Source organism: Sturnira hondurensis, unplaced genomic scaffold (assembly GCF_014824575.4).
Source record: "Sturnira hondurensis isolate 20B ecotype Veracruz unplaced genomic scaffold, ASM1482457v3 Scaffold0003693, whole genome shotgun sequence".
Lineage (NCBI taxonomy): Eukaryota > Metazoa > Chordata > Mammalia > Chiroptera > Phyllostomidae > Sturnira > Sturnira hondurensis.
Window position 1 is genome coordinate 2,168,450 of NW_028076324.1, and position 72,089 is coordinate 2,240,538.

General features: G+C 38.6%; 1 non-coding gene and 1 pseudogene across 1 annotated transcript; one reads left to right on the forward strand and one right to left on the reverse strand.

The window, feature by feature from the left end:
* The first annotated feature begins 5,913 nt into the window (after positions 1-5,913).
* On the forward strand, positions 5,914-6,017 carry LOC118984662 (U6 spliceosomal RNA). Its single transcript, XR_005065957.1, has one exon. It is a non-coding gene; the product is annotated as a U6 spliceosomal RNA (small nuclear RNA).
* Positions 6,018-29,265: 23,248 nt separating this feature from the next.
* Positions 29,266-30,005, reverse strand: LOC118984614 (pre-mRNA-splicing factor SPF27-like; annotated as a pseudogene).
* Positions 30,006-72,089: the final 42,084 nt, after the last annotated feature.

The window sequence follows — 72,089 nt, forward strand, 5'->3', positions numbered from 1 at the left end:
TAGACGACTGTGGGCTAGATCATTCAGGCGGTGGGGTAGATTTGGGTTTTGTTTGCAGTTATTAACCCCCTTTCTTCTCTCTAATAAGATCATACACTCCTGCTAGTGGCAGTGCGATGTGTAACGCCCACTTTCAAGGGAAGTGTATTTTCTTGATCAGTTAATGTTGGGCTTTTCCACGTGACTTGTTTGGCCAATGAAATATGAGTGAATCCGGACACAGGGCACATCAGAGAAGAAGATTTAAATGTGACTGCCTGCTTCGCTTCTCTTCTCTGCCAGGACCACTGCGCGTCCCAGACAGTTTCTCAGGCATGGATTCCAGAACGAAGTGACACGTAGCGGGGAGTTGGAGCCTGCAGCAGGGCTGAAGCTCGTCAAAAACCTACATGTGACGTGAATGAGAAATAAGTATTTGCTGTTGTAATTCGTTGCGATTTGGAGGGTTGTTTGTTCCTGCAGCACAGCTGTAGCTCAATAAAGGGAGGGAGCACAACTTGAGAAGTGTGTGGAGACGGAAAACTACATGTGTGGGGGGCAGTGGAAAATTTGATCTAGTGAAGGGATTTGTACAAGAGAATAAAAGACACTGGGCCGTATTATGGAAGCCATGGAGATAGCAGAGGGAGACCGTTGACCATACTCTACAGGCGTTGGATTGAAAAGGCACTGGAGATTCTGAGTGCATGAGCAGAGGAGGAACAAAGGGTTAAAAGCAGCATGTTCTTTTTTTTCCTCTTAAAATCATTTGATTTGGAGCCTTTGTTTTACAGATAATGCCCCCAAAGTTCAAGTAGGTTACTAAGTCACTTAGTGACAACATAGTACTAGAGGCTGTGAATGGTTATCTCCGTGTTCCCCTGACGATACCACACCCTACTACCTCCCATAGCTCTGAAGTCTCCGAAGGAAGTGAAAGAAATTCTTCTGACCTTGTGATCAGATATAATGCAAGGAAAGAATACTTAAAATTCTAGATATACAAACATACACACACATATGTATCTATATATGTAAATTGAACAAGAATCAGTTTGAATATCACCCTGTTTACAAACCGCTTTTAAAATTTTTTTTATGGAATTTATTGAGGTGACATTGGTTAATAAAATTATGTAGGTTTCAAGTATGCAATTCTATAATAGATCATCTGTATATTGTATTGTGTGTTCACCACCCAAGGTCAAGTCTCCTTTTGTCACCATTTATCTCCTTTTACCCTCTTCCATCAAGAGTAGTATGTTCTTAAGCATGTGCTTTCAAATGTTTCTGCAGAAAAATGTTGATTTTGTTGGAAGAAGGTGGCACTCATTGTTCCCACAGATCAAAATGCAAAAGTAATTTAATGGGCATAACAAGTCTAAGGTGAAAACAATTGTTATGACCATAGTAACAAAATGTTTTCCTAGGCCAGAGAAGCAGAACAACTGCCACGATCCTTCTCGAGCTGGCGCTTCACGTATCTGCATTAGCCACCCGAGGCCGAGGCCTTCAAAGCCTTCACAAGTCAAGCATGTTCCTTCTCTTTGTGCAGCTGTTCCAGCTGACACGTGATCTTTTCTTTTGTCGGCAGGTACGTCATTAATACTCAGCTCACTGTGGTATGGATCTTGTGAAACCATGAAGTGGAAGAGAAGCATGTTAGGCACCGCACACATAGGCATTTATATTTTGTATCTAAGCAGGAAAATTTTAAGAAATGGATTTGACGAACTCTCTTGTATTTTTCTAGATGATGTGTCATTTGACAAAGACTCATGCAAACAACAGCATAGAGCCTAGAATGTCATCTAAATATTATGCTCCTCACCTGTGTCCAGTGAATTTGTTCTATCTCCAGTTCCTCAATAGAGTTTTCTTGGTTTCAGTGAGACATTTTTACTCACCCTGGTCTCGGTGTTTACAGAATATCCCATAAAGCCTACCGTTGCCCTGGACATCCCCTACTGTGTGAATGACGAGCTGTGATGAATTGGGAGTAACTGTGCACACGGCATTTACTTAAAAAGGGAAAATCCTTTGAAACAGCGATATTTACAGAAATTCAATTTCACTTACTTTGGAGTAAATGAGGAACTTGGGCGTGGAGTCTTACAATCTTTCAGGCTGATAAAAACATGGTTTGGGGGATGGTTGGAGCCTCACAGAATTGCTTCAGCCAAAATGTCTTTTGTGAACATGTTCCCAACTCCTGATCATGTTTTGATAAGAAAAATCCCTTTCTCCACAAGTTCCCAGGTCCCACTCATCGGCCCCTCACCCCCAAATTCTGGAACTTCTGTCAGGCTGTTATGTGGTTCTCAGTTCCTGGTGATATGTTTTCAATTTGAGTCAACTTGATGAGAGAAAAATTACTAAAAAGTGGGAATGAGCTGTGAGGTGAATAGGGTTTTCCTATCAAAGTGGAGGTATTTTTAAAAGCATTTATTATTTCAAACTAAAACATTTATAGAAAGCCATGAGTGTGAAGTGTATGGTTACCAGTTGTGGCTTGCTGTATTGAAAAATTCAAGTTCATAGGAAATATTTACTGAGGCCCTGGCTAGCAAGTAGTTTGTACATGGGAATAATTTGGTCCAGAAGGCATGTCACTTTGGAACAATGGTTTACTAACATAGTAGTAACAGGCAATTAGGATTCATAAATGTTGCCATGATTGAGACATAATTTGGAGGTCTTCGATGAAAATAATTTTGTTATTAACAGAATAGAACTTAAATGCTGTATGCCTACATCTTGCACATGACATGAATGTCAGAAGTGAGAAAGCCACCCCTCCATTTTCAATATTTTATAGGCTATAATGTAGCATGGTTATTTTTTTCTGTGTTGAGAAAGATGAATATCATTTTTGGCACATTCGTTTTACAGTAAAGAAGAATTTAGCTTACAAGTGGAAAAAGTCTGGCTTTGACTATGGATTAAAGACACGTTGTATAGCCAAGTTTACTCTCCTAGGAAAGGTCAGTTTTGCATGGCATTCTCTGGAAATTTGTTTGGAACGTCGAAAATTCTCCTGTCATGTGAATTCTGGAGATCTGAAGGGAGTGTATTTAATCACGCTGGGTGAGAACTTTCCTCTTTGTGTGAGTTCTTAGTAAGCTCACGACATTTTTAACACTCAATTATATGTCACAGAGTTCATTTCACAACAATACATGTGGTGTATTATTTTTAAAAAGCAGGCTTTAAATAGCATTTATGGGATATGAGTTGTGCGTGTGTATACATGTGGAAAAAGAAAGATGTCTTGATGGTTAATAATTAACTCTGTGTGGTGGGTTGGGGGTTATTATTTTCTTTGTATCGTTTGTAGAGTGCTTGATTTTCATTTGTTGCTATGAAATGTGTCATATATTTTAAAGAGGACATACGTACAGTTTCAAGGGTAATAATGAATACCCATTGTTTAGCTAAAAAAAAAAAGGATATTACTTTATCTGAGAAGCCAAGCCTTCTTTCTGCTCCTTCCTCTTTTGTGGATATAGTTACTTGCCTGGATTTTGTGCTAAACATCTCTTTGCTTTTCTAAATGGCTTAGCTACCGATGAATGCATCCGTAAGCCATGTGTAATTTTATTTTGGTTGTTCTGAATTTTAAATAAATGGAATCAGAGCAGATACATTCTCCTGTGACTTTTTTGGCTCATTATGTTGATGAGATCCCCCCATGTGGATGTGTGCAATTAATTTTTTTTGTGACAGGATGATCACCTTTCAGCACAAAAAAGTCAGCAAAGTTATAGTTATTTTGATTAAAAAGGTAAATGTTAGACTCAAAACCATAAAAATTCTAGAAGAAAAACACAGGCAGTAAAATCTTGAACGTTTCTCGTAGGAATATTTTTTCCTAGAAATCACACCAAGGGAAGCCCAGGAGGTGAAAAGTGAAAGGGACCGCAACAAACTCAAAAGCTCTTGCACAGCAGAAGAAACCATCCACAAAAATCAAAAGACAACCCCCCAAATGGGAGAACATCAATTCATCAATGCCACATCTGATAAGGAAGTCATATCCAAAATTTATTACACAACTCATAAAACTCAACACCCCCCAAGCAAACAATCCAATTAAAAAAAATGGGCAACTGACCTGAATAGACACTTCTCCCAAGAGGATGGACAGAGAGGGCCCAGAGACATATGAAAGGATGTTCAACACCAGTAATCATCAGAGAGATGCAAGTTAAAACCACAATGAGATATCACCTCACACCTGTCGGAATAGCTCCCACCAATAAGTCAGCAAACGAGTGTTGGCCAGGATGTGGAGAAAAGGGGACCCTCGTGCCCTGTTGGTAGAAGTATAGATTGATGCAGCCACTTTGGAAAACAGCACAGAATTACCTCCAAAAAATTAAAAATAGGACTTCCTTATGACTCAGCAATTCCACTTCTGGGTATATGTCTGAAGAAACTCAAAACAGTTATTAAAAAATATGCACTCCTATATTCATTGCAGCATTATTTGCAATAGCTAAGATTTGGAGGCAGACCAAATGCCCATCCGTAGGTGAGTAGCCTCAGTATATTTACACAATAGAATGCTACTCTGCTATAAAAAAAGAAGGAAATCTCATCTTTTGTGACAGTGTGGAAGGACCTGGAGAATGTTATACTTAAGTGAAGTAAGCAAGTGACAGAAAGACAAGTGTGATATGATTTCACTTACATGTGGAATCTAGTGAACAAAACAAATGAGCACATAAAATAGAAGAAAACTCATACAGAGAACAGACTGACAGCTGTCAGAGGGGAAGGGGATTGGGCAGGTTAGGTGAATAAGAGGAAGGAATTAAGCAAAGACTAAAAAACCTCAGACACAGACAACAGTATGGTGATTGCCAGAGGGAAAGGGGGTAGGAGGAGGTAGAAGAGGGTAAAGGGGGGATAAATGGTGAGGGAGGGAGACTGGACTTGGGGTGGTGAACACACAATGCAGTGTACAGATGATGTGTTGTTATAGAGGCATTGATGTATTTCAGGCAGCCTCTGTGCCTGAAATCCAACCATTAGCTGTTCCTTCCATGGGACTTTAAGAACTCTCTCTCCAAAGGAAAAACTGCATTATTTACCATGGAACATGAATTAGTTTTGCCAGTGACCAGCTTTAGTACTTGGAAAACAATGAGAGTGTCTTGAGGGGCAACGGAAAGGGGACAGTTCTAGACCTTGAGAGGGCTGGGGACAGGCTTCAGTGGGATGCTTAAATAAAGGACTCTGGACATGCCAAAGGCAACTGAGGACAGAGTGAGGTGGCAATACCAGGTGTGCAAGAGACAGAGCAAGGAGGTGAGAAGACAACATTTTATCTCCTTTGTAATGTTGCTGATACGTAGTGACGAGTACCTTCTGAGTACCTTGTATACGTGTACAGGAGCCATGCTAGGCATTCTCAATTCGAAAATATAACTAAGACCCAGTCCCCATTTTTAAAGCTCCCAGTCTAATCGAAGTATCAGATGCACCAAGAATCTTTGTACTCAGGTGGCTACTGGGAGAGCACAAAGGAAATAGAGACTGACTGTCGGAGTCTTCAACCAGGGGGCTGTGCTGCATGGATATTTGCAGGAGGGATGAGTCTGGTGAACAGGGAAGGGAGGCCATTCCTACCCAAGGGGAAGATTTATAGAGGCAAGGGGATGTGAGAGCACAGGCGCCAGGGAACTGCGAATACATATGGCTGGAGTGCAGGGCCCGTCCTACACCAGTAAAGTGATGGTTCTAAAGTCTAACCATGTCAACCACCTACTTGAATTCGTTCGATGCCTTTCTGGCACTGACCCCTGCATGACGCATAATATCTTTTGCACTTAGCCTTGGTCAACCTTCCCTACCATCCTTTTCACATTATTTTCCTTAGATGACATTTCGAATCACACTTTCCTCACCTACAAAAATAGAGAACTTCTCGTCACTCTGGCAGCACATACACTAAAATTGTCATGATATGGAGAAGATTAGCATGGCTCCTGTATAAGCCTGACACACAGATTTTGGAAGCTTTCTGTATTTTTATGAAGAAGTACAGATTGGTAGTTAAGTTAGTCACAGGGATGTAAAATACAGCACAGGGAATATAGACAATAATATTGCAGTACACTGCATGGTCCAGATGAGTACTGGAAATATCGGGGGTCAGGGGATACTGTATAACGTATTTGATTGTCTAACCACTATGCTGTACACCTAGAAGCAATACAAAATAATATTGAAAGTAAACTAATTAGAAATAAAAAAATGAAATTAGAGAACTATGTCAGGTCACCTAAACGCAACTCCCTGAGTTTTCTACAGATACACCCGGACGAAGGTCACCAAAGCTTGCTCTCTGGTCAATGAGCATTTTATTTCCAAAAGGGGGCATGTCTCTTTGTTCCCGCAGTGGAATTATAGATTCCAGAAACATGCAGGTTCTCGTGAACGTGGATGGCCCCTTCACGAAGGCCCAGGTGTAGGAGTCTGCGGGAACACCAGCTAATCACCTCTCGTGTATTTCAGCACCTGCTGTGAGCAAGACACCGTATGACCATGATGCCATTGAAAATAATTCAGTCCTGCTTGCACAGTGTATCTATTATGCATAATTTTGTTTATATTGATCTTGAATTTTATAACTCCATCATAAGTGTTTCAAAACCACCTATTTAGAGGCCACATATGTATGGTTTTATTGTACTTCGCTGGTTTTTTTTTCTCTTTGGATAAAGCACAAATACAGTGCAAGAATCATATCTTACCAAAGCAAACCAATATATCATAGTAAAAACCAATGTATCAAACCAATATATCATAGTTAGAGTTGGGAACCATTAACCATAAACAAGAAATCGTCAAGTTGTAAGAAACAAATGGATGTGTTATCTGAGAATAAATAGCACTTGCTGAGCAGCTCAATGAAATGTGATTTAGCGAATAATCACTGGCAGGCACACTAGGCATTGTAGACCCACTGCACTTTCCATGACACAACCCTTCTGCCTTTGCAGCCCGGCGTGTCGCCCGACTCTGTGTCTCGTCCCGAAGGATGAATGGAGAACTTCCCATCCCTCTCCCTACACCCAACCTGCAGAAGCCACCATCCGATAGTTTGACTCTGCTAAGTGGAAAGTCCGTACAAAACCCGTCGGCTCTGAGTCAATGAATCCAGAATGGGCAGTGAGGACCTAGAGCAGTGATGAGCATGGGCAGATGGAACCACCCATGTTAGTCTGTGCTTCACTCCGGAAACCGGCAGTGAACGTCACGAACCTTTCCCTCTGCCGCTTTTCTCCTTGCACACCCAGACTTGACACTATCAGTCTAGAATTCCTGGTGCTCCTGAGACAATTCCTGTGAGATTTTGCATATGGCTCTCAGACCCCGTTTTCTTTGCCATTCCTCACCCGCCTTGGATCCCTCACTACGGGAAGTCGGCTGGCGTGGTGCCAGATCTGACTGATCCCAACAATCTGTCCTGAAGTCTGGCTCCCAACCTCTGCAGTGCACCACCACCGTGGGTCGGTGTCACCTTAGCTTATCTATTATGGGAAAACAGTCAGATGGGGCCTCTGCTTTCATGTCCTGACACCCTGGGGAACAACAGTGTTGTTTCCTACCTGCTGCTATGTCCTGCACCCTTCCAGCCCACGTGCCCTGTGTTTCCATGCTGGATTGGGGAAGATCCTTAGATGTAAAATTAACCACCACGTTGTCAAAGCATGACAGGCATCCTCTTATTTATCCCTTCCCCAGGTTCTTAAAGGTGATATTATAAATCTCACATATCACCCCTGCCTCAAAAGGTGCTTTCCCATTAGAAAAAGAAAAACACAGAAATTCCAGTGTTGTTCCAGACAGCTGTATTATGTTGAGATGACTTCGGTCTGGAAGGTATTCATTCTACCGGACACTTCTGGAAACAAATATTTTAGCTTGATTTATAGTGCTGAAATAATTATTGTTATTTTACGGATCCCACATACTTCCATTGGAAGGACAACATTTGGAAAGCATCTTCCAATCGTCCAGGCACCCTTCCCTGCCTTGAATTATTTCAATTTAATTAAACCAGGTGGTACTTTGTGTCAACAAATTTCAGATAATGCTTGTAAGTGGACTTGGAGGTGAAAAGGACAAGTTAGCAGGACATGTTACTGGTATGACGCCATCTGCCTGGATATGTCAAGTAATCTACAAGCATAGCCTTTGCACAGTTTTGTGTGGAGCCCATCACTATGGTATCTAGACATAATCCGGATGGTGCCCTTTCTCTCCATAATTGTGTGACTCTTTGGGGCTTTGTGGGGAAGAACCTAAGTTGTTCATAGTGATTTCCTTTTTCCTCTCTCTCAGCTCCTGGATTCGTGTATCAAAGAACAGAAAATTATTGCGCAGGATTTAGAGACTGAAGCGTGTGCTCACATGGCCAACTCAGCGCACACCCAGCTGGGACTCCCTCTCTGCATTTGGAAGGATGTGGAGGGAAGGAGGTGATATTTGGGCATGCAGTTAACAGATTCAGCAAAACGTACTTACATAGAAAGTCAAGACCAGAGGAAATAGAATGTAAAGGTCAAAGCTGGAGAGAAGTAGAACAGAACCATTCAGAACGATGTGAGTAAAGCCGAGTCCAGTTTGGTTCTGAACCCCTGTGACAAACGTGGCAAGTGAGACAAATGTAGCTGGTAAAGTCTAAATTTAATTTACTGAAAAGAAACATACAAACATCTCAGTGCTTCCCTCCATCCCCCCCCCCATTATTTTGAGCACTAAGTCACAGTGGGTCAGAGATTTTGTAAGTCCATCTTGATTCTTTTCTGCCACAGGCAACATAACCAAGTACATCATTCTTTTACTTTAAAGGGCATCTGAGAGAAAATTTCTTTCACAGTATAGTCAGTTTAAATCTGGGCTAGAGATGAACTCACGTGGCGGAGCTGAGCCGATTCATTCTTAGTTCACTCATCAGGACCAACTCCAGTGGTGCTGGAGAGCTACTTAGAAACACTCGTCTCTTTCTCTGTATCTCCCCCTGCATATTCCTGTTTCTAGGTCTTTATTCAGTCTGTGACATTTGCCTCGAATAAGAGAAGGGACCCCCAAGACAATTTTACTTATAAAAATAATCTGTTTATTCTTATGTGTTTAAACTTTAGTCACCTTCAAAGTATACTCTCCTGTTGATACAATATACTTATTGAGACACTTTTTCTACTGCTCAAAATGATTTTTAACTCATTGAGTATGATGCCTTTTAGTGCTTCTGCCATTTTTTGTTTCACCTATTCCATATTAACAGAATGTTTCTAGTTGAGGAGTTTTTTTTAATAAAATTTTTTTTAGATTTTTAATTTGTATTTATGTATTTTTAGAGAGAGGGAAAGGGAGGGAGAAAGAGAGGGAAAGAAACATCAATGTGTGCTTGCCTCTCATGTGACCCCCAACCAGGGACCTGGCCTTCAACCCAGGCATGTACCCTGACTGGCATTTCAACTGGTGACCCTTTGGTTTGCAGCCTGCCCTCAATCCACTGAACTATACCAGCCAGGGCCCAATGGAGTTTTTTATCTGGGGTAACAAAAAAATTGCTTGGGGTAAGATGGGGTGAATAGAGAGGGTGGGGCATGGGGTCACGCTGCTTTTGGTCAAAAATGACTAAACACTCAGCAAGAGGTGGGCAAGTGTGCTTGTAAATCACCCATCATGAAATGGGCCAACACATTGGAAGTCTTCAAAAAAATTCATTGAAGCAGAACACAACCTCTCACAACAATGCCAGCTGGTACATCGATATAGATGAGTTGGAACACTCACCTCTCAGGGGAAGCCTGTACTACAAGGGGCCCGCCCTCCAGAAGATAATTTTATTTTTTGGAGGTTCCCCCCCCCATACCTGTTAGGAATTTGGGAGGGCCTGGTATTTTACTCTCCTTGGTAGGCTAGCAAAGTAGCCTGTCTTAGTTTCGTGACTCAGAGCAATAGCAGTAGCCAGAGTTATTAGCACGTGTGCCAGTATCCTGAGCTGCGTTTCTTGCAGAGTTACATAAAGATGAGATGCCCACACAATATATGGTTGCATTATAGAAGAGGAACCCTGAGCTTAAGGAACCTGAATATGTTACAATGGGCAGTTAGCACCCCTACTCCTCACCCCTACTCCTCACTCTCTCTGTCTCCCAAGGTGATCAGCTAGACAAACATCCCTGAAAAGATAGTTTGAAACACTAGCCCTGGCTGGTGTAGCTCAGTGGATTGAGCTCGGGCCTGCGAACCAGATGATCGCGGTTCGATTCCCAGTCAGGGCACATGTCTGGGTTGCAAGCTGGTTCCCTGCAGGCCAACTCCCAGCAGGGGATGCACGAAAGGCAACCATACATTGAGGTTTCTCTTCCTCTCCTTCCCCTCTAAAGGTAAATAAATAAATAAAATCTATAGTTGGAAACAATGGCAGTTAGGGTCTTTCCTTACAAGGAAGCAGAAATTCAACAGACCCACAGAGAATTGGCTCCCAACTGGACCCCGACTCCTTTATATCTATTCAAATACTATCAATCCCTGAAAGTCCAAATTTAAGGGCTATCTTCTTTCAGTTTTCTTGGTGCCCATTTTAGAAAAATTACCTCTCTGAGTTTTTCTTGTAATTGTAGCTTCTACCAAGATTTTATTATTGTCTTCTAATATATACCTCTCTGCTCCCCACTGTTTCATAAGTCTTTCCTTTTCAAGGAGAATCTAAGTCTCCAAGGGCAGAAACCACTTTTGGAGCTTATTTTGTATCCACGATAGTATTCAATATTAGAGAATGTATGTAAGAGTGTAAGAAAAGACCACAGTTGGAAACTTTGTCCATACTAATTGCCTTGGATAAATAATTGCCCATAATTTACAATTTGTCTTTCTACAGTGACAAGAGAAACAGTATTCCTAATTACGGGCCTGAAAGTTTTTATGATGTCTTAACTACAACATGCTAGGATTCTACAGCCAAGTCTTAGCTGATTTTACTGGAGTTTAATCTTGGTGTGTAAGTGACTTGTGTTCTTATATCTTTGATTAAACATAGGGGATGGAAAGGATGCTCATGAAACAAGACCATCTCTATTCGTATTGACTGAGAAGCTTTTGGATAAGTAGGACCATGCAGATAATTAACTAACTAGTTACCTGTACTGTGAGAGTCTTTCATTCTGCTTCCTGGTACAGAACGGAGAATGAGATCAGCAGGTGCGTTCAAAATAATCTGCCAACCTAAGTTAATATTTTCCTTTTAGTCTGCATGTCTTTTGAAAAAACATATATCTCTTGATATATTTTAGAGTGGAAATAGAAGGCTCTCCTACAGAACGATACTTCACAGATGCGTGAGAGGCATGCTGGCCTGGTGGAAAGCATAAGCTTTGGAGTCGGGTTAAAATCTGGACTACACCGCCTATTCACCAAGTCAGGTGAAGTTGTGAGTTTGCTGAGTATCTTATCAGTAAATGTGGAAAAGAAAATGCACTTCCTGAGGTATTTGGGAACTAAATGGGATAACGTACGCCAAGCACTCAGTGCAGGGTCTGGCAGGTACAGCCGGGCCTGAAAATAGTGGTTTTCATTATTATTAAACAATTCACCTATAAGCATGATTTGAAGCTGACAAAGCAGGGAGGTGATTGAAGAAGAACTAAAAGATAGGGTTGGGGGAAGTGAAAAAGCTGTTTTAAGGCAATGAAACTATTCTGTATGGTACTGTAATGGGGGACACATGTAATTATGCAATTACCCAAACCCATAGAATATACAATACCACGAACAAACCCTAAAGCAAACTATAAATTTCGGGTTATTATGAAGTGCCAATGTAGGTTTATTGATTATACTATGCGTAGCATTCTGGTGGGGAATGTTGATAGTGGGGGGGGTGCTGTGCGTGTGTGGGGGCCAGGGGTATTTGGGATATCTCTGTATCACCGTTCAGTTTTTTCTGAACCTAAAACTGCTCTGAAACCCAAGGTCTATATACATCTAAACAAGAAAAGGTCCCTTAGGGCCATTCCCAAATGGAAAATAACCCGAGGGGTCTGGACAGGTTTTACCTGTAAGCCAGGGCACCCACCGGGTCCCAGACGTGGAGGAAAAAGGATGACGGTTCTTCAGGGGGTTTTCCTGATTAGTGATAATTACACGAAGAGTTTAATTTACAGGGCCATGGGGAAATATAAAAAACAATATGTAAACTTATCAGTCTTTGTAAATTTTCCATGCTAGAAGTAGACGACTTACGTGCTCCAGAGGCTTTGCCTGCATTTCAAGTCAGCTTTCATAGTTTTCACTTGCTTTTTAGGTATTTCCATTATAAAGTATAAAGTCAAAATTGTGATGTAGGGAGTAATAGTTTCCTTGTCAAATTGAAATAAGGTAATTGGTAGCTTTCCAAGATAGTCTGAAGGGGGTAAGTTACATTTATGTGATCTAAATCCATTGGCTAAATGCACAGGGATTAACATCTGTTAAAAGAATTGTGCTTGGCACACAGGTGTTTTAATATTTGCATTTAGTATGTGTTTCAGAAACAGCCTCTGAGAAAAACATTTATGTCACAATCTGGTGGTTTTATTGTCTAAATCTGTCAGGACAGTCATTTTGTTACTCAGACTTTGTGACCCTCTTGCAAGCTGTAAACTCTTTAATGAAGTGAGTATATTGAGAAAGATGACAGACCTTCAAACTTCAGGGAAAGAGTATTATATGCAAAGAGTCAACTTTTCCCCTCGAGACTGTGCCTAATATGTGAACAGCAAAAACAATTACATTGGTGATTTCAGGAAGTCCAATAAATTCCACTGCACAGCTCCACTTTTGAAATATTACATCACTCAGCAAAAGCTTAGGCTCATATATTAGCTGAAATGAACTAATCATGAATTAATTAGCATCAGTTTGGTTTTGTGAATGGAGTGCAGAGACAGGGCTCTGGTTTCAGCGCAGTCAGAGCCTGCAGTCTAGCTGTGCCTGCAGTTCAAGTCTGTCTCACGGTGTCTGCACGCGGAGGGCCTTTCAGACCCACTCACTTTCCAAGCCCTCGTGATCACCTCCCATTGTGGTGATTGACTTAACCGTTCTGTAATCGACTTTGTTAAAATAAGTTGTGCTCTGTTTTGTTTTGCAGGGAAAGTTTATGGAGATACATGCAACATTTCTCCGGGGATTTTTTGGGGGGCTGGAAATTAGGAAGAAAATACAGGACTCCATTGGGTTCACACACCTCCCGTTTATACCTCAAGAAAATGAAAACTGGGTAAAAAGCTGAATTCTAAATGATTTCAGCTTGATAAAAATGACCCACGTGGCTAGGATAGCACATGATGGCTTGCTTCGGCTCAATTACTTTTTAAGTGCCTGAAATGTCTTTGGGGGGACCACGCTATTCGATTAGAAATAGTGTTTTGTGTCTAAATAGCAATTAGCTTTTGATGTTAATATCTGCCACGTGGCTTGTTCTCCCACAATTACTTCGCTTTTTGACTTCTAGGTAGTTCCTAGATCATGGTTATTTCAGGTCACTTTGGAAATTCACCCAGGAGATTTCAGCTGCTGCAGGTTCAGACACCTTGTTGCTTCAGTCTGTCCCTGAGCCACAGGGTAGGGTGGGGACGTGGATGTGGGACTGTATTTAAAATTCTGTCTGATGGCATTCTGTCAGAAGGGTCTCACACTTCTCCAGGGCTAGGAACTGTGCTTCCTTCCCTGAATACTGACACTGCTAATGGTCGTACCCAGTCCTATCAGCTCTCGTTCTCTGTATTTCTGAGTTCAGCACTGCTGAAGATTGTGGGCATCTCACCAGCGAAGGCTCCAGAAATCCACAGTGGTGGTGAGGATTGCTTCTGTTCTCTTTTTCTCTCCATGGGGTGAATCCCTCCGAGGGAACTCCTCTTTGTTCAGAGCTGCTCTGGGTGGGGGGGCTGGGCTGACACAAGTGAAATTCTTCCACATGCTTTTCTGAGCTCCACAGGATTTCCGCTGCTTCCTTATTTGGTCCACATCCTTCCCAGAGCTGTTTCTGTTGAGTGTTAGTTGTTTACTTATTCTTCTTGTTGTGTTTATGGAGAAGACAAGTATCAGTCCATCATTCTGGTTACAACAGTTTTCTATGTGGCGATTTTTTAAAAAAGGATTTTATTTATGGAGAGAGGGGAAGGGAGAAAGAAAGAGAGGGAGAGAAACATTGATGTGAGAGAGAAATATCGATCAATTAGTTGTCTCTCAAATGCACCTCCAACCGGGGACCAAACAACTGGGGACCAAACTGGCACCCCAAGCCCTTGTTGGGAATTGAAGCAGTGACCTTTCGATTTGCAGGACAATGACTGACCGAGCCCCACCAGTCAGGGCCTGCGTGGTGCCTTTTGAACTCAGCAACATATCGTGGAAATCCTTCTACAGCATTATATTAAGATCTGACTCATTCTTTTTAGAGGTAGCATTATATTAATATGACATAATTATTAATTAGTCCTTCACTGATGGTTATTTAAGTTGTTTTTTATTTTTGGACATTATAAATAAAGTTGCAGTGAATGACCTTGTACAGATTATTTTGTACATCTGCAAACAACTCTGTAGGAGAAATTCCTAGATCTGAGAGTGTTAGATCAAAAGGCATGTGCATCTTATATTTGTATCATGTTGCCAGATTACTTTCCATGAAAGCTATGGACCAGTGCTCTCTCCCATCAGCAATGTGTTTGCATTCACTGGCAGAATGCACGAAACTTTTAAGAGTTTTGGTCAACAAGTGCAAAAATAGTTTTAAAATAATTTAAAAGTGTTTTAATTTGAAGTTCTTTATAAAGGCAGGTGCCTTTGAATATGTTTAAAAACATTTACAGTTACTGTTTTATGACCTCCCTGGTTTTATTATTTGGCTGCTTTCATGTTGGGTTTCTGATTTTTTAAATTGATTTACAGGAGCTGTTAATATACTAATAAATTATCCCTTTGTGATATGGAAATATTTTATCCCAATTTGTTTTTTGTCTTTGATTTTCTTTGTAGCATTTTTTGCTTACAATATTTTAATGTAGTTAAATATATGACTTTTTCCTCTTACAGCTTTAGAGGTTTGTGTGATAGAACTTCCTCACTACAATATTATCTTAAAAATTCCAATTTTCTGCAAGTGTTTTTATGGTTTCTAATAGTTTTTTCTTTTTGTGGCAATTTCTGAAGGATTTTCTGCAGAGATGGTCATTTTTTTCTGCAAAGAGAGGCAGTTTATTTCTTTCCAGTTTGGATATCCGTTATTTCTTTTACTTGTCTTATTGAACTGGCTTAAACTTCCCCCAGTGTGAAACAGACATGGTAAGGGATATCACTGAGTTTTTCCTGGTCTTCTGGGAAAAGGTTTAGTTTTTCTCATTATACTTTTTAAAAATCCTCACTCAAGGATATGTTATAAAGTTTTATTTTTTAATAGTTTAAAAAATTTTAAACCTAAGTTCTAGGGTTTGTTTTTTCTTTTTGGTTTGTTTTTTGTTTTTTACCCTCACTCTAGGATATTTTCTCAGGGCTTTTTAAATAGGGTGAAAGGGAGAGAGAGAAACATTGATGTGAGAAACATCAGTTGGTTGCCTCCCATATGTACCCCAACCAGGGGTCAAACCTACAACCTAGGTGTGTGCCTTGACTGGGAATTGAACCCATAACCTTCTGGTGTATGGCACGATGCTCTAACCAATGGAACCACCCAACCAGGGCTCCTTCTCATTAAATGTGATCTTAGCTGTAAGTTTTCTGTAGATGCCCTCTATGAAGTTGGAGAAGTTCCTTTCACCTGCTTTGCTAAGAGTTTTTGGCAGATTTGCATATTTAATGTTGCCTAGTGCTCTTTCTACATTTGTTGAGATCATATGATTTTTACTTTTTTAGTCTGTTAATATGCTGAATTATAGTGATTAACATTTGGGTGTTCAACCAATTTTGCTTTCCTCAAATGAATCCTATTTGGCCACATTGTGTTATCCTTTTTATATATTGCTGGATTTGATTTGCTAACATTTTGTTTAAAATTTTTGCATTTATGTGCACGTGGAATATTGGTCTATGGTTTTCTTTAGGTCTGTCTTGTTTTCATATCAGAGAACTTGTGGCCTCATGCAAAGAGATGGAAACTTTTTTTTCCTCTTTAATTTTCTGGAGCAGTTTGTGTGAAATTGACACCATTTCTTTCTTAAATGTTTGGTTGAATTCTCCAATGAAGCCACCTGGGCCCAATAAATAGGACTATGACAATAATCTTCAAGGACTGGACTTCCAAGGAAGTGAGGTAAGCACATTGACAATTGAGAATATGACAATATCCCTGCTTCTTATTTTTAGGGTAAGGAGTGACTGAGATGTAAATTAGGTCAATGAAAACAAGGTGGGTAGGGACTCCAATTGCATATCACACTTCATCTAGTATTTCTGGTGTATCCTAGATGACTAGTTATTTTTACTACATTACATAACAGTTTGCCCTCACATAGCACGCTTAATGCCATTCACATTATCTCTATTTTAAAGATGAGGAAATAGATGGAGGAAAAAATTTAAATTCCTTTATTTAATTTTTGGGACGTTAGCACTTTACTCCTAGCCTAAAAGAATGTAGGAACTTCTGAGAGACAGACAACGGAGCCAATCTTCAAAAAAGTCTGCACCAGAGGACCGATGGAGGAAACTCTCCTTTTGTTCAAGGGGGGCGGCGCTGTCTTAACCACACACTTTTTTAATAAAGATTTTATTTATTTATCTTTAGAGGGGAAGGGAAGGAGAGAAGGAGAGAAGTATCAATGTATGGTTGCCTCTCATGAGTCCCCTGCTGGGAACTGGCCTGCAACCCAGGCATGTGCCCTGACTGGGAATTGAACCGTGATTGTGTGGTTCGCAGGCCCTCTCGTTCAATCCACTGAGCTATGCCAGCCAGGGCTTAACCACAGACTTTTATGCTTTATGCATTGATATGCATTTGCTGAGGTTGTTTAACATTTATTTTATTATATGTGCTCTTGCTTCTGTCAAGGCTCCCAATGTTGCCGCGCTTTCGGTGGTACTTCATGGGTCAGAGTCCTCATCTCGCCAACCTCAGCGTTAGAGCATCAAAGCACTGACCCACAAATCACATCGTCTTTGATCCATTTCAGTGAAGTTGTTAAGAAGAAGAGTTCTTTCACACATTTAATTCTGAGAAAATGCCATTAATGAAAACACCGTAGAGTCACAGTCCCACCAGCTCTCCAATAATCTGTATATTGTGTGACCTACCACATGCTGCTTTTGCAGATTTACACCTTGAGTGGAAACTTGCTGACGGAAGACCTCAGGGAAGAGGGAGGGGAGGAGAGAGGGGGAGGAAGAGCAAGAAAGAGGCTTTATTTTTAGCTCCACTTCTAAGTCAGGGCAGAGAAGAAACAATCACAAACGTCTGTGACATTCACGTCCGGGTGATGAGGCCCGTCATGCTACTAAGTTCAGGATTTCAGTGACCTTTCTTTTCAATTCTAACCTACTGATTGAATGTACTTAAGAGAAGGTCCAGAAAAACGTGATTTCCAATGAGGTTTTTTGTTGTTGTTGTTGTTGTTGTGGTGGTGGTGGTGGTGGTGGTGAGGGATGTGTGTTATTGATCTTATAATAGAAATAATGACTTCAACCCAGGTTTTCTAAGAAAATTAATGACTGCCCCAGGTTAATGGCCTTCAGCCAATCTCCCAGCCAGCCATTAATCCCCAGGAAATGCCCTAGGCCTTGATCATTATTGTGTAAATAATACAAAAGTGGGTATAGTTCTCTTGTCAGATGGAAAACATACATTGCCCTTGTTTTCACTGGGGCTCCCTCCATGACAATAAGAATAACCTATTAGGGGGGAAAAAAGCAACAATTTTGCTACCAAGGCAAATAAATAGTCCTGTTTAAACAAAATTATTAAACAAATTCTTAAACAAACTTGAAGTCTGTATGTTTTAGTAAGAAATAATGGAAGGCCCTAAGCTCAGAATTCCTAGACAGCTGTAGTTAGAGCTATGAGTGACATAAAATGTACAGCCAAATATTGAATTGTGAGTAATGCAATTACTGTCATATTAGATTTCTCAAGTTACAGTCAGGGTTAAATAAACACATAATTGACTACTTTAACAGTTGCAAACAAAAGATGGTGGAAATTTACTTTTAAAATTAGGACCTTATATTCTAATAAAAATAGCATAAGTAACTATGTTTTTAAAGTTTCCAAATAAATATTATGATATATAGGGATATTTTTCTTATCTTAAAATATCAAAGGATGTTTACAGTCCTTTTCATAGCTTACTTTGCATTCCAGGGTCTTCCAGAAGGCAGAGTAAAATAAAAACAGGTGCAGGAAATTAGTATAGCAGTTGCCCTTGACTGCCAAAGGGGATGCTACCACAGTGGAAAGGCCTTCAAGGGGGTTTTCCTGCTTTGAACAGACATGTGCGTGCACAACATCAACCCGCGTCCCAAATTCAGGTGCACAACTTCACACCAAACAGGTCTTCAATAAACAGTTTCATAATGAGTAAATGTACTCTTTCCATAGCTCATAAAGCTGAACAAAATACTCCTTTTTGTCCTAAGGGTTCTCTGTATAATGGGTTGATTAACTGTTGCTTTTTGATATTAGTTGCAAGTGCTTTCTGATAGATTGGCATTGATCTTTTTTCTTTTACCTTTTTTTCCACTTTCCAATGACCACACATTTGTCACAATACTATTTATTAAGAAGTCCATCTCATCCTCAGATGCTATCTCAATTATAGTCTAAATTTCCATATGTAGTTGCATTAATGTTTAAACTTCCTGTTGTATTAGTCTGGTTATTTGCTTATATGACATGTTTTGATGCATAGGGGAGTTAGTCATTTTTCTCTTGGTTGTTATGAAATGAGGCACTTATCAGCTAATTTGCATACACTTAGTATATAAACACAGGTCTTAGAGTCAACCTCTCCAACCCTGGGTTTTATATCTATTTTTTTGGAAAATATTTGTATTAACTGGGAAGATATTTGACAACCTTTTTGTTGTTGTTTGTTTTCTGTTTTTTTTTTCCTTTTTTTGTTTGAGTCATTCCAGTTATGAGCTAGGGCTGTCTTTCCTTTTCTTCAATTTCAATTTGTTCTTTCAGGATTTTTGTAATGTTACTCATATGGTTTTGTACACTACTGCTAATTTACAGAATGTTTACTTTTACTTTGCATTGATTTCTTTTCTGTTATACTTTTGACTGGTTATTATTTATGTATTTATGACTATAAATTTTTAGATAATTTTGCATCTTGATAGTATACTAAATTGTTTCATTTATGATGGTTTTATCATTGACCCAGATATTCCAAGTAAAGTATCGTACCATGTACAGATAGAGGTAATTTTAGTTCTTTTCCAATTCTTTTATCTCCAGTTATTTTCTCTTGTTTTATTGTGTTAGCTAATAAGTCCAATTCTGTGCTAAATAATTGAATGGAATATCTAGCATCCTTGCTTTGTTCTGGATTATGGTGGAAATGCCTTTAGTGTTTATTACTAAGAAATGTGCTGGCTTTAGAATTGAGATAAATACATTTTATCAATTTAAAGAAAAATCTATGATTTTCTATTTTACAAAGTATTTTATCAGATATTACGTTTGAATTTTGTTGAAGTTTTTTTAGTATCTATGTCAGTAGTCAAATAATTTTTATAACTTTTTAAATGGTTGTTATACTAATGGATTTCTTAATATTGAATCACTCTTGAATTCATGTAATAAACCTTATCTGGTCATAATACGAGATATTAATTTTTAATGTGCTGTTGGGTTCTAATTCCAAATATTTTATTTAAGATTTTTTTCCTTGATAATCCAAAGTAAGATTGGTCTGTGTTGTCCTTTACTACAGTACTTTATCAGGTTTATAGATCAATACTTTATTTTCTTTATAATGAAATTTTTGGAAATATGTTGTCAAAGCTTGGAAAAGCTTAAGTAGCATTGTATTAGCTAGTCTTTGAAGGTTTGGCTCAGTTCCCCTGTGAAACCATCTACATATGGTAATTTTTGAGGTCTAGGTTCTCATTTCTCCTATAAAAATCAATCCAAGATTTTTAAAAATAAATCTGTGTTTGGATCTGCCCTAGAGTAATAGGCCCTAAAGACATCCATGCCCTAATCCCCTGTCCCTGTGCATATGTTATGTTGCATGGGAAAAAGGAGTTTGCAGACGTGATTGAGGTAAAGACCTTGAGATGAGGATATTATCCTTGACTGTTTCCTCCTTTGAAAACCTCAAAGTAAGTAACTTTCTCCTCCTGGGTCAGAGAAGGCAACCTGAGAGGGACTTGACCTACATCCGCAGTTGCTGGTTTTCAAGACGAAGTAAGGGACTAGGAGCCAAAGAATGTGGTTGACTTCTGGGAGTAGGGGGACAACCCTCAGCTGATTGATAATCAGTAAGAAAACAGAGACCTTGGTCATGAAGCCACAGGAAGGAATTCTGCCAACACGTAAATGAACAGGAAGCCAATTCTTCTCTAGAACCTCTGTTGGGAACTGCCCTGCCTGGTGTCAGGAATTGTAACTGCCCCCCATGGCTAAGCCAGTGACCTCTGGAATTCGAGCCGCAGGAGACAAAGCTTGTCTCTGGCAGCAGATGCTGCCCTTGCTTCATCTCCCTGCCCCCAAAGCATGGTCGATGTCCATAGCAGGTACGACCCCTCAGAGAGGGGCCACCTAGGCCAGACACGATCTCTTGGAAGGCCATCCTGGAAGGACTCAGGGAGCTGCGACAAAGAGGGAGCCATGGGCCCTTGTCGTGCTCCACCCCCACTATTGTGACACAGCCTGGGTCCCCATTTCCGGCAGGGAGAAGTGCTGCCTGGCTCTAATCCATTTAAACCTAAAAAACTATGAATGGGAAGGAGGTGCAGCCCTGTGCTGGAAAGGGCGGGTATCAAGGGTAAATCAGGCATAAGAAAGAATATGTAAAATCCTGTGAAACCTGCTTTGTTTAGAATGCCCTCATTGAAATGATAAGGGTCCAAGCAAGAAGTTTGTTCCTCAAAGTTTTATGGCTCATTAGCTATCTGACCCTGTGAATGAGCCCTCATAGTTTTTGAATGCAATCTATTGTTTGATCCTTACCTGTGTTCTTGTGCAAATAAACCCAATAAAAACCCCTTGAGCAGGGGGCTCTTGGCCCTTCCCCTTTGAGGGATTGGCCACCTTTCCTCCCCAAGCAGATCACATCATGTCTCAGTCATGTTTACTCTCATCCATGGTACACAGGGGGACTTGAGAGGAAAGTCACTCCCACAAACCTCCAGAACTGGAAGCAGCCTGAGGATGCCTTGATTTTAGTTCAGTGAGACCCACATTGGGTTTCTGACTTGCAGAATTATAAAATAATAAATGTGTGATGTTTCAAGCCCTAAGTTTGTAGTTACTTTCTATGGCAGCAATAGAGAACTAGTATTTATCTGGACAGAAAGGGTCAAATTTGATAAATGTATTTTATAGGAAATTCAGTATTTTAGCTAGGTATTCAAATTTATTTTCATAGGATTATGCAATATGGAGTCTTATGATTTTTAGTTTCATCTATTTCCCCTTTGTCATTTATTATTTTGTGTACTTGTATTTTCTGTCTTTTTCTTCAATTAAGTTTTTGTTAATAGCTGGTTTTAGGTAATTTGAAACAGCAATCTTGCATGAGAAGGCAAAAGGCCATATCTTTATCTGATTTTTCACTAGGCTGGCACTATTTATGTCAGGGATTTTTTATAAAATCTTCACTCGAGGATATGTTTATTGATTTTAGAAAGGAAAGAGGGAGGGGAGAGAAGGAGAGAGGGAGGGAGAGAGAGTGACACTGATGTGAAACATCCATTGGTCGCCTCCTGTATGCACTCCTACCAGGGATCAAACCTGCAACCTAGGTATGTGCCCTGACCAGGGACTGAACTTGCAACCCTTTGGTGCACGGGACAACACTCCAACCAACTGAGCCACTTGGCCAGGGCTCAGTGGTATTTTTGAGAAGACTGAGTCAGTCTTATCTCCTGCTAAATCTGCCTAAAAATATCTCATAATTTTCTTGGACAATTTTTCTTGTGGGAATGCTAACCTAAGCAAGAAAAAAAACAGCTTTCACTGATACTATGATCCTCCCCCCGCCAGGCAGCCATATTCATAGGGTCTATCTGCATGTGATTGTATTGGAAGGTATTGTGATTTATAGCTTTCCGAACAGTATGGTCAATCCAACAATGCACCAATGCGTAACAAGGATCACCAATGTCCCAGACTGTGGTATCTGTTCTCTTTCTGGTTACCATCTGACCACCAAATTAACATTTCATATTTTAAGTGTTTTTAAGGTTGCTCAACTTCTAGGTACCAAACTCTGTGTTTGTAGAGTATATCATTTGTTAACGATATAAAAATAAAATAACGGTGACTTTAAAAGAGTAAAACCGTGTTTGTTTATCTTGTAATAATCCAGGCATAAGCCACCCAGGGTTATAACACAGTAACCCCTCTCTTGTGTTGCTCTGTAATTGTCTCTCTAATTTGCTCTGTTGTGTGAGGTTGCATACGGCTTACACTACTGCTTCCATGTTCCAGGCCCGAGCATAGATCACCTCTGCATACATCTACTTTGGTAGAATTTGGGCACATTCCTACATTGTTCCATATAAGGGAGAATGGGAAATGGAGTGTTTATTCTCAAGGCCCGTCGGTCCACATGAAGTGCAGAGAGAACCTTACGAAGGCCGCCAGGGGGAATGGGTTGTGAGGCCGACAGCAGCATGTGCCACATCCTTTTTTGGTGTGACTTCTTCCTTTAAAACAAGAATGTTTTTGTGCATTTCAAGGCTTAATGATTTCCCCCACAGGAAGTATTTATAATGAGAGAAATTTAAGCTAGTATTTCTTTCGGCAGTTTTTTTTTTCCCTCCAATGAAAATAGCCCTTTCATCATATATTTCACATATAGTAATGATTACTGTTTAAAGAATCAGCCGAAAAGAGAGAAAGGAAGTACCATAAAACATTTTGCATATTAAGAAAAAGTATCATCACACATTTCTTAAAATTGAGGTGACATCGGTTTATGACATTGTGTAGGTTTCCGTGCACAACATTGTGACTTGGCATCTGCATACGCTGCTTTTCCACTTCTGGGTAATTATCTGAATAGAACCGATAACATTTTGATGACTGTTGTTGCATGTGCCTTTCTAAGAAACCTACACATATATAACCAAAGATTCTTCTAAAAGGCGATCATATAATTACGCTGCTTTTAATGGATGAACCTTTTAATAATACAAATTTCTTTTTGTTTATTGTCTCTTCCTGCCAACTGAGTAGCCCTAGGTATAATTGTTACCAATTTGGTATGTATCTTGGCTTACTTTGATTTATGATCATATCATTATATTCATGCATTTACATATATTCATACATATTTATAGTTGTATATATATTCAAATATTTTGGTATTATTTGGTTTAGAAAGATAGGATAATATACCATACTAGTCATAAGTTAGACTAATGGTAGCCTTTTAATGACAGACTTTGATTAAGTTAAGCATTGAAACCAATGATTATGTTAAGTGTTAAATATTAAAACCATTCTTCTTGAGTGTAAAAGTCTTGGGTTAGGGGCTTAGAAAGCACAGTAGGGTCATCTAGCTATTTTAAAAATATGATTATTAATGTACTTTTATATATTTGTTTTATCTACTTAAAATCTGAAATCTTACATAATCATTGACTTGATGCCATGTTAGTCCCCAAATATTATAGCTTGATTAACTTATGTCAGTCCCAACTTTTAAAATCCATCCAAATATCCCACCCATATTTTTACATAGGCACTGTAGGTTTATTTGTGGTCACAACTGGAAGCATTTATTCAATATAAAAAAGGGACACAGACTTATTTTAAATTGCTATTAGAAATTCAAAAAGTGCATGATTACTGTAGCGGTATGTAAATGGCACACATATTATGGATGCCAAAAACAAATGTGTGTATTTGGTTGTAGTAGATAATTTTCCCTAGTGGTATCATGTTTCCCTTAAATCTTTAGGAGTCTGTAGGCTGCTATATAAAGCTCTGAGTGGTAGGTGAATTTTTACAAATACAAAGATACACAAAATCGTAGCTACTTGTTTCTATGTGATAGGGACAGAAAGTGAAATAAATGTGGTTGCTCTTGTGGCATTTTAAACAAGCAAAAAAGTTAAACTGTCTATAAAGAAACTGTATTTATAAGTTTTATTATTAAATCTGCCACTGCTTTGCTGACTAATAAAATGGAAAATGTGTGCTTTTATAGGTTTATAAAAAGGCAAGCTATAGTTTCATGAAAATATCTTAAACCGATTGAATACAGGTGGCTGCTTGTTTAGACTTTGAAGATGTAAAGGCTTAGTATAGATGTCTGAAAAAGGTAATACGGCACAATAAAAAAAAATCTTCCTTCTTTGCTCATCAATCCTTTGGGTATTCCATGTCAAATAAACGCTACAACAATTTATAGTGAAAGTACACAGTGGAAGTGCCAACGTTAACACTCCTTAGGACTGGATACCTGCCAGAGTTTTCACACCAATATTTAACGTGAACTAAAATGTCTTTTTCACTGGAAGTGTGAGAAGGAGCTTGCTTTCCTATATTTGGCAACGCGCTCCTGTGAAGTGTGAAGTCCAATGCCCGTGATGTTCGCTTTAGTTCAACCATGATAAATTGTGTGCATTTGTTTAAGCGCCTGTGGCAGCTTTAGTGTTCCAGCTATAAATTTTGGTTAACTTCTATTGACATGCTGTATTAAACTTAAGAAAAACAAATTACACTTCACCCGTTTTAATTGACTAAATGTGTCAAAAACACAGTAAGTATAACACGAAGGTCAGAGCCTTCGTCTACACTGTAATGGGTGTCATGGCAAGGATCCAGCTCTTCTTGTACATTTCATTTTTCATGAAGTTTTAGGACAAGGCATACGTTTAACATTCACTTCCACTTCTCATTTGTACTTCAAAGTTTATCATAGGCTGTGTGACTACCAAGAACACTTTTCTCCTGTGCTATTTAAAGTTCTCTCTGCTCTGAGAAAGAATAGACTTCGGCGTTCTGAAGAACAAAATTCTGATTTATAGATCACAGCAACACTTGGCAAAAGACCTGGTTTATGTATATCCTCCTGGCTTCCATGGCTGAGCAAGCAACCGTGTGGTTAGGTGCTGGGTTAAACTTGGCATACAGGATCCCCTTGGGATCTGATTAAAGGGACCAGTTTTAATTCTTTTGCTCTCTGTTCAATGTTGTGTATAAATCTTTGCTCCTTCAGTAATTTGTTAGCTTGATGCCCAATGATTAAATAATACTAATTAAGCTCCCCCCTCACCTGCTGCCACAGACCTCTCTTTTTTCCAGAGTTACCTCTTGGTGTGGTATCTTTTCATCTCCTTTCTCAAAATTAGCTCCTTTGCCAGAGTTCAAACATTAGTTTCCAGGGTGAATTTATGTCTGGAAAAACTCAAAACGGAGCAGGTGTTTTGCAAAGTGTTATGTGTTGTATTGGAGAAAACAGGGATTTTAAATCTTAAAGTCTATTCCATTTTCATCACTACCTGTAAGAATCTCATTTCTTAGCACATACGTCCCTAACAAGAAACTACAATGCTTTTGTTAACAACAATGGGAGACTCTCAATATCTGTTCTGCACTGATCAATTTAGAGAAGAGAAGGCTAATAGTCATCCTCACTCAAGAAGCTCAGAGACTACCTGGTGGAGCGGAATCAGGGGTATTGATGCTCCCTAGCGAAAAGAGACTGTCCCTTTCCGCCAGCCCCCTGACCGCACCCCAGGGGATCTCCTCCATCATGAAGAGTCCCTGGGACTGAGTCTGATTCTAAAGTATGGCTCGGCGAGCTTTCTGTAAAGGGCCAGATAGGAAAACTTTTAAGCCTCAAAGACCAGATGTTCTCTGTCACAGCTGCTCCGCTCTGCCATTGACAGCACAACCATTGACATTCTGTAAACCACTGAGTGTGCCTTTGTTTCAATAAATATTTATGGACAGTGAAATTTGAATATCATATAAATTTCACATGTCATGAAAGAGTCTTCTTCTAACTTTCCCCCAACTGTTTAAAAATGTAAACATCATTCTTCGTTTGGGGGCTGGACAAAAATAGTTGGCAGGCTGGATTTGGCTGAAAGTCCCTGGTATGCCAACTCCTCCTGCAAACTAATACAATTTCTAAAAGGCCAAAGAAATTAAGAGTGGGGAAGTGTCCTTTTAAAATAATGTTGTTCTAGTTTCTTCTTATGTATATAGCGTTCTCGTACATACTAGGGTACTTTCCTTCCCTTCCTGTCTTTTTTGGTCAGATGATAAATATTGGCGTCTGGAGTCTAATCTTATGGGAATTTGGTGTAGCAAACATGACTGAGGCCCTGCTTGTACCTGCGTAGGACTCACCATTGCCACGTCCACCTGCTCTGCTGCTTTCTGCAGCTTTTTGCCCGTGAAACTGCAGTTTCTCTCACCTGGCCTGTGAGGAGAGCGCGCTGGAAGTGCTGAGGCATGAGCTCTTGGCCAATGACTAGCAGGTAGGATTCATGGGTATGTGTCTCCAGCTTAGGATGTCTCTTGAGGCATATTTCACATTGTTTTCCTGGGTTCCTCAAAGGGATTGGAGCTCCAGCTGCTAACAACTGTAACCTGCTCAGAAACTTACTCTTTACTGGCCAACTTCTTTCTCTGTTTCACTTTTCTATTTTTCTCCTGGTGCTTCTCAGCATTACCTCCCAAATAAAGCACTTGTGTGCTAGATTTTCAAGATAGTGCATATCCTTAAATTCATAAACAGCCTTGTGTGAAGGCTTTTGGCCTAAGGTGTAGATTTTATTTTAGTATTTTATGTTGTTGGTCAAGTACAGTTGTCTGCATTTCTACCCCACCACTACCCTTCTTATTTTGTTAAGACCGATTTGATTTAGAGAGTGCAAGGGAGGGAAAAAGAGAGGGAGAGAAGCATTAATGTGCGATTGTCTCTTGAGTGTCCCCCACTGGGGACCTGGCTCATGACCCAGGAACATGCCCTGACTAGGAATTGAACCAGTAACTGCTGAGCCACCCAACCAGGGCTAACCTGTAGATTTCAAATCCTGGCTTTCTTCTTTTGTATTTCAGGAGAACTTGCTACCTGTTTTCTGAGTGTGGTGAGGATTTTCTCTGCCTCTTTTGTCTTCAGCCAAGGGGCAGACGGCCACAGCTAATAGGCCTCTATGTGACTACTAACCGAGGAGCATTCCAAGAAGTGGTGTGCCATCTCTATCCTGGTCACACTGATGATTGTGCCCTGTACAGTGTGACACATGACACAAGAAAATAGGTTGGAAGGGACCTTGTTCATCCTCCGCCACCTCTCCCACACCCCCCATCCTGTAAACGTCTCCAAGGTTATCTCTGTGACAGCTCGCTCTGATTTTCCCTGGTGAAGTGTAGACCTAGGATGAATGAAAATGATGTGGTTGTTTGGAAATCCGCATCTTTGACCAATTTCACCCTGCATCTGATCCACTGCAGATCTCCTTACTGCCACCTGCACGCTAGTCTGGCTTAGGTGTTCTCCTGTCTGCCCAAGCACCCATGGTCTATGGTATTAAGAAAAGTTATTTTGAAAACCGGGTCCTTTATTTATTTTTATTTTTATTTTTTAAAGATTTTATTTATTTATCTCTAGAGAGGAAAGGAAGGAGAGAAGGAGAGAAACATCAATGCATGGTTGCCTCTCCTGAGTCCCCCGCCGGGAACTGGCCTGCAACCCAGGCATGTGCCCTAACTGGGAATCGAACCATGATTGTGTGGTTCGCAGGCCCATGCTCAATCCACTGAGCTACAGCAGCCAGGGCCAGGTCCTTTATTTTTATTAAAACTCTTATAAAGTAGTTAAAAGTTTTCCCCTGATAACACCCTATCTTCGTTTCTTTCATCAGCATGAAGTACGGGTCTGCTTTGCTAACATTCTTGCTACTGGCTCCTGGTTTTGGAAAAGACAACCCCTTCATGATTTGCAGTATATTTGGGAAGGGAATAGGAATGACCAAAAGCCTTTCTAGGGTAAAAACTTCTTGAAGAAAGAAATACAAAGTGGATAAGCACAAAGGAGTGAAGCCAGGATTCTTTTTATTGAAGCAGAGGGTAGTGGTGGTACCATCACCTGAGCGTGTTCAGTACATAGTTCATAAGACAGAAAGAAGGGCTATGCTTACCCAAAGCCAGACAAAGTGAAATAGAAGTTATATGTTTGTATTTTTAATAAAAGGCCCTACTATTACTTCAAATAGAATGCCATATTTTTTAAAAGTATGTTCGACTAGATGGCTATCTCCATATTAACTCCCAATTTCTATGAATATCAAATCAATATTTACTTGGACTAAGAATTAGTTTTGCATGGAGAATGATGTGAAAGACAAGGTGAGAATAAAGAAGAACAAAGATAGATCAAAAATTATAATTTTATAAGCTGCACTTGCATGCTTCAAAGTGAGATAGATGCATTTATGTCTCAATAGTTTAGAAGTTGAATTTGAGCCTACATTGACTTGATATGGCCACTTTTGTTCATCAGTTAACCAAAATGATTCAAGAAAGAAAAATACAGTTACAAATAGTCCTATAGCTAGTGAAGAAATATATATTACATGAAATCTTCTCATTTAACATTATTACAAATACAAATTTGGGTGGGTCAATGGATTTTCTCTTTTTTGAGGATCAAATGATTTTTTTTGTTGTTTATGTAAGTTTAGTTTATCTCCCTAAAGCACTTAGAACAATGCTCAGCACAGATTAAGCTTCCTGAGACTACTATCTATGGTGAGGATGATGGTAGCTGATATACATGGAGCCAGCATATTTCTCAAGTCTTGTTTGGCAATCAAGAATTTGCGTACCACTATCTCTTTATTTGAAAAACATATCAACCAAAATTTTCCACTTTCCTATTTCTTGTACATGTTGAAAATTTTCAGTAAGGGTCTCTTGGATACAAAATACAGTTCAAGTGGCTCAAAATTAATTCTATGATACGTTATTTTGAAAGTCTGAAGGTTTTTTATGGCAAAAAATACCATGCAGCTGAAATGGTTTATTTTGCTAATGTACAAATAGAATACAACAGTTCACTTTTTATGGTTTTTAAAAACCTCTGACGATTTCCGTCAGATGATGCTGTCCTTCGCACACCAGTGTCTGATCTGGAAAAGCCCAACCCACCTTCTTTTCATCCCCTGACTTAGTCTGTCTTTCCAGAGGTCTTGTTGGATGTTTTCCCTGTGGGCCTCTCCACGTTGCTACTTCGTTTGAAAGACTTCATTTTCTGATTGCACAACAGTCCTTTCAGTCTCCTAATTCCTACTGACCAGGGATACCCAATTTGGCTTCCTTTCTCTTAATTTAGATGCAGCTGTGAGTTGCATGTTCTTTCGCTGCCAGTTTGAATCTTGAATACGTTTCCTTAACTTCTGGAGTTCTTTCTGTGCACGTTCAATTGCATAGCCCAGATTTTCATTATACACTTTCCAGGCATTGCATCCATGCTGTGACATTAGCTCCGGATTATCAATTCAAACTGGCTCTAACTGGGTCGTAGGATGGTTCATACACTCTCGCCATGTAGTAATACCATTTTTCTGACCTGAAGAAGGGACTGGAGGTTCACATCCTTTCATACTGAGCAATTTAATTGGTTGTTGGACAGCCAGTCTTTCAGATTCATTTCTCACTGGGTCTGTTTCAAAAGTAGAATAATCCGTTACTGTCAGGTGGCTCAGTATCTGCGAATTTCCACCTCCACCTGTGCTCCAGCCACTTCTCGCACACCAGGCACCTAATAACCTTGGTGAAAATATGGCAGTGCATCCACCACGACCTCTCCAGCCACCAACCCTGTTCCTGCCATGCTCAAATTCTCCTGTTTTTCGAGTCTCTCAATGAATTTTCTTAATTCACCAGTGCTAGGTCCTAAAGTCACCATAGTTACTGACATGCAGTCTCTGGCTTCAGCAGCCTGTAGTCTAGTGACTTCATGATCAGCACCAAAAATGGTACAGGAAAGCCCATCAGTGCCTTATGCTCTTTGATTGATCCTGGCCTCCCACTTAATTAGTTGTAGATTCATATTGCTTTCATCCACTCATCCCTTCACTTAATCACTTACTCACTCACTCACTCAATATTTTATGATTACTACTATATGTTATATACTATACTGTCTCAGATGTCTTTGTGGAGCTTACTGTCTTGTTTTTATTTATTTATTTATTTATTTTTAAGTTCTTTTTTAAATGCATTTTTAATAAAGATTTTATTTATTTATCTTTAGAGGGGAAGGGAAGGAGAGAAGGAGAGAAATATCAATGTATGGTTGCCTCTGGTGAGTCCCCTGATAGGAACTGGCCTGCAACCCAGGCACATGCCCTGACTGGGAATCGAACCTCGATCCTCTGGTTTGAAGGCCGGAGCTCAATCCACTGAGCTACACCAGCCAGGGCTTGTTTTTAAATATAAGACCCAAACCTGTTGTGGAGTGCTCTGCCTTGTTTTAGAAATTGTAACTCTATCCCCTGTGGCTAAGGATAAGTCAGTGACCTTCGGAATTTGAGCCGCAGGAGACAAAGCTTGTCTCTGGTAGCAAATGTTGCCTCAGTTTCCTCCCTACCCCCAAAGCAAAGTTGGAAGTCATCTACAGGTAAGACTCCTCAGAGGAGGGGCAACCTAGGCCAGACGTGAGGCCATCATGGAAGGACTCCGGGGCGGGCGGGGTGCTGCAATAAAGAGTAACAGCTTTCTCGCCCTCCGGCTTTGACATAGCCCGAGTCCCCATGCCCTCTGGGAGAAGCCCTTCCTGGCTCTAATCCCCTTAAGCCTGAATACTGGATGGGGAGGGGTGCAGCTCCTTGCCTTGCTAGAGCGTGTCCTGGGGAAAAATCTGGCATCACAAAGAATTCCTGAAAAAACCTGTGAAATTTGTTCTGCTAAGAGTGCTTTCATTCACATGTTAAGGGTTTGAGCAAGAAACCCCAAAACTCTTCCTGACAGACTCTGACTCAGACTAAGCCCTCAGATTTCTTTGAAATGTTATCTACTGTTTGATCCTTGCTGCCCTATATTCCTGTGTATTACAACCCAATAAAAGCCTTTGGAGGAGGGGGCTCAAGGCCTCCTCCTGAGAAACTGGCCACTGCCCAAGGCCTTTTTCCTCTGGGAAACTGGCCACCTCTCCTCCCCAAGCAGATCACAATAAGTCTCAGTCATGTTTACTCTCATCTGTGGCACATGGGGGACTTGAGAGGAAAGTTGCCCCCACACAAACCCAGAAAATTCCTGAAAGAAAACACTGACAATAAAATCTTGGGCATTTCTCAGAGCAGTATTTTTTTCTGATATATCTCCTCAGGCAAGGCAAACAAAATCAAAAATAAACAAATGGGACTATATCAAACTAAAAGGTTTTTGCACAGTAAAAGAAATTATCAACCAAATGAAAAGACAACCTATCAAATGGAAGAAGATATTCACCAATAACACATCTGATAAGGGGTTAATGTTCAAAATCTATAAAGCACTCATACTACTCGACACACACATACCCACAAACCAAATAATTCCATTAAAATGGTCAGAGAACCTGAATAGACACTTCTCCAAAGAGGCCATAAAGATAGCCATTAGACATATGACAAGATGCTTAATGTCACCCATTGCCAGAGAAATGCAAGTTAAAACCTCAATGAACTATCACTTCAACCTGTTTGAATGGCTATCATCAATAAATCAACGAGCGACAAATGCTGCTCCGACTGTGGAGAGAGGGGAACCCTAATGCATTTTGGTGGGGCTGCAGATTGGTGTAGCCACTATGTAAAAGAGTAAAAAAAAAAAATGGAACTGCCTTGTGAACCAGTGATCACACTTCTAGGTATTTATCTAAGAAAACCCAAAACGCTAATTCAAAGGCATCTGTGCACCCCATGTCATTGCAGTAACACTTACAGTAGCCAAGGTATGAAAAACAATCCTGAGTACACGTCAGTAGATGAGTGAATACAAAACTGGTGGCACATATACACAATGGAATATTACTCAGCCATAAAAAAGAACGAAATCGTCTGTATTGTGAATGGGGGGACATGGAGTTGAAAAAAAAAGGGAAAAAAAGAATGAAATCTTATCATTTGTGACAGCATGAATGCACCTAGAGGGTATTATGCTAAGTGAAATAAGGCAGCTAGAGAAAGACAAATACCACGTGGTTTCACTTATATGGGGAATCCAAAAACAAAAGAAACAAAATTAAAAAGACACTCATGGACACAGAAAGAGACTGACGGTTGTCAGAGGGAAGGGGGTATGGGGGATATAGCCAATAATAGTGTAATAACTATATATGGTGCCAGACGGGTACAGGAAATATTGAGGGGGGGTGCTTGTAAAGCATATGATTGTCTAAGCACTATGCAGTACATCTGACTAATACAAAAATAATACTGAATATAAACTGTGATTAGCAAATAAAAAATAAACAAACCAACCCTGAGATTTAGGAGTAAATTAGTATCATTGAGATCCAGGATTCATTAAAATTGAATTATGACATGATAGAATTTCAAAACGGTCCCCGTATAGAAATTAAATTATGAAAGAATAGTTTTACTGACAGTGTATCACTACTGTTACTTGAAGACAGAAGATGATTTGAAGACAGGACATCTATATCATGTTTAAATATTTAGTTGCCAGCTGTTGTCCTTCATACTCTATGTAGTATCCATGTATCAAAATTCACGGGTTTTCACATTTCCTACTGGTCATTTTAACAGTCTTTCAAGATAGAGTTTTAACCTTATGCATTAGATGTCCACCACCCCAAGCTCACTGCCATGTCACTCGATCATTCCTTGGGATTCTCAGCTGCACTTCATTACATATCACCACCTTGCAGCCAGCTCTGGGCACCCCCTCTCACACTTCATCACTTCCTGCATTCTTTGTGAGCGCGCCACTCTGCTCCAGAATTTGTCTCCAATATCCACTATTCATTATTTCCAGACCAAATATAAACCAATCACATTTTATTGGTATCTTGTATCAAAACAGGAACTGTTTAGTTACACCTTATCAAAAAGAAAAAATTTTCTATGATTAAATGTGGTCCAGGAGGTATTATATGTTATGCAGTCCCTGGGCTTTCTTCCTCTCTATATTGATTCTATAAACCCGAGCAAGCAACTTGTTACTAGGTGTCTTCGTTACATTAACTGAAGGGATTAAAGATACTCTCTCACTGCCCTGTTGAGGTGTCAGCGTTATGAGGTGGTCATATTGCTTTTGCTTTTTAACCTGAACAGGTTACTCCTTTCACTACATTTTGGATTAGTGAGTGTCATTTTTCTGGGCTGCCTTTTTTTTTTTTTACCTTAAGCGGCTAAATAATTTCTTTCATTCTGATTGGCCAATCCAGACTGAAGGTAAACTAACATGGATCAGCTGAAAGTTTTCATATAAAATCAAAAGGACTGTTGTTATGTTTTACTAGTGGTTTAAGTAGACTTTTCTGAGTAAATTACTCCTTCAAGTATTCTAATGCAAAGTTGCCAACAATATATTTTATTACACAGTGGAAATGATCGTAGTGAATGTAATAATCTTATTCATAGTGATTATGCTTTATCCATTCAGATTCATATGTATTCTTTGTGTAATTTCCCACTCTTTGCTAACATAATGATCTCAAATTACCTGAATAGAGTTTCCATCACTTGGTATCTTAGTCTGCCTATGCTGTTGTAACCAAGTGCCACCCTCATGACTTCGGCATCTCCCAAAGTCCCTACCTCTTATACCATCACCTCTGGAGGTTAAGATTTCAACATATGAATTTGGGTGGGGGGCGCAACATTCAGACCATAGCACTGTGTCCATTAGAATCAAAGGTTGTATATTTAGAAGTCCACCGTCTTCACATGGTTACTGTAACCTTTTTTGCTTGCCTTCGAGTTTTAGTGTGGTTTGGTAGAGCCTGGAGGATGCTGGCCAGCAATTTCAAGATACATAGTGAAAGGATCATGATTTTTGATGATCTCATTTTAACAGTTCTAGAAGTTGTATTCATATTTATATGGTATGTCTCATTGGTGTGACTAGCTCATTATGCAATGAGTCTTAGTGAGGATTGAATTTACACTACTAAACAGTAAAAACATTCCTCTATTAGGCATTTCAATGATCATTTTTAAAATATTTATTATTTAGAGCAATATTTCAGCTCACAAAATTAAATGGCTGCAAATTTAGGGTTACTAACCTTTACAAAGTCCTCCTTGAGTACCTCATTATTGCCCAGGTACTAAATTGCAACATTAATCACATATGTTACAACTAAGCAGGCAGGTGTGTGTGGTCAATTTTTAATTTTGTTTTTATTTTACTCTTTAATCCATGGAATTTAAAACTTTGTTTATTCAGAGAAGGAATAGAAAAACCTGCCTTTGCAGTACTCCATAAAAATTTACAGAGACAATGCTTTTTTCTTTAGTCAAAACAATGCATTTCATTTACTTTAATGACTGCTCAAAGCTGTAACTGCTTTGCAGTTTGAAACACTTTGGTGTTTGTTGGTGGTTTTTGAGTGAAGGTGGTGTGCAAGTCAAAATAGAAATGGACTGATTAAGTCTTGACTTAAGAAACTGGCCTTTTCAATTTAATTTCAAATATCCAGGGAAACAAATGTTATAGCTTTTAGGGCAAGAGGCTATGATGTTATATTATCAAGTATGTACAGAAACATTCCTAGATTTTTCTGACATTACTCAAAGTTAGCGCTGTGTGAATTTTTCAAATTGAGACAGGCATTGTGGTGTTATGTATAAGTAAGTGATGAGAGAGCATACTAGAAGACTTTCTTGTAATCTGTGACTACATGCAGACATAAAGCTTACTTTATGATTGGATTCAGTTGGAAAAGGTGAGATGATTTGAATGATGAATTTTAGAATACCCGGAGTCAGTCTACAAAAGCCCACCATCTTCCAAGAAGGGACCAAAATATCATCTATTCTGATTATTTGATCAGGAAACATTTGAGTCCCTTCAATGTGTTAGGCTTGGGTGACGGACATTTAAAGATAAATAAGATGAGATTAGGCATGTTCAGGGTGGTATGGCTGTAGACCCAGGGACTCACATGAATAAGTATAAAGGACACATGGACAATAATTAAGGTGGGGGGTGGAAATGGTAGAGAGGTGGGGAGCACTGGGGGGAGGGGGGCAGGGCAGGGACTATAAACCAGAAAACTGTACTTGAATAAGAATTAAATTAAAAAAATAAATTAAAAAATATAAATAAAATAAAGATAAATAAGACACTATCTCCCCTCATGGATGGGGCTACATGGAATAATAAAAGTGGTAGTAATATAAATAATGACAATTACCATTTTTTGAACACCTAAAGCATGCCCACTACTGAAATGCAGTTTTCCCTAATAAAATGACTCTGCAAAGTATTATTTGCTCTGGTTTGCAAAAAAGAAACAGCCTCAAAGCAGTTAATTAGCTTGTCTGAGTCATGAGAGAGCACATGGAGAATTTAGATTTGAACGTTATGCTGATCCCGAGGTCACCATTTTGAAAAAGCATGGGTCCAATTATACTCGTAAACAATTTAAAAATTCTAAGTAGTTGAGATTTTATTCTGAAGGCTATTGGAAGCTACTGATTTTAAATAGTACATTGCAGACCAGGATTTGGGGTTTGGAGAGAAACTTCTGACAATAGTATGGAGAATGGCATGGAAAGGGGATAAGACTGGAGGCAGTAAGCATTGAAAAAGTCAAGGTGGGAGGCAATGAAGTCCTGGCTTGAGGCACAGCAGTGGGAATGGAAAGGATGTGAATGAATTTAAGATACACTCAAGAAGAAGTAGGTATGAGGATCAGTCAAGGACAACATCCGAAGTTCTTACTTGAGAAGCCAATTAGAAGATGGTTTCCCTCGAGGACATTATGTGAATGGAAAATACAGAAAAAGGAGGAGATAAGATTAGTTTAAAAATTGTATTAAAAATTCTACAATCTCATTATAAAAATAGAAGCAGTACAAGAGGGGAAAAATAAATATTAAATGTTACCCCAAATCTTAGAATTTAGAAATATTTATTACCAACTTTTGGTACACTTCATTCTGAATATATTTCTACAGGAAAATATATAAACAGAAATACAGATAAATTGCAGGATTTAATCAACTTTAGATGAATGATTCATTACTATAAAAGATGTTAGTTCCTAAAAGTTCCCAGTAAAATGAAGACATATATTATATGTCAATAGTGATTCTGGTCTTGTAACAACACATTAAATCCCTAAACAGCATCCAATAGGTTCAAGCTCGGTTTTAACATGTTGAATTTGAAGCATTTATGGGCCATCCATATGGGATTGTCCTTTAGTGAGATATGTATGTGGTCTCACATCCACAGTGAGATCAAGGATAGACATGTCGATTCAGGAGGTATTATTGAGGTAACACTAGATTAGCATGTAGAATGCATGAGACCCGAGAATGAATAGAGCATTTGAGGGTACTCAAATATTTGAAAAGTGGGGAAAATAGGGGATGACTCTCCAAAAGTATTTATTTAGGGAGAAGAAAAACAAAGAGATATATTGTTATAAAAGAGAAGAGAGAAAAGAGTTGGAAAAAGTTGTCCATGGTATTAAATATCATAGAAGAATCAAATTAAGATAGGGAAGAAAATTAGTCATTGGCTATAGCAATTTGGGAATAGCATCAACAGGAATTTGGTCTCATCAAGAACAGTTTTTGTAGAATGGTGGAGAAAGAAACCAGATAACAGTGAGCAAAGAAATGGGAAGCAGACACCATTCTTAAGAAATTCAGTGGTCAAGGTCAAGTGGTCAAGGCTTGTTTTTCACGTGAGAGGGGCTTGATGATATTGTATAATACAGATGAAATCCAAAAGAGAGGAAGAGGCCCAAATAAGGGGAAAAGAAGAGCCGACTGGGGGAGCAGGGACCTGAGTAGGTCAAAGATGTGGGTAGCATGACTAGCTTTGGACAGGAGGCAGAACATATTCCCAGTGATAAAGTGAGTGTAGGAATGTAGATATACTCACGTAGTAAAATAGGGCTTTAAGAAATGTTCTTCCTGGAGGGGAATAAAAGAGATAAAATAGAACGACTGTAACAACATAATTAATAAAATATATTTAAAAATTAAAAAGAATAAAATAAAAAAGAAAAGGTCTTCTTAAATGATCTTTGTTTTCTATGTTAAGAAGAAGATAAGATAGTCTGCTGCAGATAAGAGAGATGGGGTCTGAAAAGGGAGTTGGAGAAAGAGTAAATGTCAATAGTAAGTAGAATTTATTTGTAGTGATGAGAAAAGGTATAGACTAGAGGTATATAAAGGAATGTTAATTGGCTCCAAAGACTTGATCAGAGTTGAAAACCATATTTCTTCCTGGTGCCAGATCTCATGGCTGTATGATTTTCTTCATGGAACTTAAATGTAGAAGTGGAGTAGATCAATGGTTAGATTGAATCAAGTCTTTTCGATCCTTTTGCATTGGAAGAAAGACTGGCACAGCCAAGGCAAATAGACATTAACAAGAGAGTAATTGAAGGGATGGATCATGAGACTTGGTCCAAATAAGAGAGAGAGGGAAGAAAGACAGACAGACTCTCTGAGGCTGACTACAGAGATCAACAAAAGAAAGAGAGCAGGGAATCTGTAAAGAGAAGAGGTTGTGATTGGGATGTGATGTTTTTGATTTAAGAGATGGGATATTTTCCATTAAAATGAGGCATTTAAAACAGCCAAAAGCAATTTGCATATTTTTTTTCATGAGGGGAACAGTAACCAGGAATTCCTCTTCTGTGGACTGGAGAAGGCAAACTCACCCACTGTAGTGTACACACCAGAACTACAGGTCTGTATAGTGAAGACAACACCTTTCTTCCAGGCTATCAGCTCTACAGAAGAGTTAGAGTTAGAAAGACTGAGTTCCTCAAGGGATGATGGAGGCGGTGTGAAGGTCCTTCATCCCAAATCCACTGCAGCTAATCTTAAACTCGTTTTCTACTTTCAAACTAAAGTGATTATGTGAAATGGTTGTTTTACCATCTTGTTTTTCATTATCGTGCTGTGATATAGCTTAGTACATTGTATGGTAAGCACCGTAATCTCTGTTTCAGGCTGTGATTTCATCTTTGACCTGAACTGCATCTTATTTTAATTTTGGTAACCAAATGCTAAGCAGTGTCAACAATGTTTATTTCATCACGAAGTAAATCATTCTCAGAGAAAATCAGAAAGATGTCATGAACTCAGTATGATTTGAACAACTGACTGTTCTTTTTTTATCACCATTTTCCGCATTTGACTCAGTCCCAAATGACAAACATGGCACATGGTAGGTGCATAATAAATATTTGTTGTCAATTGATTATAAGATGGTATCCTTCCTTCGTTGTGGAATTTGGGGCATTGCTTTGTTGTTATTTATGTAAACATGCATTTGTAGAACTATATTTACACAGCTTTGTTTACCTTTATTAGTTCTGACCAATTTTTTTCTTGAAAATATACCTTTGAAATACTGCTTGTGCACCTTGTTGAAGGTATTTCTCACAAAATTCTGTTGATGATGGAACGATTTCAATAGTAGTGGATTATCTCTGTATATTGTGTGGATCCTATTAGAGGCCTAGTATGCTTTCAGTCAAGTAGATGTGTACTGAGAATTCTTCTGAAAATGTTGTACCCATTGCTTTCCAGCCCAAGTCTACCTAACAAAAGAGGAAGGCTGAATCCTCAGCTCATTTTTATCTTTTTTTCTTGAATGGTTCTCTATCAGACAAAAATCGCTGAATCACTCGGTGATTCACTCAGGCAGCTCTACTGAGGTTTGGGTAAATCAACAAGTCTGGGGAATCATTTGTCTGACATAGGATGGAAAAAATTTTCCACTTAAAAAAGGTGAAAAAGTTATTTTAATTACAGGAACATTTGTGTACTGGAAACTTGAATGACTAGTCTCTTTCAGGCACAGAGCAAATGTCAGAACTTTTTGGAATGCTTGGCTGGAACCTGTGCCATAGTCCTCAAGTCTGTGCTCCATTCTCATTGTTAAGGGGTACTAATCTTCTCATCTTTGAACAAAGGAGCATCCTTTTCTTCCTGCCTTCTCCCCCTCCTCCCCTCCCTCTTTCTCTTACTCTTTACCTCCTTCTTTCTCTTCCTTTCTTCTAGTTTCAGTTGAATTTTAACTCAACATTTGTATACACTACAAAGAGATCACCCCCAAAGGTGTAGTTACTATCTATCACCATACAATTGACTGCCTTTATCCCTTTATTTTAATGCTTAGTGAGAGCTCGTTATCTATCATCTATCTATCTATCTATCTATCATCTATCTGTCATCATCTATCATCCACAGAAGTTTGGGGTATCTGGTGCCTAGATGTCCCTTATAAATAGTCATAAAATTCCACTTAACACATAAAGGGACCGTGAGGATATAAACATCAATTAAATTGTGAACCCAAGTGGAAGTGTTCCTATATTAAATGGCCATCACAATAGCTACATTCTAATGACATCAGCTTAAATATTTATTTTGTCTACAGATTTAAAGATAGTAGGGGAAGAGGCTCAGGCTTAGTGATGAGACAATGCCTTGTATAACACACCCAGACAAATCGTTTCTTTGAAATATGGGTCAAAACATCATTGCTGGTCTTTTGAAAATCTCAGCAAAGGCAGTTTAGATCACTTTAAACTTGTAGTAGTATACAGAAGGAACAGTCTCTAGGAAAAGGAAATACAGTCCTAGAGCATTTAATCAGTTGTTTTCACCACTGATTCAAGAACCAATATTTATATGGTGGGATATATTTTTATAAAATGTCACAAAGTAAAACATGTAAACTTAAATGTCCTCAATTTCTAAAGCAACTGAATGCTTCCTCTTTTCAAAGTTAAAGGCTTTCCAAGAAAGATTAAAATAAGTATGCAGTTCCAACCAGATCTACTGTAATCCTTCTGAAATACTAGTTAGTAACCTTTTATTTCATTCCTGATTGCTTGTCTTCTTGACAAGACTTTTCCAAATCCTTCTTGGAGTGAAAGTAGGAAAAGGGGAGGGGCACAAAACCTGTTATTTCCTACTATTTATTTAGACAATTTGCTTTCTCTTTTTCAGGTTTGATTCATACACATTTTCCTAATGTGTCAAAAAAGTTGGATTCACCTCATTGCTCTGGTTTTACCTCTGAGTGAATTATTTCTGAATCAATTTTCCCCATGTCTACTCCTGGATTTTTATTTGAGTCAAAAGCAAGCTTTGAATTTATTTTTGATGTTGCTGGCTGTGAGTTTCTAATAATCCACCTCTTCTTTCACCCTTCTCTTTTTTCTACATCCAAGACATCTATTGATGGGATCCAAGAAACAGTGTTTTTCTGTCCTCTCTTCTTCCATGTGGTGTCTCTATACAGAGTTTTTAAAGTAAGCTGCTGAATTAAAGAAGCTTGACATCTATCTACCTAGTCATTAGATGAAGTAGAGAATGATAAAGAAAGCTATTTGCTCAATTTGCTAGAGCAGGAAGTGAATTAAGTCAAAATATTTCATCCACATAATAGCACTAGTATTAAGCATACCCTTATTTTTCCTAATATCATAGATGAGGAAGCTGGGGTGTGCGGAGGTTAAACACCATTCCTCAGATCACACAGTTAAAAACCAGCAGAGTAGAGACTTGACCTCAGGTCTGTGCCATTTGGAGGACCATTTATACCCTTAAGTACCATACTACAACAACCCAACCAGCTGTTTAGAAACATTTGCAATAGATAATACAAATAACTTTCCTATGGGAACAACTTAAAGCTCAGCTTGCATGTATGTTGGGTCTGTAGTGATGCCTTACTGAGTAGTGTACAATGATGCCTGAAATGCTTCTGCTGCGTCCAGAGAGAAAAGTATTGGATCCTGGGGGTGGAGGGTAAGTGCTGGAAAACAACTTCGAATTAAAAAGACCCACAAGACTGATTTATGACGTGGAAGTTCAGATTATTTCTGTAAAGAGAAATACATGTTTATAGGATTACAAATACTGATCATTTGGAGAGAATTTTCCTTTTAGCTAGGTAGACTCTCTTAAGAGATCCATTAATACACCAGAAAATTTCTATAATCAGGAAAAAATGTTCATAATACATTTTAAAAAATTACTATAGCTAAGCTATTGTTATAGACTGAATTGTGTCTCCCCCAAATGCCTATGTTACAGCTCAAACCCTCAGCACCTCAGAATGTGACTGTTTTTGGAGATAAGAGCTTTAAAGAGGTGATTAAAGTAAAATAAGGTCATAAGGGTGGGCACTAATCCAACATGACTGGTGTCCTTATAAGAAGAGGTGCAAATACGGAACAGGCTGACAGGGCCCAGAAGGGAGAGGGGAGAGAATCATAGGGGAAAAGGGGATGGACTCACACGAACAAGTATAAAGGACACATGGACAATAACTAAGGTGGGGGGTGGAAATGGGAGGGAGGTGGGGAGCATGGGGCGGGGGGCCGGCAGGGTTGGGAATATAAGACAGCTGTACTTGAACAAGAATTAAATTAAAAAATTATTAAAAAATTAAAATTAAAATTAAAAAAAATAAGAGGTGGTTAGAGTGCAGACCTGTGCTCACCCAGAGGAAAGACCACGTGAGGGCACAGAGAGAAGGTGGCCATGTGTCAGCCGAGGGGGGGCCTTGGAAGAGCCCAAACCAGTGCACGCCCTGATGTTGGACTTCCAGCCTCCAGAACTGTGCGAAAATGAATTTCTGTTGCTTAAACCATGATGCCTTTTATGACAGACCTGGCAAGCTAGTATAACAATTAAAATTTTTTATTGCAGAATTATTTTCATTTCACTAAATAATATTAGTTATTAAAAGCCAGAGTTTATCCTCTCTAAATAGTCCTGAATATATTCGGAATAATTTTAACCTATTTCCTAGATTCTATATTTATATTTCTTTTACATTATTTCCCCTAATAAATTATATTGTTTTTATTACCTTTATTAGATCTAGTAAAATTCTATACCAGAACTCAACAATTAAAATACAATGTGAATCATTAAAGTTCACATTATTTAAGTTTCTAGTAGCGGTATTAAAAAAATAAAAAAGCAGGTGAATTTAATTTTAATAGTATATGAATATATATGAATATATATTATGTCTTATATAAATATTGTATATGATAGATCCCAAATAGAATAATTTCATCGTGTAGTTAATATAAAATTATTAATGAGAAATTTTCCATATTAAGCCTTCAAACTTCAATGCTCATTTACCGTTAGAGCAGATCTTACTTTGGCCCAGCCACATGTCAGATGCTCAGTCGTCAGTGGGGCTGGTGGATGGGACAGAATTGTAGAGAACTTAAAAGACATCTCCTTCCATCAGTACTGTATTTGCATGCTTTTAAGAAGGCATGTCTGCAGATGGCTGAGGTCCCCTGTCGTATGTCAGTTATTTGAAGTTTCAATTGAGGCCATGATATGCCCTTTCCTGAGAGCATAAAGTTTATCAGTTTGGTGTCATTCTATGTACAGAGTCTTGATGGACACAGAAGTCACAGCTAGAGTTCCAATTGGGTAGTATTTTCCTACTAGGGCTTACCAGAAACATTCCATTTTTTTCAACAGATATTTGAGAAATTTTTTGCTATATGCAAGCCATGAAGAGGGAAAACATGTGTAAGATCATTTATTTTCAAACGGAATCTTTTTGAATACTGAAAATATCTGAAAAGATAAGATGCTTCCCTTTGTTAGTCTGTTACTGTGCACTGACATCTGTCATCTCATTTGCCCCTTCATAGTCTTGTGAGCTTTATACAAATGAAAAAACTGCAGCTTACAAATTTTGAGCAAATTTCCGAAGATCACATTGTTCACAATTGGTGAAGTCTCTCAACCATATTTGTTGGATTTTAAAGGACTTGCGCTATGGTTAAATCTTATTCCAGTGCATTCTTTATATCTGAGAAATTTCAAAGCAACATGAAGTGTGTATGAATTTTGCCAAAACTGTTAAGCCTAGTTCTCAAGAGTATGGCTTTGGAGTAGGCTAGACTCGAATTCAAGTTTCAGCTCTTCCAGCTATTAGTTTTTCTTTTTTCTTTCTCTCTTTCTCCCTCCCTCCCTCCCTCCCTTTCCCTCCCTTCCTCCCTTCCTTCCTTCTTTCCTTCCTTCCTTCCTTCCTTCCTTCCTTCCTTCCTTCCTTCCTTCCTTCCTTCCTTCCTTCCTTCCTTCCTCCCTTCCTTCCTTTTCAGAAGCATGTCTCCTCATTCAGAGAACAGGCATCATGATAATCCCTAGCTCTCAGGGTTGTGTAAGGACTGAGTGAGCTAACTCAGGAAGGCACACTGTGAGAGGCTTATACTAATGACTCGCCAATGTTGGCAGCTTTTTCTTTTTTATCATAAGCAGTAACGAGCCTGGTATATATTAACTGGTGTATAATTTTTGACTACCTAATAATCAGAATAGATTTTAATACATTAAATATGATTAAGCAGAGAAGCCTGAAATACTTTTCCATAATTAACTGCACAAATTGTATTCAAGAATGAGAACAGCTTTCAGAAGTAGATCTGACATCCACCAACAGCTAGAGGAGAGGACAGCGCTGATGTCTTTCCTACCTATGAACTAACCGTTTTATCCTTCAGAGGTGGTGACCTTGATTTCTCTCTGAAAGATACCTGAATTCTAGCCAATGCTGCTTTGGGATTTGACATACCACCTCCCCTATTTTAAAACGAGATAGACAAATAAGGTTTTTCAAAGGTCACATCTAAACCATTCAAAGTTTTTTTTCATGTTTTTGCTATTGCTGAAGATTGTATTAAGGCAATTGCAACAAAACAACAAAAATTATAAATGAATCACCCAAGAGAACAAAAATAGAGAATGAAAGGGGGAAAAAGAGCCTCTGTTTAGGGTTCAAATCCTTCCACTCGTCAGTGAGTCTTAACCTTTTTGATAATTACATTATGTGCCGCAGCAAAGAAACAAAAGGGGATAAAGGTCTGAGGAGTTATATTGATGAACTATGTGTGGTGCTCCAAAATGGCATGGAATATCTTGTTCAAGCTGTAAAAATATATTAGCATGTCATGTTATCTTCATAAATTCTTCTCACACGTACGGTGGGTGGAGTTCCCAAATCCCAAGGCACATTACCGATTCGGCTGGTCACTGCAATTCATCAATTGTTTTGTCACATAGTTGCAGGCTCACAGTTGGGACTGAGGTATTATGATTCTAGAGGGTTTGATAATAGGTGAGTTATTAGCTGTTGGGGACAGATTTGTTTCTGAGCCTTTCTGTGGCAGTCTCTTATATAGGAGGGCAATCATTCTCGTGGAATTGCTCCCTCAGACTTAAAGAGATTTTGAATATAGCTAGTAATTTTTTTCCTAGTAAAATTTCATTAGTGGTTAATTATGGCTGGTAGAGCTTTCCGGAAGTTCACCAAGTGTGCTGAGAGTTCAAACAGGCCAAATTCTAAACAGTCTCACGATGGGACAACCCTCTGTAATATTTGTCACCGTGTTTACACACACTGTGCACAGTTCCTCTGTGTCGTATTGCATGTTAATCTTGTGCGTTTAACCTTTTAGGAAAAGAAAAAGCTTTAAAAAATTGTTTTTCTTTAGGTGGAGCAATTTTATTCTTTGGTTTTTGAGTATTTGCCTCATACTGTACAATTTGGGGGAAGAAATAATTCATTCCAAGGAATATTTAAATAGCATCAAACTCTGATAAGGATGTAAGAAGTTAAATGTTTTCTGTGGGTGTTGCAAATCAGACCAAATGAACCCAAAGTGTGCTTAATCCTAGTCATTCCTATCTAGAAGCTTCTCAAGGAAGCCAGATCATATCTATGGCAGATTAAGCACAGTCAATTTCTCTTCCAAAGACACACATTTGTGGAGACAGGAGATAAAACACAAAATAATGTAAGAAAATTTTTCAGTAAGTTCTCCTCAAAGTTTCAAGTTTCTATTACAGTATGGTAACGTCATGTTAACATAGGCACTTTGGTCCGCATATTGTCATCAACTCCAAAATTGGAGTTGCTCATTAAAATATTATTAATTACTTATATTGTTTATCAGTGAGTGTGGGAAGATATGCAAATAAGGAAAGTTTTCCAAAGAGTCAATACAAAATACAGTTACATTGAAATAATTAGATAATTAAACATCTGGTTTAATTATTAAACACATAAATAAGAATCAGATCATTACACATGATTTAAATTGTGCTGAATTTAAAGTTTTTGTTCAGGCCACAACACTTGGGGACCTGTGTACTGTTTTTCTTTCTGTTTTTCTGGTGAATAGGTTTATAATTTCCTAACTGGAGAATATAGAACAAGAAATAACTGAAAGCTTAAAGATGAAAAAATGGTCACCTTGTTGACTCAACTCCGAAGTGGCTGTTGCATATACACCAAAAATTCTAGAAACTGGGATAGATTTAAAATATTACTAAAGAGCTTCATATTTTTGCTGTGTTGGGATGAAAACATTTTTGGGGTGAGGGATACTTCTGTCTCGTCAAAGAGCTTTGTGGCTGAGTTATCTGGGATGAGCTTCAGAGCCTGGAAAAAGTTTGATTGTATGCTCTAAAGGGCTCATGACTGGAATAGGGTGAGAGTCCCTGACACTGTATATCCATCCAGCAGTTATGTAAATTGTTTCTGATAAGTTGCTGGGAGCCCTTTTGCCAGCCCTGAATGTCTCATGCCATTCATTTTAGAGAGCCCTTGACCTAGAGCAGACTCAGTTCTACATGTTCTCCCATAAAGTGCATGATGGGAGATACAGAAAAAATCTAAGCCATAGACTCAATGTTCTAAAAACTTGTAGTCTATTTTGGGAAAGCAGCACTCTCTTACAGGAGTAAAGAGAGGGAGAGGACCAAGTGTGTTGGGAACCACTCTGCCAGACAGGGGGATTTGCAGGCAAAGCTGTCCCCACACAAGTGGTCCTGAGTTGCTATGGAATGACTTCACTTGGGTGGGTGATGAACAGGGAGGACGGTAACCCATGCTCATGCTGGGAGCTGGGGAGGTGTGTGGATGGAGATACATCTGGCGTGAGGAGTTAGATGGCCCTTCTTCCTCTTATTTATTTGTTTAACTCAGTCACTCACTCAACACATGTTTATTGGGCATCCACCATGGGCCACCTGCTCTCTAAGAAATGCAGTGCTGAGGACAAAGGACATAGTTACTGCCCTCATGAAGTTTAAGGTCTAGTGACAGCAGACATTAAACTTGGAGACCAAAAAAATGAGTGTAAGAACAAACTGTGGTAAGCTATAGTCAAGAAAAGTGAGGTGTGGTGAGAAAGATCATGGGTGGGAGAATGCAGGCCTGGAGAAGGAATGTTTAAGCTGAGATTCGAAGGATAAGCTTACTAAAATATAAAGCCACACATAAGATATGCTAAAGTCACATGGAATTTTCTACCAAATTGCTCTTTTATAGTATGTGTCTGTTAAGTAAAGTAAAGAAATATTTAAGTAATGCTCATTTAATTCAGCAAGTGTATCAGTCAGGGGCCCAGCAAGAATCAGATGTCACCTGCAAAATTAAGAACTTGGGTTTAATGAGTTTTATAAAGCTGCAGTGACGAGGTAGGGAAGTGACCGAGGATGGAGAAGTACTCCTTGGGCTGTCACAATCTGTAGACCCAAAGGGACAAGGAGGGAGGTATGGCTGCCAAAATCTGCAAAGAGGAAGCAGGAGAGAGGGATTCAGTGCTACCTTGGGAAAAGAAGTGACCTCAGTTGAGGGACACAGGAGCCTGAGGTACCCTTAAATTTGAGAGTTGGGGGATACATTTTCAGGTCTGACTCTCCTTTTCCTTGTCTCCTAGTGGAAGTCAGAAGGTGATGAGTTCCACACAGGCCAGCCTCCCAGTGCAGACATGGGTGTCTAGAAGGTAGAGCATAGATCTTGGGGGAAACAGAATATATCCCACATGGCAAGTCTATACGAAGCACCTACTGTGGGCAAAGCTCAGAAGTTGGGGAGGCAAAAGAAATACAAGCTTGTGAAAAGATGTATAAAAATTTGCTCTGTTCTGAATCCAAGTATGGTGGGCAGTGGTGTGATTTGTCAGGATAACACGTGCAGCTGCCTAGAGACTGTGATAGTAGCCTTGCCTTCTAAGATGCCTCCTACTTGGCAACTCAGCAGGTGACTCCCCTCCAGATGGCTATGTTTTCTCCACACTGCATGTGGCGGCAGTGTCATGGGGAGGGCCACAGGCCAGAAATAATCTCACAACTGAGATCTGCATACCAGAGTTACACAGGCATGGACAACATATTCTTACAATGACGTGTATTCTTGTAACAATTGTTCTACCCCTTTCTTAGGGTGGCTTTGCATTTTTCTTTTTTCTCAGCAAGGCTGGGGATGTGGAAATGAGGGGAGGCAGAATCTGAAGTGTGTTGGTAATAACAGCTGACATTTGAATGCTGGGATTCCTGTGTAAGAGGAAGGAATGGCTGTATTTACCAAATAGCCCCAATTCCCCTTTCTGCCTTAGTTTCAAATTTTGCAGGAGTAAGACAGCTCTGAAAATTTATGAGCCATAACTTGCTCTTCATTACTTGGTCACAGGGTAAGCAATGAGCACCCACGCCTAAGGGTCACCTGCAGGTCTGGAAATCTTTGTAATTTTATAGGGAAGTTCACTGGCTGCAGGAGGAGTGATGAGGTGCTGAGAGGCCACTCCGTCACCAGGGAGGCTGCTAAATAGTTTGGTTAATAATAAGGATACACTTGTGTACAAAGGTCTTTAGTTACAAAATTTTCCCCCAATGGAAGAACCTAAGTTAATTCTTCCAGTGGCCCCATGGGCTGGGTCGGGCTGGCCTCACTGACTCCCAATTCAGATGAGAAATCGAGTCTCAGTGGCCAACTGACCTGCCAGCGTCCCTGGGGCTAAGAGGCAGTAGAGGTTTCGAAAACCAACTCCAATTAAAAAAAATCACAATAGTTTCCAAAGCAAGATTTCAAAGCAGAGAATACCTAAACCTCTTACTGTTCTCAGAAATTTTGAGAGGGCTGGGATAATCAGCAGCTCTTCTTTCACTGAATTTTGTTTGTAAATTTGACGGAGAAAAAAAACAACAACTGTGGTTGGAAGTAAAGTTATACTCTGCATCTGTTCAAATAAATACCTCTTTCCTCGTTTCTTCCCTCCTCATAATACTAGTAACGGGGCTGGAAGCTATTTGAGGACAGTATCAGGCCTGTTTCTTCCTTCCATGTCGCAAGTACTCACTCTAAGTAAGATGAGGGCTCGTCGCAGTGTTTTGAATAAGGGAGGTTGCATGGGCTGACTCCTAGTTTTTACAAAGCCTCCTTCGGCCACTGTGTTGAGAACAGACATAGGAGTAAGGGAAGTCCAATTATAAACTGATTGCCATCCTCAAAGGGGGGGGATGATGATGGTGTTTTGGGGAAAAAGTGGAGCACAGGAGGTAGTGACAAACATTTAGAGTTGGCTACGTTTTGAAGGCAGAACCAGCAAGATTTTCTGGCACCTGAGATGGGGGTTGAGAGAGAGAGAGGAAAGGGTTAACACAACTGGAAAGAAGGAGGTGCTGGCCATGGGAATGGGGAAGAATGGGGTGAATCCATGTGGAGAGAAGATTAAGGGTTCAGTTTCGGAAACGTTGAGCTTGAGGTGTCTATTACACATCTGTGTTGGTCAGTGTTTTTTTTTGTTTGTTTTTTTTTTTTTTTATGTGTGTGTGTAACAAATTACCAGAAGTGTAGTGGCTTAAAATAACACCATTTATTTAGTTCACAGTTCTGTAAGTCAGAAGTCAGGCTGTGAGTGGCTGGATTCTCTGTTCAGGGTTTCACAAGGCCGAAATCAAGGTGTTGCTCAGGAGGAGTTCTTGCCTGAGGGCTGTGGGGAACAGGACACTTCTAGGCTTATTTAAGTTGTTAGCAGAATTCTGTTTCTTGTGGTTGTAGGACTGAGATCCCTGTTTCTTTGGTGGCTTTTCAGGTGGGGGCTGTTCTCAGCAACTAGGAGAAGCCACTAGGAGATGTTTGCCTCACAGCTTTTTCCATTTTCAGCAATGCAAAAAATTTCCTTTGTGTTGAATATGTCTCCTGCGTCTACTGTCTGACTTTTTTTTCTGAGAGGAAATGGTGAAAACACCCAGCTTTTAAAGGGCTCATGCAATTAGGTCAGGCCCCCCTGGATGTCTCCCTTGTAACATAACATAACCACAGGAGGGAGATCTGTCATATTCAGTCCCAGGTATTTCACAGGGCATGTACACTAGGCGCTAGGAATCGTATGGGGTCACTTTAAAAGTCTGCCCGCCACAACATCCATGAGAAAAGGTTGAATAGCATTTGAACATGCATGGTAGAGTTCAGGAGAGAGAAAAATGGCGTTCATTGTGGTGTAGATGATATTGCATGATGGCTCAGCTCACTAAGAGAGTGTGTCTAGACAGAAAAGAGAAGAGGTTCAAGGACTGAACTCAGATGATGTCAGCGATAGGCGGTCAGGGAGCAGAGGGAGAACTAGAAAAAGAGCCTGAAACGGAATGACCAGTGAGGTGGGAGGAAAGCCAAGAATGTGCTCTTCTGGAAACTGAGTTAAAAAAAATGATACATCAGCATCAATTGTCAAATATTGCTGATGGGTCAAGTAACATGAAGATGAAGGAAGGATTGATCTTCAGATTTAGCAACAGAGAGGTCGTTGGTGACTTTGATGGGAAAGGTTTTTCATAGAAAAGAGAGCAACTCTGTCAGAGGTGGAGTAAGAGAATGGGAAGAGAGATGACAATAATAGTGGAAGGGGAAGTAGAGTCAAAAGATGGGATTAAAAGTGGAGTTAAGGATGGGATAAATAACATGTTTGTATCTTAAAAGGAATAATCAGCTAGAGAGAAAATATTGATGACATAGCATAGAGAGGCGAGCATTGCCAGTGTGGCTTTGAAGAGGTAAAAGAGTAAGGGTCAAGTGCATAAGGAGATGAATCAGCTTTACACAGGAGTATGAATTATCCATCTATAGTAACTGGTGAGAAGCAGATTATTTGGGTACAGTTGGGGTCATGACCTACAAATGTGCAAGTTGTGCTCTGTGTAAGGTTGTCTGCCTGAGGGGAGAGGAGAAGCCAAAATACAACCAAGCTGTGTGCCCTTGATGCAGGGCTGAATCGACTCAGTGGAAGGGGCAGAAAACTATTTTCTGGGGTACAGATGGTGTTATGGCCTGAATTGTGCCTCCTGAACACACATATTGAAGCCCTAACCCCAGTTCCTCCTCGGAATGGATATAGCCCTCGGATTAGCCCTTGACTATTTGAAGATAGTTCCAAACTTATAATTCAGTTTGTCCAAACTTATAATTCCAAACAGATAGTTCCAAACTTATAATTCAGATCTTTAAAGAGATGATTAAACTAAAATGAGGTTGTAAGGGTAGGGCCTTAATAATATATGACTGATGTATTCTTATGAGAAGAGGAGAAATGAAATGTGAGGGATGCAGATAGACATTGAAAAAACCATGGGAAGACACAGTGACAACGTAGCCGTCTATAAGCCAAGAAGGGAGGCCTCGCAAGAAGCCTTGATCTTGGATGTCTAGTCTATATTTGATCTTGGCCAACAGGCCAAGATGTGGTGGGTTTCTAGCCTAGAAAACTGAGAAAAAATAAGTTTCTGTTTTTTAAGCCACCCAGCTTGGGGTACTGTGTTACGGAAGCCCCAGCAGGCTAATTCAGGAGGGTAAATGTGGTAGTTGGAGTCTGTCTAGGGTTTCTGGATGGCTTAAGTTTTCTCAGTCAGATGAATTCTTTAACATGTAGTCATGGAGATGTGGTCTCACCATGAATAAATATAAATATATATATATATATATATTTAGAGAGGGGAAGGGAAGGAGAAAGAGTGGGACAGAAACATCAACGTGTGGTTGCCTCTCATGTGTTCCCTATTGGGGACCTGGCCTGCAACCCAGGCATGTGCCCTGACTGGAAATTGAACCGGCAACCCTTTGCTTCACAGGCCTGTGCTCAATCCACTGAGCACACCAGCCAGGGCACCACCAATATATTTTAGTTGTCTTCTTTTCATGAGTTTGTTTTGGTTTTTACTTGCTAGTCTCTTACCATAGATATTTAGTTAATCAATTTTTAGGTTTTCAATATTTTTCTCTAGCTGTTACTGCAATAAGGTAAGAAAAAAGATTAGAGTCATAAGAAGAAATAAAAGTGTCATTATTTGTAAATAACTATTTATATAAAAGCCATAAGAACATTTAAGTAAGTTATTATCAAAGATAAAAAGGTATACTCCAATTTAATTGTGTAAAAATAAAGAAGGGGATGATGAACATGGGCTTCAGAGGGGAGACAGGAGGTGAGAAAGGGGACTACATGGCTAGATGTGAATTGTTATCAGTGTGCTAGCTTACGTTTTGAATGGTGATTGCATAAATGCTTACCACATTATTAAACATGCTAACTAGGTAAGAGTATTTTGCTAAGTGAAATAAGCCAGGCTGTGAAAGAAAAATACCATATGAACTCATCTATAAGTGGAACCTAATCAATGAAACAAACAATGAGCAAAATAGAACCAGAGACATGAAAATAAAGAACAAATTGACAGTGACCAGAGGGGATGGGGTAGGGGAATAATGGGGGAAAGAAGGGGAAGGGTCAAGTCAAGGAACATGTGTAAAGGACCCATGGACAAAGGCGATGGGGGAAGGGACTGAATGTGGGAGGTGGGGGTGGGTAGGGCAGGGGAGAGTAATGGGAGAAAAATGAGGACAACTGTAACTGAATAATAATTTTAAAAAATTAAAAAAATAATCAAAATAAGCACACTAACTAAATAACTGATCTACTAAATAAAGATGACATAAGCCTGTACTAATAACACTGTGCATTATGAATTAAGAATTATGATTACTCTAAGTCCATGCATGTTAAGCACAAATTAACAATAAAAATAAAATATACTTATAATTATTATGTGTTTATTACTTTACAATATATGAAACGCCTTCACACCTACACCTAATCTCAATAAACAATTGAAATATCTCGTTTGATTCTCACTAAGATTCTGTGAGCTAGACCTTTATCCTCATTTTCCAGGAAAGACAGAGCACTAGGAATATTAAATAACTGCTACATTGCTCAGGGGTAGCATTATTTGAACTTGAATTGAGGTGTTATCCTACACTTCATGCCAAATATTATGTATAACAATGTTTTCCAAATTGCTGAGTTGAATGTGAAGTCTAAAATCATTAACTGTATTTAGATGTTTTTTTATTTGTCTTGCTATCATTTTTAATTGCTTTCATCTTTTGAACAAATATAGTGCATCCTTTTAATATTCCTCTATAGGATAGCAGTCAGTAAGTGAAAATTACAATAAACAGACTAATGCCATTGGGGTTTAGCTGTTCAGATAGTGAAAGTGTATGGTTTTTAGCTCTAATTCACTACTTGGCCAATACTATTCCCACTGTCTGAAGACCCACCAAAATCAGAGAACTCAGAAGCCTCAAAAAGGCAGACATTCCTGCCCACTCCACACAGCCAATGACAGACTGATTGGAAACTAATTAACAGGCATGGCAATGTAAATGAGACTCCAAGCTTCTCTCTCAGAAATGGAGGGGAGAGGGAGCCTAAAATGACTATTTTATTGGAAGGGGGTCTTCTCAGAAATACTTTTCATTTGCCTCGTTTATTCTTTTATGAAGTCAATTTAAGGCAGACACATCAAAGTTCTATTTAATATAGTTCATTTCATTTTCCTAGCTTCAAAACATACACCTGCAATAGGAAAAAAAAAAGAATTAGAAACAGGTACTTTTTACTATTTTTTGGCTGGGGGCATTATTTTACCAACTTTTTTTTCAAAGTTCAGTAAGAGATACTTTTTCAATTGATTTTATTTTTGAGTTTTACAAGAAATATCATGCACTTCAGATTATGATTGCTATTGTTTGGAACTCGCCTGCTCCTGCTGCAGCAGCGTCCCTGCCAAGGGCATGCCTGGCTCCCACTGAAGGCTGTTCTGTGAGTGTCATGTCGGTTCTGACTTGGTAAACAGTGTCACACAGCACCACATATTCAATGCGAGGATACAGCACGTGGAGTATGAATGCTCACAAACTATACACTGTCCTGACTCCTTTCATTGGACCTGCACCAATTCTGTTATAATGTTAGGTGACCTTTCTGTGATGAACAGCTTTACTGCTGTTGAATTATAAGCAAGTGGGAATTCCCTGCAAGCTACTCAGAAGTCAAGTACAGGATAAGACAATGAGCATGGCTAAGACAATGAATATTTCTGAAAATAGCTTCAAGAACTTATCTCTAATTTGTAGAAAAAGTGTTTTATGGTTATGCTCATGTTAAGACATTCCAGCACTTTTCCTGTAGGTTCAATAAATTAAAAACCTTTCTTCTAAAGGCATTTTAGTTTTCTCAGAAAATAGGTATAATTCGCTAGTACTGGTACTAACTTGATTAAATTACCTTTAAGCAAAATTTATTTTGTATATTAGCACATGGAGAGATGACTTATTACAGTTAAGTTTTACTGATTTTTATTTCACAATTTATTCTAAGCTTCAAATCATGAGAATCTCAACATTTCTGGGGATATACGATTTAATATTTTCTATATATTAAATTAGAGAACTTTTAATTGAAAAATGCATTGTTAAGAATGTACAATGAGGGAGCACTGGGGGGGTGGGCTGGGATGGGAGTAAAAGATAGAAAACTGTACTTGAACAATAATTAAATAAATTTTTAAAAAGAATGTGCAATGCAAAAAATATAAAAATTGCAATATATGGATAATGCTCTATAGAACTGTACACTTAAAACCTACATAATTTAATTAACCAATATCACCCCAATAAATTTAATTGAATTAAAAATACAAATATAGCCCTGGCTGGTGTAGCTCAGTGGATTGAGCACGGGCCTGCAAACCAAAGGATCGCAGTTTGATTCCCAGTCAGGGCACATGCCTCGGTTGCAGGCCAGTTCCCAGCAGGGGACTCACGAGAGGCAACCATACATTGATGTTTCTCTCCCTCTTTCCTTCTCTTCCCCTCTAAAGATGAATTTTTAAAAAATATAAATACATACATACTATATATAGTATATATACACTATATATACCATATATACTGTGCTATATATAATATAGCATATGTGTATTATATACACACACTATACTATGGTATATATAATTATATATGTAGATATCATTCCATCATGGCTGGCTTTTTCTTCCATTTGTGATATTCTCCCTTATGTCTCCTCTTTACTTATTCAACCTCCTAAGTCCTTTAATATCCTTTTCAAACTGCTACTCAGTGAAGCCTGACCTGCCTGAGAACTGAGCCCTTTATCAAATTCTGTTTCCTGAGTAGTCACGCACTTATTAGCTGTGTTGTTGATTTAGACACACTTTTAATAGAACTGATTATATTCAGCTTAACACAGTTTTACATATCCTTTAAAAATTTTTAGTGCATGTAATTATTCTCTCTCCGCTCAGTTTCTAATATGTCTGCAGACAGGCAGGCATGCCCTTGGTTTTAGGAGCAATACTTTTTGTTGAACAAAATATTTTATTCATTCGTTCAACTATCACTTAATCAGCTCTCACTATAAGCCAGGGACTGTGCTAAATACTGACATATGAGAATTCATTTGTTATTCATTAATTCAACACACTTTTAAGTGTCCATCATTTGCCAGGAGCTTGAGAGACAGGTATAAAATAAATTAAATTTCTAGATTCATGGACCTTACATAAATAACCAATATGTATATGTTATCAAGTGGTTATAAGGGTTATGAAGACAATAAATCAAGGTACAGTTATAGGGAGCGATAGAGTGTGAGTGTGAGAATATTTGAGAGAAATGGTGAGCAGGGGTTGCTTTGAGGACGGCATTTGAATAGCGACTTGTGTGGAGTGAAGGGATGAGCCAGTCTCTGAGAGAAGAGAGTTCTTGGCAGAGGGAAGAAAAGGTCCAAGTGCTGGAGATGGGGGTGCCCTTGGCATGATCTGGCACGACAAGAAGGTAAATCGTGGTGAGAAGGCCCTGAGTGACAGGGAGGGCTCATTGGAGGTGTGGGTCGGAGTGGAGGCAAGGCCAGCTCATCGTGGGCTTTAAATGATTAAATTCCATATGTGATGGGAAGGCTTTGGGAGGTTTTGAGCAGGGGACTGATACAGTCTGTTCTATGACGAACAAGACAATATAAAAGACCCTGGAACTGCACTAAAGAAACTTAAAATCTATTATTCAAAATTCTAATATAGGAACATTCATAAATTTTTAAAAATTGAATTGGGAGAGAGACATCAATTTGTTATTCCACTTACTTATGCTTTCAATGGTTGATTCTTGTATGTGCCCTGACCAGGGCACACCACCACAACCTTGGTGTATTGGGATGATGCTCTAACTAACTCAGCAACCCAACCAAAACCAGGTGTTTTTATTCAACTATAAATTATAAAAAGAAGTTGAGGGGAGGGAAGAGGTGGATAATGGAGGAAAGAAGAGAAAAGGTCATCAAGGAACATGGGTAAAGAACCCACGGACAAAGCAGGGAAGGATTGAGGGTGGGAGGAGGGGCTGGGAGTTGGGGAAACGCGGTGGCAAGAAACTGGAGACAACTGTACATAAACAACAATAAAAAAATGTAAGCAAGTTTACATTTGGTATTTTAAATTTAATAAGTGTACAGACAAAAATAAGAAAAGAAATTGACTACCATTTTTAAAAAATTCAGCTATATGTATGTTCTGTGTAAGGTGTACATATATGAGTGTAACTGTGGGAAGTGGTAAATAGCAAGTTTAAATGGAAAATTATAGCCTCAAAAGTTGTGAAACAGGGAATAAAGGCAGAAAACTGTACTTAAACAACAATTAAAATAAAAAAATTAAAAAAGTTATAAAGATGAGGAATATAGAATTTATGCACTGGTAACTCAAATTCAAGAAATGCAGTCTATTTATTTGAGAAACAAAAGCTCAACCATTATTTTTACTTCCACATATGTATATCTCAAAATATTAGGATATTGAAATGTTTCATGTAAACTCATAAATTACTATTATTTGAATTGTAGGTCCCAGAGAATATTTTAAAAATATTCGCATCACAAATTTACCTCCGATAAGGGCATAGTGATTGGTTGGTAAGTGGAACTGAAGTGCTGTGAAATAGAAACATAATGAAATGATCTTAGGTATCCAATAATCAAAGCTCCCCTTTTCCCCCTATTATAGATGAGATCTTGGTGCTGTAATCAAGGCAACTGGGTTGTGATATAGATTTAGATGCTAGTGTGATTGGCACTTTTGAGAAAGACAAAATAAAGATGGTAACAGCTACTGTGAATCGAGCACTCAGGCTGTGTCAGGCCCTCTGTGAGCTTTGTGTTGGTGTTTTCTCATCAGAGTTCTGAACTCAATGAGAGAGAAAACACAACAGGTCAGATAGAAAACCAAATATCACCTTCACGATTAGTAAAGTCGGTATCAGACAATGGGGCAACAGCCGCCTTCCTGGAAATATATTTTTGCACCCAGCCTTTGGCCATGCGGGTTGGCTGTAGGATGTTCCAAATGAAGGACAATCTAGGATGAGCAGAACAGAATAGAACAGAACGGGGTGTCCTTGGGCAGCTGCTCTGGGGGTAAAGGGAGAGAAAGGATCTGGGCAGCACAATGCTACCTCTTCTGCCAGAGTCGTCATCAAGGGTATTGAAGGAAATTCCCTCTTCCCTGAAACTGCAGTCGGGAAAGAATTGTTCTTCAGAGTAATGTACGTGTTAGCTCATCCTCACAGAAACCCTCCAGAGTAGGTATTATTATGACAATTTTATAGACACAGAAACAAAGACACAGAGAGTGAAATAAATTGCTGAGGTCTCAGAGCGAGGCTATGGCAAAAGTTGCCTTAACCCAGGCAGTCTGGCATTCAAGTTCACGTTGTCGGCTACCATGCCCTCCACTTCTCTAATCTTTTTGAGTGGACTTTCTTATCTGAATAATAAAGAGATTATACTAGAAAAATCCTTAAAATTTTCTTTCAACTTCAAAATGCTTTAGTTTGCCTTGAAGTTTATTGTAGAAATATCTGGGTGTGTAAAATATTTTAAGCTCCTTGGGCAAGAGATAATATGGAACAATATTATACACAACCTAAAATATTATTTTGATGAAAAGTCATAGTACTTAATTGCAACCCAATTCTCTCTTCAATGTGGAAAACTGAGCAGTTTAAAAAGGAACAGACAGATGGAATTTTGCTAACATGTCCAAGAAGGAAATATGATTTCACATGCATATTATATGCAAGTTTATGAATGCAGTCATAGTGTCTGGAATCTAGGTAGGAAACTATGATGAAAATCAGTGATGTAAAATATCAAAATAAAACATTGCATGACAACTCCTAATGGGGAGCAATGTGGCGCCTTGAATAAAGCCACTTGGGAGTATTAACATGAGACTTCTGTGGCTGAAGGGCTCTGAATTTCCCTGGCGATATTCATATATCACGAAGTAAATGTTCGCTGGCAATAATTCAAAAAGCGACATGCTTAACATGCCCCTGGTGAGATGCTGAAGTTGTGATCACCACCAGTTAATTGCAACATTCTACTTTGTGTCAAATTAAGTAGACCCTGGTTTGTAATTTCCTAAGAGCTTGTTTGGAGCAAAGATTTAGGATTATAAATCTCAATTAAGGGCAGCATGTGTGATTAGGTAGCAGACTCACCTATGTATATTTGCAAGGGTGGAGCCATTACTGACATGTTTCCAGTGAAACTGCTTCCGTGTCTCCTTGAGAGCAGAGGAGTGACCCAGCATGGAAGCACACTGGGCATTTTGGAATAGTATTTCTGATGGAAGGTTTTAAGAACATCTTGAATTAATGAACTTCTAAAATGAGTTCAAACCAACATAAGTTCTACTTATGCAATGAATAGTTCAAATAACTTTAATTTTTATGTCAAATTAATTTGGTGGTTGGCAAGTGTTGAATGCCTTTATTCAATGCAATACATTTAAATTCTAGCTGATGCGCTTTATTCTCCTTCCCCACCCCCCAAAATTCAAAAGAATGACATTGCCTTTACTAATTACATAGTAGATTCTTGATGAGTGTGACTTTAACAATAAGCATGTCCTTTCTTTGGGAGCTGCCTGGGTATTGAATCTAACTGCAGTTCTCTGCTTATCCCCACTACAGTCTGAGTAGCATTCTTTTCCAGACTTTTGCTTGCATCTCAGATGTTTATCGTGAAGATTCTTTTGTTCGTTTGTTTAAAAAGAGATTGTATTTGCTTGCTGAATCTTTATGTGTTCTTGCTCTTCCCAAAGTGTGTTTTTTAGCTATAGCTGAAATGATCTTGTAAAAAGTTATGCATACGTGGGATGTTATGATCTGGATTTCCATAAAGAGCCTAGCAGGTTGACACTCTGGAGGGTAGTCTGGGGGCTGCGTGGGCAGAGGGACTGAGCAAAAAAGGGGAAAAAAGAGAAAGAACTCATGGAAACAAATAACAGTGTAGCGACTGGGGACGTAGGGGGTGGGTGGAAGTGGAAGAGGGTACAGGGAAGATATATAGTGATGAAAAAATATTTTGAAAAGAATGAACAATACGATCTGGATGTTACAAATTTCCTCTACTAACATGTTCATTTTATTGCCTAACATCTCAGGATAGAGGACATAAATTAGTAAGAAAGTAGAGTTGGCATACTAAGAAGATAAATGACAAATGCCAAGAATGCTGGAGCATAATGGTTTAATCAAGTAGATAGAAAAAGTGCCAGATTTTTTCTTTATTGCAACATTGCAAAGTGATAAAGTCTTTAAATACATAGCATAAAGTAAACTAGAACTGCATTATTTGACTCCTAATTAAGTTGGTCACTTGTTACAAATGAGTAGTAAGTAGCATATATGAACTCCTAAATGAGTTGATAGGTGTCCAAGTAACTCTAATAATATCCAGAGACATCAGGGAAGGGGATGTCTGTCTGGATAGTGAGATTTTATTTGCTGTTTATTTTGAGAACAGTGACCTGCACCTCTTGTGAAATATTCTCTTCTGATTTCTCCACTATAAATAGTTCACTTTGGGTCTGATGGCTTCTAATCAGTGAATAATGATGGCTGACTGGGCCCAGTTATCAACAGCAACAATAGCAGTAGCATTTATAGGGGATTTAATCTGCATAACAACCCAGTGAAGTAAGGATTATTATTACCTTCCTTTTATTCACAGGCAAATCAACACTCAGAGAGTTTAAGTCACTGGCCAAAGACCATCAATCAATGCAAATATAATGGATAGTCATGGAGCTCCAGCTACGTTCTAGGCACTGTACTGGTTTTGAGGACTAACCACAGTGGGATATGGCTATCTTCTCAACTCATGGGGAGCCTTCTGGGAATAACATGAATTCCTAGGCAACTACAACATAGAGGGCTAAGAGCTAATATATACACTGCATTGGGGTACCGTGAAATACAGAACATGTTCATAAGGTGCGAGGGAAGACTTCTGCAGGCAGAAAGTAACAGCAGGATGAGAGAGGTTTTTTTGGACGTACCTTGCTAGTGAAAGTAGACTGTGTTCATCTTTATTCTTTTAGCTCTACAGGCTTTTGTTTTTTTGTATTCATAACAGCTTCCCATGAGGCCATGTGGGAACTACTGCCTTTTGCCTATGTAATGCCAGGATAGATCTTACATTTATTTTCATGGCTGTGTTTAGGAGGGTACTTATCCATTGTACCAAAGAAAATATATACTTGAGAAAAAACACTGAACGATTTTCTAGATAAATGTAATCCACAGCCAGTTGTTTATAAGATCAGGTTACTATTTATAAACTCTCAATTTTAATATAAGATGTTTTAGCTGCTGAAAAGCATTCTGTCATTTTGAAATGTTTTAACATTCAGAAGTTCAGCATTAAGTACACACATGTACTTTCCAGCCATGTGTGTGATTACATGAATGAACCATCTGCGGACCTGACTAGATTTAAGAATGAAATGCATGACATACTCGGTCAGTGTTGGATACTCTGAGCAGTCGGAGGAGAACACCGGGATGTTCTCTGCCCAGCATCTCTTTTCTAGAAAATGCCTCTCGCTTCTACATTCACATGGCTGCCTTAGGTGTCACCATGTTTATCAGTGTGACCATTGATTGGTTCAGGGTGGGGAGAAGACCCAAGCTGCATTATCCCACTACTTGACTTCATTGGTTAGGCTTCACTAGTCGTAATCTATTCTGTTTCCACACCAAATGGTTAGACTGTGATTCAGTTCTGGCATTGACTACCTGGGGTTAGTACCAGACTCCATAGATTAAGGGCTTCATCTTCCAAGACAGCCTTCACCTTAGACACCAGCTGCAAGTGAGGCCCCCAGGTCACCCACACTTCTGACTCACCTACTATGAGTTGGGGGGTTTCTATGGCTCCCTCAGTTTCCATAATTTGATAGAACTCACAGGACTCAAGAGAGTACTACTCTCATAATTGCAGTTTTATTAGAAAAGACACCGCTCAGGAACAGCCAAATGAAAAGTTGCACAGGACAAGCACTGGGAGGGTCACGACTGCAAAGCTCCCATGCTTTCTCCTGGTGGGGTCGGGGCGCCTCTCTCTCTTGGCCTGTCAGTGTGTTCACCAACCAGCAAGAGCCTTGCTATTCAGAGTTTGTTTGTTCAATTTTGTGTGCTATTACAGTTGTGCCCACTTTTCCTTCCTTTTCCCATCTCCACCCAGGGTCACTCTCTCTCTTCCCTCAGTCAGTCCCCGATCATTGTCTGCATGCATGGGTCATGCATAAGTGTTCTTTGGTTAATCCATTCACCATCTGTCATCCAGTTCCCCCTTCCCCATCAGCTGTTCATCTGTTCCATGTGTCTATGGTTCTGTTTCTGTTTTGTTTGTTAGTTTATTGTGTTCATTAGATTCTACATGTAATTGAGATCAAGTGGTATTTGTCTCTCTCTGACTGGATTATTTCACTGGATAATGTTCTCCAGGTCCACCTGTGCTGTTGCAAAAGGTAAGAGGGTTTTTCTTTTTTACTGCTGTGTAGTATTCCATTGCGTATACCTACTACAGCTTTTTAAATCCAGTCATCTACTGATTGGCACTTAGGCTGTTTCAAGATCCTGGTTACTATAAATAGCATTGCTATGAATGTAGGGGTATATATATATATATATTTTGAATTGGTGTTTTGGGATTCTTAGGATATATTCCCAGAAGTGGAATTACTGGGTTAAAAGGGAAAGGCTGTACAGATGGTCCATAGACATATGAAAAAATGCTCAACATCACTTATCATCAGAGAAATGCACATAAAAACCACAGAGAGATATTACCTCACACCTGTCAGAATGTCTACCATCAATAAATCAATAACAAGTGTTGGCAACGATGTAGAGAAAAGGAAGCCCTAGTGAACTCTCGGTGGGAATGCAGTCCGGTGCAGCCACTGTGGAAAACAATATGGCACCTAGAGTTTTTGTGGGGGTTTCATTAAGTAGGCCAGATTGATGAACTCCCCGGCCATGTAATTGTACTCAGTCTCCAGCCCTCAGTGCATATCCAGTGGCTGAAAGTTCCATCTCTCTCGTCAGGTGTCTGGTCTCTCTGGCGACCAACTTGCACACTGGAGCTATCTAGGCACCGGCCATGAGTCATGTCATTAACACAATATTTATCATTCAAAAAGTTCCAATGGTTTTTGAAGCTCTGCGGCAAGGACTAGAGACAAAAACCAGAAATGTACTTTATTATATCAGATAATTCATTTTTGGAAATTCTGTTACTGGAAGTGAGTAAGAGAATTCAATCTCTTTGTGTTCCTGTAGTGTATGCAAAGCTTAGGGCTGCTGTCTGCCATGTTTCCCAGAAAGACAGAGGCTGGGGTACGGAGAGAACAAGAGAAATAAAGCAGATGCTTGGAGAGGAAGGAGACTAGGGAGATGGAGGAGAGGGTGAGCCCTTGAAGATTTGAGTCTCTTTTCCAACTGTTTCCCGTCCTTGGCTTCTGTGAGATTTCACATTGTTCTTTTCAAATATTCTGACTTTATTGATCTCCAGCTGAGTTTCTCCAACTTCTGAGCAGCTACCAGTAGACTGAAAAAGTGAATGCTTGTATGGTCACGGCAGTGTTGTGTATTCGTAAATAGTGTTGAGTTGTGGGGTTTACATCTACTTACTACATATTGCACAGAAGGCCAGTTGGTGCTTTGTGCAAATGCCAACCTTGTTCCTCTTCAGAATGAGTTGGTGTCAGTGTTTGGGAACTGTTGTCCACCCGTGGTCTGGTGTTTCCTTTCACACTCTGACACTGGTCCCTGGCAGTAAGAACATCTCTTCCATCGTAAAGTACTACCACAGTGACTACCACAGAGCTGAAACCAGCATCCCAATTCTGGGTTTTGTTCTTGCTGACCCAGAATTTTCCAAAAGGAGAAAGTGTAAAAAATCATATGTAGTCAGTGAGAGAATAGTAACTAGAACCCAGGTGTCCCCACACCAGTCTACAGTTTGGGTACTGCACTCCACTGCCACCTCAAAATGAGAAAGAAAAGCAACCAACTTCCTTTAAGATTTTCTTCTGGGCATAGTTTGAGGAGCAAAAGCGAGGTATTTAAATTTGGGTTCCAACATAAAAAAGTTTTAACAAACTCATTAAGAAATTACTCCCAATAGTGTTTTTCTGAGAGTACTTCAAAAGTTCACATTTTGTGTAGCTTTTAATTTAAAAGTGGATATTTCCAATAGACTTTTCCTTAGGATACAATTTTGTTTCAAGATTTCTCACCAATATACTGTAACCTAAATGTTATACATTATACTCTTAGAATTCAAATACATTGGAAAAGAAGTCAAAATAATATCAACGCACTAAGTCCATCTAGATAAATTGATCGTTATAAAAGTCTGGTAATATCAAACCAATACAACAGACACGATTTCCTATCTTGTCTCAGTGTGGGCATGTGTGTGTGTGTGTTTTCTATGGCAATGCAGATACAGCAAAGCAAATTCTTTCAATCAGTGAAATGAGTCCTTTCATTTAGAAGACAAATTCAATTAGATCAATAATAAGTAGAGGATCCATTTGAGTTTAACCTAAATTTTCTGAACCTACAAGAACAAACCATTATAAATAAAGTATGATCAAGTTCTCAGTTCTCTCAATAACAATTTGAAACATTCTGTCATTTTAGTGGCTGTGATTACCTATGTCCATGTAAGATCTTAGGAAAAAACCAGCAGCCATGACAACTCAATATAGGCAACGTCTTTGATTCTCTCTTTATTTCTCTTTTGAAAATGGTAATAATTTGTGCTTGGTGATTTGGAAGTTTGTTTGTTATGGCTCAGCTCTGAAAAGGCTGTAATTCCTCGTTAAATTGCTGTCTACACTAGTACCACCAAACAATCCCTCCCTTCTATTATGATTTTTTCCTATTACCCTTAAAGGAATTTAAATTTTTTAAAAGTTGTCTTACTTCTTCTTTACTTTTAATTTTTTGGAAGGCTATAGGTTAAGTGAATAGAAAAATTTAGCTTGAAATAAATTTATATTTTACTTCGTTCCAAAAAGAGGAAATGAGAAGATCATTAGAAATTTGGGACAATTACATGATTGACGCATCATTGACTTTCTTATTACTAGTGATAGAAGAATCCTACAGGTGCTAAAACAAGCATCCGCAACTGCTTCTGGTGCTCACAGTTCAAGGTAGCTCTCTTGGTACCACCACTGCCTGCCTGCACCAACTCAGTTCAAAGTCACTATGGCTGCCACCCTTGGATGCTATGGAGACTCAAGATACATAGAATTCTCGATGATCAAAATCTGCTTTGTTCTGCAACTCTGGAGCTCTATCCACAATTCTTCCCTTCCTGAGAAGGCCAGGTTTTTCTTATAAGTCCTGTTGGGAAAAACTGACTGGTTGAACTCTTTCCCAGGAGGCATCTCAATCCCTCAGGTAAACTGATTAATATTTCTTGAATTAATAATTTTGACATCTAATGCCAAATAACCAAGACCACTATATTAAAGTTGTAGTTATATGATATATGTATATATATTTAGTCAATTACTGTGAAGTCTTACTCTGGGCTATAACTGACCTTTCTGGTTTTGGTTTATTCAGATATAAAATAGTTACTACTCTACAATGTTTTATAAGTTTTAAGGCTGACTAAGCAATCATTTACCAGTTCTTTCAATATATATTCATTGATTCCTTCACATGGGCTAGTTACTACTACTCAAGTTCCTACCATACAATGAGATTTGAACCCCACTCTTGATCAAATGTATTTTAAATCAATCTATACACAAAATTGGGATCTCATCATAAACATTAAATATGATCTTAAAAATATAGCCCAATGCTACTCTTGACTCAGACATTTTTAAAAGTCAGACCAGTTGCTGAATCTCTTTCCATTCATCTGTACAATGCTTGTAGAAATGGTTGCCTTAGACAAGGCCAGAGGGGTCTGTGGCCTGGGCCTCCCTTTGGAGGACCTGTATACTCTAAACACTGCTTGGTTCCAAGGAAATATTTCTTTACTTTTCTTGTCCTGTGTCCTTAAAACAAAAGACGCCAGCATCCTTCTACCATGAAAGTTTGTAGATTGTACAGCTGACAATGTCAAAAACAGACACTGCTTTGGAAATGTGGGACAGAAATACTTAGGTAAGAAGAAAAATAAATGGAACCTGCCAAATTCTTTCTGTTAGATAGCATTAGTACAATAAATTTTGGATAAGAAAGTATTTGTTTCCCAGCAGTGCTGAGAATCTGTATTCTTGCTTTTCCTTGTTGCTATGGACTGAATTACGTTCCCCCCAGTTCATATGTTGTAATGCTAACCTCCAAAGTGACTGCATTTGGAAATAGAGTCTTTAAAAATGTGATTAAGGTTAAGTGAGGTTATTTGGGGTGGGCCCTGATCTGATAGGGCATGTGCTTATGGAAGAGACGCCAGAGGTTTCAATGTCTGTCTGTCTCCATGTCTCTCCCTGCACATGAGCTCAGTGAAAAGGCCATGTCATGACTGCAGCGAGGAGGTAGTCGCCAGCAAGCTAGGAAGAGAGTCCTCACCAGAAGCCAAACCCTGCCAGGCCTCCATCTGGAACTTCCAGCCTCCAGAACTCTGAGAAACAAATTTCTGCTGTTGAAGACACCCAGCCTGTGGTCTTTGTTATGGCAGCATAAACAGACAAATACACTTATTTTCTAAGTTCTGGATCTGGAGGAATTCATAAATTAATGAGGTATATGCAGCAATTATATATGAAGGTAGAATATTATGTTGCAGTATTAAATAAATAACTCTCATACTTTAAATATGTATGAAATATAACCATATATCTAGATAGAATGTGAAGCATGACAGTGAGTCTTTCCCCCCAATTTTATTAAGGTATGATCAATAAACTTTATATATTTAGTGTATGATGTGATTTATGAATACATTATAAAATGATTACCGCACCAAGTTAACTAACGCATCCATCATCTCACATAATTTATTTATGTATTTATTTACTTTTCTATGAGAATGCTTAAGATTTACTCTCAACAAATTTATGTATGTATTGCAGTGTTACTAAGTACAATTTCCATGCTGCCCATTGGTCCTCAGAACTTACTCATTTTATGTCTGAAAGACCAATGTCTGCCCATTTTTCTCAGCCCTTGGCCCCTGGCAATCCCCATTCTCTTCTCTGCTTTTAAGAGTTTGACTTTTTCTTTTCTGACCCTATATATAAGTAAGATCAACCAGAATTTGTTTTTCCCATGGCATTGAATCTTTGCATTGCCAGCTGCATAGACACTGAACATTTTGATTATGAATGGTTTCATCTTTATAAAAACATTTCGTATGATACAATGACTTTTTCAAAAATTAAAGTTTTAATTTTATTTATATCTTGATTTTAATTTTGATATTAATTACAATTGTTATTTTGTCTTTTAATTTTAACAGTTTGAACATTTTAGAGAAGAAATAAATGTAAAAAATAGCTTTAAATTATTTCTATTTGGAATTTTTTTACACTTGGGAAACGATGTTTTATTTTTTAAAATCCTTTAGATCTGGGTCAGATCTGGTCTGCCATTTGTTTTGACATAGGTTTTATTGGGATACACCTATGCCCACGTTTTTATGTAGTCTCTATGGCTATTTTCACGTTGCTACATCGGAACTGAGTAAGATACTGTGCGACCTGCAAAGCCAAAAATAATTACAATTTAGCCATTTACAGATAACATTTGCTGACTCTTGCTTTAGGTCATTGAGAATGTGGATGTCCCATAATGTCCCATAATAAAATGACAAAGAATGAAACTAGAATTTAAAATGGAAGAAAAACTAAAAAAGCAACAAGGAATAAAAACTTTTCAAATGAGTGCTTAGAAGTTAAGGAAGGGAGCACATTTCAGTACAGCACGGCCCACATAACATCTGCAAGCAGGTCATTATAAATTTTTTATTTAAAGAAGATGTAATGAAAATGGTCAAGGAAATTGTTCTCATCAAATCCATGACGGGGACTGGTCCGATAAAACTTCCACATTGTTAAATTCTCATTAAAGGAACCTACAACTTCTGATCAAAACAATAAAAACAAAAGAGAAAATTATTCATATCAAATGTATAATTCAGAGACAGCAAATCTCATTCTGGGATGTTTGATGGAAGTTGAAAAAACTACATTTATAAAATCTGCAAATTGGATAAGAAAGTCAAAGTCTCTGGAACTTGACTCTGTTTATTGGATAATGATTCTGGAAAATGGCTGTCATATCCTGATGTGAATGAAAGTGTTTCTAGCAAAGCACAATCTGATTCAAATCAATGATTACAGTTTTCCATGGGATAAACATGGCAGAAAATTCATATTTCCTTTTTTTTATAGAGTTTATTTTTTTTAGAGCAGCTGTAAGTTCACAGCAAAACTAAGGGGAAGGTACAGAGATTTGCTGTGTACCCCCAGCTCTACCACAGACGCACACTGTCTGCACCCCTCCCACTGTCCGCACCCCCCACCAGAGCGGCACACTTGTTAAGACTGATGAGCCTACAGCGATGCGTCATTGTTGCCTAAAGATCAAAGTTTAGGTTCACTCTTGGTGTTACATATTTTATGGGCTTGAACAAATGTATAATGACAGATACCCATCATTAATAATATCATATGGAGTAGTTTTACTGCCCTAAAAATTCTCTGTGTTCCATATATTTTATTTAAAACCAGAATTCTTTTAAATCTGGAAAGAAAGTGTTCTCCATTCAAAGACACTGAATATATAAAGTTTGTTGAGCATACCTTAATAAAATTGGGGGGAAAGACTCACTGTCATGCTTCACATTCCATCTAGATATATGGTTATATATCATATATATTTAAAGTATGAGAATTATTTATTTAATATTGCAAAATAATATTCTACCTTCATATATAATTGCTGCACATACCTCATTAAATCTGGAAAGAAAGTGTTCTAAGTTCAAAATGTTTTGTTACTACTGCTATATATTTCTCAACCAATGTTTGTAACTGGTTTGGCCAATGAAGATATTTGTGATTGGAAACACATTCTCAATGAAGAGAATATGAAATGTCACATTCACATAAAATTAGTAAATACGAGAACAAAAAGGCTGAAAATATGACAAACAACTGATATTTTTCAATGAAGAAGCAAATATAAAACAGAACACCAAAACTGTTTGAATGTTCTTAAAAGGATATGAAAAGACATCATGCATTCAATGTTTAACAGCACAATGATGTTTATTACAGGGCTAATTTTTCAGTTTTACTGAGGTAAACCTGACAAAATTATAATAAATTTAAAGTGTACATGGTGATGATTTGATATAAATATGTGATGTGTAGGGATTCCTTCCAAGTAGTTAATTAATAAATCCATCACCTCCCTTGTATATACATATGTAATTTTGTGAGAACATTTACGTTCTCCTCTCAGCAAATTTCAGTTATACAATACAGTGTTATCAACTATAGTCAGTATACATGAGATTCTTAGACCTTTTCCAGTGCATGGCCAAAAGTCTGTAACCTGTTGCCAACCTATCCTTAATACCTATACAAAGAATGAAAAGATATTGTACTTAGTAGAAATAATTTCCAAATTTGTTCATAGAGAGGCTAAACATGTAATGTGAATTTAAAATTAAGAAATAAGACCTCTCTTGGATAGGGAATTGAAATTAGATAATTAGTTTAATTAGATAAGGAGGAAAAGAAAAATACTAAAAAATATAACTCATTTTAACAGGATTTCAAAAGTTGAGAAACTCCTTAAATAAAAATCTATTTGAGAAAAAAATCAACTTTGATATTTAGTAGAAAATAAATTATGTATTTAATTTTGAATGTGTACTATCAATGTTGCTTGCTGTTTATGTTAGTAAAAGATAATAAATAGCAGCAATGCAAAAATGAGATGTGGTTGTCAACTTCATTTTTAAAAAGATTAAGATAATTTTAAAATTTGGGGAAAAATTATTTTTCTAAGTCACAAGAAACTGTATGTTAAATATGCAAGAAGTGTGACATTTCATTAAAACAGAAGGAAATTACAGCAAGAAATGAAAATGTTTCCTCACTATGCAGAAAAATATTTATGTACAAATATTTCCAAAACTAATTTCTACAGGGAATATTTTCTGGCCATTAGAAAGCAAGTTATGGTCCCAACCGAAGAGAGATTGAAACAAATTGAGCAACATGCTTCTATTTTCAGTTCTCTTTATAAAACCTCAGCACTGACATTATTAAAAGAAAAAAGATACTGTGTGATTCTAGGAATTACCTTATAATACTTCAAAAATCCCATAAAAGTGATAGAAATCTAGATCTTGTAGTTAAACAATTTTGTAATGTTTTGGGATGATACTTTATTGCCAGCATCCATTCCTATGGTAATGTTTGAACATGTTATGTTAATTTCATGTTTTATTTCTGAATTTAAGTATTACTTTAAATTTTTATTAACAATTCCAGTTGCTGCTACTTGAGCAGAACAAAATTTCTCCAAATCAATGAATTAAAAACTATTTAAGAACTACAAGGTCTTAAAAAATCTTACCTGGTTTGGCTGTCAGGAGAACACAATTATTGAAAATCTTGATTATAACAACATAATGAATTTGCAGTCATTTTATAAGATAAATATATATTTAAAAATGAATACTACTGTTTCTGTAACTATTAATTTACTACTTAACCAAACATTTTTGGCCCATCAACAAAACTCCCAGATATGCACACTGAAAGTTAAATTCAGTTTTCTTCGATATTTTGCCCACTTTTGGCCATATACAAACAAAATTTTCAACTTTGTTGTTTGGAAGATGTATGGGTTAAGGACGAAGAATAGAAGGTATGAACTATTTTATTTAGCAGCTCATTGTGAAACTTGCATGTTCAGGTATGTGCAGTATGTGGACTTCGTCCGTCCTCTCAGCTCTCAAGCACAGGGGCCTCCTCTTCTTCATGGGTTCTCCCCAGGAACGTTGGGCGAGATGAAATGTATGAGCACGTTGACCCCGGACAAGTGACGTGCTGGTGTCTCTCATCTCGCCTTCTCTTCACTGTCGCTGCTCTCATACGGGCCTTGAGTCCCGGATCCCAGGGAGTGTGGATGTTGCTCCACCCTAACCGCTCAGCATTTTCTTCCAACTTGGTGCCTGCTGCTTCCTTTATGGAAAACAAAAGCTATTTTGTTTTTGAATGAACCCACCTAAGTAGGCTGCCTTGGTTGAAAATCCAAAGAAAGTTGCTTTTGGGTTTCTCCTCTATGCTTCCAGGGAGGGTAAATGTCTTACCATCTAGGAGAAGCCATAGCCTGTCACGACGCGGACCTATGAAATTTAATGATTTTTCAAATAACGAAGGTCGTGCTACTATATTTAAGCAGTCATTACATATCTTATGTGCCAAAGTTGTTAAAAATAACAGAGGACTATTATCTTAAATGTGAGAAACCAAATCATTTTTTAAAAATGTGATTAATTCTGTGAGCTCAGACCTTTTTAAGGTCCATGTGGTAAGCGGTATTCCATGGGAACTTTCTCAGCATGTGTCCAGCGATGTAAACAAAAAGTTAAAATAGCGCTTACACTCTCCCTGGCATTCATTAGCATAGTAAAGCAAGCAGGACCTAACCACATTTTACATAAAAAGACTTTAGAAATCTGTGTCTGCTTACATTAGCATTATTCAATCTGCAGGTGCCAACTACTTGCACAGAAACGATTTATTTATAGGCCTATCACCAAAATGTGTTCTTCATTAATTCATATTTCTCTCAGCCTCACATTACTGCTTGAACCCATCCAGGTGGTTTTTTAAATGCTGAGGGTAATTTAAAACTGAGCAAATTCATGCACACCCTGTTTTTCAGGGCCTAAACATAATTGAATGGAAATGTTCTTACCGCTCGATTTGATATTTTTGTCAACTTGTTTGCATTTAATTAACGTGAAGAATACCACGAATGTGAGCTTGGCTGGACCCTACGAGTTAAAACCCACCTTGGCAGGGAAATCAACCTTGAAAGTCTTGCCAGGGATATTTAGAAATATATTTCTCAGAAGATTAAAGCTGAAAATCCAAAGTAACTGCATTTTAGTCCAACAATACAATTCAATGAACGTGGGTAATATTGAACATTTCCTTATATACGACATTCATTAAAACAGAAAAGACCTCATCTAAGGCTCATAAAGTGACGTTTTCTCCATGTAATATTTTCCTGTATGCAATGCTCAAAAAGTATAAGTGCTCTGGAAAACATTACAAAGGACTTTCCTTATAGGTCTGTGCTTGTTGTTAAACTTATTTTGGGTTGTCCTTCTGGTTAGCATTTCATAGCTCTTCACAGATTCAGTCAATATATAATTTTTTCAAAAGCCCCACACTTTGCTTTTAGTGCTATTAATAGGTAGGAGCAGGAGAAAGTTTACATTCCTGGGTGAAGGTCCGTGAGTGCATGATTTCGTTCTGATAAAGCTTCAGTTACAACCTTCCGTTTTTGCTGCCACGGAAATGTCTTCCAGGCTGTTCTCTGTCACTAGTGTAATGTTTGGGAGTGATCCGATCCTGAGAAATCTTGTCTGGAAATTACAGTGACTCCATTCTGGAGAGTAACTTTCACTATATGTTGCATTTCTATATTGCATTATATAGGGAAAGCCTTCATTAAAAAAAGATAACTGACTCGTATTAATATCATATAATTTATAATTATCTATTATTCTTCAGCCAGCAAATGATTCCATTGGATGATGAAAACAATTTTTCTACATCACCATAGGGCTTTGGTTTCTAGTAACAGATGTCAAGTGCATAGTACGTACAATGGGAATTTGTGCAGAGATAACCTGCCCTCTGTTACTGCATTATTTTGTGGTTTGTTTTAAGCTACTGTGAACCCCCAAATGCCTTCTCATTCATTCATTCATTTATTCAAAAAGTTTTTGAGTACCTACTATGTGCTACAGTAGATAAGAGGTGTGAGGGACACTGTCTTCCTTTGCCTGAGTATTCAGACAATTATCAGGGACTTGCAATAGGATGCAGAGGGTTGACATTGGTGAGAACACAGGATGCTAAGGGAAAAGACAGCAGGGTACTCTGACCTACTTTATGGAGCCAGGGCTGGCCTGATGGAAGGGTGGATATGGTGA